The sequence below is a fragment of the Corylus avellana genome, chromosome ca8 (genome assembly GCF_901000735.1).
Source record: "Corylus avellana chromosome ca8, CavTom2PMs-1.0".
NCBI lineage: Eukaryota > Viridiplantae > Streptophyta > Magnoliopsida > Fagales > Betulaceae > Corylus > Corylus avellana.
This window is the reverse complement of record NC_081548.1, coordinates 11,461,189-11,533,277: the sequence shown is the minus strand read 5'-3', so window position 1 is coordinate 11,533,277 and position 72,089 is coordinate 11,461,189. Positions and strand designations below refer to the sequence as shown.

The window sequence follows — 72,089 nt, the reverse complement described above, 5'->3', positions numbered from 1 at the left end:
ATTCTAGTATTACATGTGTTGGCTAAGTCCATTGCCGCTTCTCTCATGCATTCCATGCACTTGCACGCACCTTTGTGAGTCTTACTTACTTGTCGGAACCTCCTTTAGCGCGTTAGATGCACTCGCGTGTGGTTTGACACTCTTGGGAATATAAGTGCAAAAACATGATTGCAGAATAAAAAAAAAATTTTAAAAATAAAATAAAATAAAATAAATTCAATTCTGGATTGAACTTTAATAAGACCATGTGAAAAACTATGTTATTTTAATGAATAGAGATTTACAGCTGCCATGAGGCGGCCAAGCGTCAGATATTTTATCCTTTAAAAAAAAAAAAATTTGAAGAAGATAGATATTAAAGGGGAATCCAAATTTGAGGTATTAGCATCAAATTTAAGGTATTAGCACTAAATTTGAGGCATTAGCACCAAATTTAGGATAATCGAATTCCTTTTGAGTGATAACATCCCTAAAGGGTTAACCTTTTACCCCTAAGTTTTAGTTTTGAATCTAAAAATAAGTTTTGAGACATTATAAACTAAATATTAACTCATAAAAATTTAACTAAAATTTTTTATTATTATTATTATTATTATTTTAATATATGTCCTACGCTAAGCTGCCAAAATTTGGCTATCGCATAGCAAGACTCTATTTTAATTAACTGCAAAATGTATTAACCACGTACTTGGTTGTACGACCACTCATTGGCTATTGGGCAAAGTTTTCTTCTTGTTTCTACAAAAAAAATCACGAGCTGCCTTTTAGGATTATATAACCTTTGAGTCTTCTCACCAATAACTAAGAATAACTAAGAGTGTGAGCTTTTATCTTGTTTTACAAAACTTTTAACTTATTATTGAGAATACTCAGGAATATTCCATTTTCAATAAATACTAAAAAAATTGGAGTTGTAAAATGTTTTTAGAGAGCTGCATGCTTCTCTATTTATAGGCTTAACATACTAGTAAAGGTGGAAAATAGTCCATGTGGGACTACCAGTGGTGGACGGTTAGAGTTAGAAAAAACCCCAGCCTCCACTACTCTTGCAACCACATGGCCTAGGCTGGGTCGTTAGATGCAGTCTAGGCGCCTACTTGGTCTGGTATGGGCTTGGGTTCCCAAGCCCGATGTCCTATACATGCGTCTCGTGTACTGTTTTTCTCTAGCATATATTTTAATAAATTAAAACAAGCAGCTTAATAAATAAAAAGCTTGACCTAGTTAATTTACATTAGCTTGGTGAGGGAACCAAATGAAAAAAAAAATAAAAACTAGTTCCAAATAGGCTTGACTATCACAAGTCCCTATTTAATTACAATTGATTCCACTAAACAATTGTAATTGCACTCTAGTTTATATTTTTTGTTAAATGAATTACTCACTTAGACTTTCTTAATATTGATTTTTGGTTCCTCCACAAATCTTCTGAAACTAAATTAATGTTAATGATACTATAACTTTAATTCTCTACATCTTTATCCTTGAGTAACTAAGTTTATTTATTATTCTCGTGCTTGTGAAAACCTTTTCACCATGTACATTAATAATTTGGTATTCCTTACCAACATGCGCAGGCCAAGGACTGAGAATAGTTCAATCCATAAAATCGCTTCGGTAGTTACAATCATTCTTATTAATAATATTTTTAAGGAAAAATAATCATCGTTGCCAGTTCAGTGCATTACACCTACGCATCAACCCAAAATTTCTAACTTTGCTTGATCAAGATAAATCGGATTTGGAAATTTATGCCCACAAATTTTGACCTAATTGGATTTTGGAATTTTATTCCCAAATCCAAAATTTTCCTAAATCTTTGAAGTTTGTAATGTTTGATATACAACTTGTAGTTGGTATTGAATTTTGATTAAAACCTACTGATTTGACAACCTAATCCATACCTTCAACCATTCGGCTTTGGGAATTTTTGCCCAATTCAAAAAATGACTAAAATACCCTTAGACCCCCAAATTTCTCATTTTGTTGAGCCGACACCCACTTTGGGCATACCTCCTTGAAGTCAAGAACCTCTTTAATAGTAGCCACCTAGTCAAGGAACTCTTCGGGTTGCAAACAACCTTGGAATTCCGGAATGTCAAGCTTGAATCCTAGTTCCCATTGAATAGCAAGAGCTTGTGTCATAGGATACCTCATTTACGCTCCGTGCCCTGGAAAATGATTGATAGGTTCACTCTCAACAATAAACTCACCTTTTGCCTCTGTGTACCATGGCCTTGGCTGACGATGACGATCGTTTAGACCACCCATGTCAGCAAAGTGATCAATAGGGACCCCGTACTGGGTGCGCACCCACTCTCTTCTTTGCACATCCATACTAGCAAATCGCTCCTCCGTGTGCCACAAGTGGACCGCCAATTGATCCTTACGTGCTGCTTCTGTGTGTATGTACACTTCGTTCATGTCTACAAACCGATTGCCCATTCCCCGTTCATGGAAAGTAACTTAGGCTCTGATACCAACTGCGTTGAGCGTTCGGACGGGACATTTCCACGATCGAACGGGAATAAAACAAAACTAAAGAAAACGTGACTTTTATTCTTCATTTGCAGGCCCGTTCTGATGGATTAGCTAATGGACGCCTCTGGAATGTCTTATTTGCTAGCACGTTCAAATGACCTAGCAAACAAATGCTATTGTGACTCCCCTAGAATGATTAGTTTGTAATTTCGTTCAGACAGGCTAGGGAACGAAGGCTTCTGTGATTGTAACGACCCTGATGGGCAAGTCAATTAGCTAGTAATTGCTCCCATGGTTCGTCTCCCAACCCTATCCCTCACGGGACAAAACTCAGGGATTTCAACTTCTCATACACGAGAAACCACAGCTGAAGGCTTTCTAAACTATAGGAATAAAGAGCATTACATACACAACCATATATTTATACACCAGAGTAAACACAATACATCATAATATAAAGATAATCATCAAATGTACTGGTCATCAAACCATCATCAAATAAAGTGACAACCCATAATATAATTGTCTTAACAAAAGATCAACAGATCAAATCCTAAGTTTAAGCAAAGCTAAGGAGATAACAATCTCAATCATGTATGCTCGGGTGGTTCCTCCATCAGTCCACATAGACTGTAACCAGACTAAGTCCAAATCCTCAAAAATTACTCGGATCAAATCCCGCACGATCACCCACGTCTCCTCCAAACGCATCTTCCTCTAAGCTAGCTAAACCGCGCTGATGTAGGAAGATATTTACCTTTATTTTCGGTCAAAACGAAAATAAAGAAAATATCAAAAATAATATCGGAGCAATGCCGCTTGATCATAATTTTATCCATTCTCAGACAATGAAAGTACAAAAGGAAATATTGTCACGATTCCCGCTGATTGTCAATTTTATATTAGGATTTTATTTTATTTTATTAGGACTTTATTTTCTTTCCTTATAGGGTTAGGTTTACTATTGTTACTAGGATTAGATTTACTTTTTCTACTAGGATTAGATTTACTTTCTCTACTAGAAGTATGTTTACTTTCTTTACAAGTATTTCTCTTCTATAAATAGGCTAGCTTATTATGTAAAACTCAACTGATTGAATTATTATCAAATCAGAGAATTCTCTCTCAAATACTATACCAAGTTTTATCCTTCTTTAAGCCTGCGGGCTTGTTTTTATCTTTTTGGGTAGAAGACGAGCACGCTTCTCCTTGCAGAATCAAAGATGCTGCTCTTTGATTAGTTACCTTAGTCTTCCGCTACGTCAGTTGATATTAGAGCAGGCTTTATCCTGATCATAGCCAATTAGCGCAACGGTGACAAACTTCTCCAACAACGCAGCTTATAGGGGAGGGACTCTTTCAAGAGCCAAATTCATGGGGTATCCGAGCCGGCATTATCCGGATTTGATGGCCACCTTATACTACAACAACAACTTCTATAACGACGCCATTCATAAGAGAGATGTTGTTTCGAGATCCGACTACCAGCGATACATCAAGCGATCAGAGGCTCCTTGGAGAACCAAATTCCAAGAGTTCAAGCAAACTATGCAAGCAATGCAACAGGAGATGTGCCAGATGCGGGAAACGTTGGAACGCATGCATATGGGTTCCCATTGGAATCACAGGGACAATGATGCTAAAGATGACTATGGGACCTGAGTCAAACCCGTTCACTATCCTTATGTTGACAGATTCCTTGACGATCACGTAAGCCATAGTCGACATGTCCGTAACCGTATTCATAAATCTACAAATAGGCACTCCGTCTATGAAGAGAATATTAATTATGGTGAAAAGGATGTTGAGGCTATTGATTTGGAGCTACCATTAGAGAGACAATTTGTGCAGCCACAACTATTTGTTCCAACGACTACATCAATGGAAGAACAACCATCACCTCCTTCGTTACAGGTGCAACTCATCATGATCACCCCGAAAATTGTTGATTCCTTTGAAGAAAACGGTGAAGTTGAAGATGACATCCATGAAGAAATAGTTGGAGGAATTTTTCCGGAAGTAGACGAAAAGCAAAAATTGTATCTTGATGCTATCTATGTAGATTTCTACAAAAACCTTTCTTTAGAGGAGCTGCGCGTGCCATGTCCTAAAGAAAACTCGAGGACGAGTTTTTTTCAAGTGGGGGTGTCTGATGTAGGACAATATTTACCTTTATTTTTGGTAAAAACGAAAATAAAGAAAATATCAAAAATAATATTTGAGCAACACCGCTTGATTAGAATTTTATTGATTCTCAGACAATGAAAGTACAAAAAGAAAGATTGTCACGATTCTCGCTGATTGTCAATTTTATATTAAGATTTTAGAGCTTTATTTCCTTTCCTTATAGGGTTAGGTTTACTATTATTACTAGGATTAGATTTACTTTCTCTACTAGGATTAGATTTACTTTCTCTACTAGGATTAGATTTACTTTCTCTACTAGAAGTATGTTTACTTTCTTTACAAGTATTTCTCTTCTATAAATAGGTTAGCTTATTATGTAAAACTCAACTGATTGAATTATTATCAAATCAGAGAATTCTCTCTCAAATACTCTGCGGAGTTTTATCCTTCTTTAAGCCTGCGGGCTTGTTTTTATCTTTTTGGGTAGAAGACGAGGACGCTTCTCCTTGCATAATCAAAGACGCTGCTCTTTGATTAGTTACCTTAGTCTTCCGCTACGTCAGTTGGTATCAGATCAGGCTTTATCCTGATCATGGCCAATTAGCGCAACAGTGACAAACTTCTCCAACAACGCCGCTTGTAGGGGAGGGACTCTTTCAAGAGCCAAATTCATGGGGTATCCGAGCCGGCATTATCCAGATTCGATGGCCAACTTATACTACAACAACAACTTCTATAATGACGTCGTTCGTAAGAGAGATGTTGTTTCGAGATCCGACTACCAGCGATACATCAAGCGATCAGAGGCTCCTTGGAGAACCGAATTCCAAGAGTTCAAGTAGACTATGCAAGCTATGCAACAGGAGATGCACCAGATGCGGGAAATGTTGGAACGCATGCATATGGGTTCCCATTGGAATCACAGGGACAATGATGCTAAAGATGACTATGGGACCTGAGTCAAACTCATTCACTATCCTTATGTTGATAGATTCCTTGACGATCACGTAAGCCATAGTCGACATGTTCGTAACCGTATTCATAAACCTACAAATAGGCACTCTGTCTATGAAAAGAATATTAATTATGGTGAAAAGGATGTTGAGGCTATTAATTTGGAGCTACCATTGAGAAACAATTTGTGCAGCCACAACTATTTGTTCCAACGACTACATCAGTGGAAGAACAACCATCACCTCCTTCGTTATAGGTGCAACTCATCATGATCACCCCGAAAATTGTTGATTCTTTTGAAGAAAACGGTGAAGTTGAAGATGACATCCAAGAAGAAATAGTTGGAGGAATTTTTCCGGAAGTAGACGAAAAGCAAAAATCGTATCTTGATGCTATCTATGTAGATTTCTTCAAAAACCTTTCTTTAGAGGAGCTGCGCGTGTCATGTCCCAAAGAAAACTCGAGGACGAGTTTTTTTTCAAGTGAGGGTGTCTGATGTAGGACGATATTTACCTTTATTTTTTGTAAAAACAAAAATAAAGAAAATATCAAAAATAATATCGGAGCAACGCCGCTTGATCAGAATTTTATTCATTCTCAGACAATGAAAATACAAAATGAAAGATTGTCACGATTCCCGTTGATTGTCAATTTTATATTAGGATTTTATTTTATTTTATTAGGACTTTATTTCATTTCCTTATAGTGTTAGGTTTACTATTGTTACTAGGATTATATTTATTTTCTCTACTAGGATTAGATTTACTTTCTCTACTAGAAGTATGTTTACTTTCTTTACAAGTATTTCTCTTCTATAAATAGGCTAGCTTATTATGTAAAACTCAATTGATTGAATTATTATCAAATCAGAGAATTCTCTCTCAAATACTCTGCGGAGTTTTATCCTTCTTTAAGCCTGCGGGCTTGTTTTTATCTTTTTGTGTAGAAGACGATGACGCTTCTCCTTGCATAATCAAAGACCCTGATCTTTGATTAGTTACCTTAGTCTTCCGCTACGTCACACGCGATTACCGTAATGGAGGGGAAAAACATAAAATAACGGGGTATGTCTGAAGTCTTAGTGAATGTAAACGCAGATAATGCCCATGCCAATTTTTGTAATGAACTCTGGTTTTTATAAAGTATTCAACAGTTCCATCAGGACAATTTATCATAAATGTGATATGGATATATGATATATGCATATGATATAAAGTAACGGTCATAGTTCAACAGTATGGTCTACCTGAGATATTACCTCTTCTCAGCAAGGTTGGCGTTGTTCCAAGGGACCTGTAATACAATGTCAGTACCACATCCATTGTACGCTATCGTACATAACACTAGCGGCACGACTGAGTCCAACTTCAAGTGACCCACAACGTTAATGATATCTGTCCTGTACTAACTGCCCATTAAGGCTGCGTCAATCACGAAACAACCATTGAATCTAAGGCCCATATAACACACCCATTTGACCATAAAGTTAACATGTATAGTAAGCCCATGACCATTATACCACACGTACCGATGTACCATGTCATACGATCCAATTTATCTTGTCTGTATTTTACATGCATGCTTTTTACAAGACTCACTTTGTTAACATATTCAGCACAACATTTTTCTAAAAAATACTAGAGTTTATGTGCAACAAGTGTAAATCGTGAGAGTTACAAATATGCATGTTTTGGTACACAAAATAGACGTACAGTTATGAAAAAATAATAACGAGCATTATGTGAGTTAAAACTCACCTAGGTTGATTAAATCCCCGAGTATTCTTTCAACAAGTTCGGGTCCTCCAAATCTGTGGAAAACCTTCTATTAGTCTTAAGTTTGACTAAAACAACCTTAGAGTACTAACAGCAGCTTTTCAATCATTTCTTCTATAGTTAGGAAATAAAATTACTTTTTTATTTCCTATAAAAAAAAACACTTTACATTAGATTTCTTATATCTTCCGAAAATAGCCGGGTAATCGGGTTTGACACGATTATGACACGAAAATAGCCGGGTAACCCGACACGACCCGTTTTACCCGTTTAAAATAACCGGGTCTAATTGGGTAGACACGACCCGACACGACCCGCTTACTTTAAACTATAAATTTTTTTAAAAAAAATAAAAAATAAAAAAATTCAAAATTGTAATAATAATACTAATACAATAATACATCAATATAGTCAATACAAAAAATTGAGTTCCAAGAGATTAAAGGCTTTAATAAAGGATAAGAAAAAAATATATATATCGGAAAGTGACTGTAATTGATAAATTGTATTCCAAAAGAAATTACTAAACTCATAATTTCACCTAAACTTAAAAGTTAAAAGTTAAAACAAGTAAGTTCATTTATTAAAATAGTCTACTTATTATTTAGTCTCACATGTAACAAAAGTGTTAAAAAATTAATTTAAACAATGAAAATCTAAGTTTTCTTGTTGGCTTTCTCTTTTGTTGGTAATTATGTATTAACTTATTTCTTGAAGCAGGCTTCCTTGTTCCCAAAGGCTAAAAATGGTAAAATAAGTCTTAATTTCTTAAAGTCTGTACTTAAAAAAAAAAAACTAAAAACTAAAAAAATAAAAAAGTCTTAAAGTTACACATGAGGATTGAGGAGTCCGCAAGGCAGAAAAAAAAAAAAAAGAAAAAAAAAAGTCTTAAAGTCTGTGTAAACGTGAGGAGTCCGCAGGGCAGAAAAAAAAAAAAAAAAGAAAAAAAAAATAAAAAAAAATCCGGTTCTGGCACTCTGGCGGCAAGGCAGAAAAAAAAAATAAAAAAAATAAAAAAGAGAAAAAAAATAAAAATAAAACATCCGGGTTTGGCGGGTCGACCCGCCAGACCCGTACAGTAACGTGTCTAACGGGTCGACCCGTCAGACCCGGCGGGTCGACCCGTCAGACCCGGCGGGTCGACCCGCCAGACACGAAATTTTCGGGTCTTAATCGGGTAGACCTGATTACGACCCGAACCCGATTAGCCCAAACCCAATACCTGTTTTTTCGTGTCGTGTTCGTGTCGGGTTCGCGGGTCGTGTCAAAATTGCCGGCCCTAGGTAGAGTCTGTAGAGAGGGGGCGGTTTTTACTAAGTGGGGAGGGAGAGAGAGAGAGAGCGACGGAGAAGGGAGAGATGGGAGTGGGAAACGTGAGAGGAGAGAGAAGAGATTGTGTTATTTTAGGATTAAAATAATGCATTTGGTTGCTACAGTGCCGTAGTAATCCAATGGGACAGGTTAAATATAGAATTTTTGGTGTGGTTTTTTTTTTTTTTTTTAAACAGAGGGAAGCGAATGGGCTATAAAGAGTCTGTTGCTAGTGCTCTTAGAGCATGAAAACAGGAGCTATTGGATAGCCGACCATAATAGTGTTCCTTGTAACGCTTCTAATCGTACGTCTGGGCCCCATGCCGTACGTTTGCCCAGAACGTTTCAAGTAGAACTTTATTTTGTCCATTCATCCTCCTATCCTCCCAAATCAATTTTTAAGGCTACCAAAAGGCTTTTTAAGACTACCTATTCCAAAACTATGTCTCCATGTAATAGAAAACATAATGGATTGCTAAACCCAACTCTAAACAACATCAAAGGTATAATATGTCCAACGTTTAAGCTACTCTAGAAAGCATTAAAAGAGCATAACGACTTAGAAAGAAAAGATTAGATGCAAAGGGTTACCTTCAAAAAGCAACCTTCAACAAAACACCTTTCATTCTCCACAAAACACACAATCTCACAAGAACACACTCACAAAAGGGTTTTTCGGAGCCTGCGGCAAGTTTGAAAGAGAAAAGGGCGAGGGTAGGGTTAGTATTTATAGAGGAAAAAAACTAGAGATGTTCACCAACTCTTCTGAAAAGTAGCGAACGTCCGGTACTACTAGAGTGTAAGTCCGATATGTCTATACAGCAGTCCAAAGGCTGTAGCGTACGTCCAGGTATTATCAAGAGGTTTTTCAAAAAGTAGCGTACGTTCGGTGGTCCCCTATCGTATGTCCTTGTACATTGGCAAAGTACGGCATACTTTTGACAATGTACGTACGGTGGTTCCTATGCGTACGTCCTCTTCTAAAAACAGGAGCGTACGTCTGACAACCCTGGCGTACGTCTGGTCAGAAAGTCTAAAATACCCAAAGTGCCCTTCCAGTTGTTCATAGTGATCCAATACCCAAATTAACCCTCCAACTAAGCCACCAAAGCTCAGTTAATTATTTGAGTCACTACAGTAATCCTTTCTTAACAACTTGTTTGATGTGGTAAACATTTGAATTAGAAATCACTCGTGAAACATGACTTTGTATATCCATGAATTATCTTTCTAATGCCATCAAGCTTGCTCAAATCTGATGTCTGAAACTCAAGATACAACCTCTTTAGTAAAGATGGTCAAGTGTGAATTCCAGCCTACATCAAGTGTCGAATGGGTGTCTCCAATTTTGGTTCGCGAGTTCTATGTCAGCATAAGCGGCTATCGGAGTGGTACCTTCACCATATTACTCCAAGGGCACACTATCAGAGTTACCCCCGATCTCATCCGAGAGCTTACATATACATCTAAGAGTAGTGACTCCCTGTACTCGTGGATTGTAGAGCATGCTCCTACTCATCACCAGCTGATGGAGCATTTAGGGCTAAGACAGTAGTGACCCAAATAACTATTAGGCTAAGACAACACTTGTTAGAGAATTAATTGTACCTTTGGGTCATTAGCGTTAGTTGGAGGGGTATTCTGGAATTTTTGGCGTTCTAACATATTGCGAGGGACTGTAGGACTCCTGCCAACAACCAAGCCAATCAGAACCGCCTAGAGGGATAGAGAACCACGGCACCTGCTTGGGTGTATGCTTTGACACCAAGTGATGCAGCGGCGTCAAACGACATAGTAATAGGTACTCTTCCTATTTCATCCGGTAGAGCTTCTATTCTTTTTGATTCAGGGGCAACACACTCGTTTGTGTCGTATTCCTTTGCTAAAGCCTACTGTCTGGAGTATGAAACCTTAAATGTAAATTTAGCAGTTGCTACACCGGTAGGGAGTACAATTTTATGCACCTCCGTAATTAAGGGTTGTCCTATTCTAGTTGAAGGCCATGTCATGTGTTGTGCAAATTTTAATATATTCGCAAGTGCACGAATCGTTTGCAATATAATGAATTACAAGTGTGCGGTCGAACCCACAGAGAATTGTATTTTTGAAATAGCAATTTAAATATAAACTAATTAAATCCTAACCTAGTTCCAAAAAGGTTTTGAATTTTGGTTTTAAAAATTAAAAGACAAACATAAACTAATTAAAATAAACTAAGGGATAAAATACTAAGGTTTAGGAATTCACACTCACCGAACCATAATAACATACTTCCATGTTTATCAATATTAATCTGAAGTTTTCACAATTAAAATCTTAGATATGTTTTACCATGCTTTGAACAATTAATCAAAATCATCCCATGTATCTATTCATTGCACAAATCACAAGAGGAATCCAATATCAATTAAATCATCAAATGTAACTGTAAATCACAAAAGATATCCAATCTTAATTGAAACACCAAATGTATCCGAAGAATAAATCACAAGAGATATCTAGTTATTTAGGCAAATAAAATCAAGCAATCAATTATGTGAAATTATCTTAAATCATCAAGTGTATCCTCGAATCATAACAAGATATCCAAGAATCATGCCACATATTGAAAAGAAGTAAAATAATTGAAATATTAAACCTAATAAAATCAGATAAATAAAGACTTACATGAAAGTATACATGTTCTTTATCGGTGACGCTTCATCCCCAACCTTAGTTGGGAATTTAGCTCAACATAAAAATAAAACCTAAATCTAAAGAAAACCTAAACTAAAAAGAGAAAAACTTAATTTTATATCTTTTTTTGAATGTAAAAAAAGTCTATTTATAGGTTTAGGGAAGTCTTAGAAGCCCTATTAAACCTAGATAATTCGGAGGTCTGTCTCCCAGTCAAAATAGAAGTCTGAAATCGGAATAGGATTCGTCCAGATTTGTGTCCTTTAATTGAGAGGTGATTTTGGCATAGTAACCTTCCGAATTAGGAAAATTATATTTCATAATGAATTGTATTATTTTGAGTTAGCTTTCCAATGCAACTTGAATCACTTCAATTTGATATTTGAACGGAAAGTTATGGTCAAAATACAGAGACATGTGCAGAATCTGAATTTGAATCCAATCCGAAATCTTATCAAATCTGAAATTTAATCCAATTTGATCTTTAATCCTATTTAACCTTTTTCTTGGACCTGGTTAAACTTAACCACATCATCTAGGTCTTCTCAAAGTACGTTTTATTCCAAACTTTGCATTTTTTCCTTTAAAGTTGTAGTTTTTCTTCAATGACCTACAAAATACTAAAAACGCTAAACTAACACAAAACATTAAATAACAACACAACTAAATGATTAAATAATGTAAACAAAGGGGTCTAAATATAGAATATTTGGCACTTATCATCATGCCAGTGAATCTTGTTATCTTTGAGGTGAGCGGGTTTGATATTATTTTAGGCATGGATTGGCTATCCATGTATCATGCTTGCGTGGACTGTTTCCACAAGAAGATCGTGTTTAGACCACCGGGAGCAGCAGAGTTCAAGATTCGGGGGAATCAAAATACCGGCACATTCAAATTGATATCTGCACTACATGCGACCAAATTACTGAGAAGTGGGTGTTCATGATACTTGGCTTGCGTGACAGAAGAAAAATCGGGATGCAAGATTGAGGAAATACCTATAGTACGAGAATTTGTGGACGTTTTTCTAGAAGAGCTACCAAGGATACCGCCGGATAGGGAGACCGAATTTACCATTGACTTATTACCAGACACCGCACCCATATCCAAGGCTTCGTACCGAAAGGCGTCGCTGGAACTCAAGGAACTCAAGGATTAGTTACAAGAACTTCTGGACAAGGGTTTTATCCGCCCTAGTGTTTCTCCCTGGGGAGCACCGGCCCTATTCATGAAGAAAAAGGATGAGTCGATAAGACTATGTATCGACTATCGGGAACTGAATAAGGTGACAATCAAGAATAAATATCCACTGCCGAGGATTGATGACCTCTTTGACCAGCTCCAAGGGTCACAGGTATTCTCTAAGATTGACCTTCGTTCCGACTATCACCAACTCAAGATTCAAGAGAAGGATGTACAGAAGACGGCGTTCCGAACAAGGTATCGGCGTTATGAATTTTTAGTAATGCCTTTTGGGTTAACTAATGCTCCAGTAGCTTTCATGGATATGATGAACCGGATTTTTCGAGAGCTTGTTGATCGGTGTGTGGTGGTATTTATCAACGACATCTTAATCTACTCAAAGAGTCGGGAAGAGCATGAGCAGTTGATCGTACAGTCGTAGTCCTTTAAGAGTTCTAGCCAACGTCGTTGGTGCATATTGAGCCCTTTTCTGGGTGAAGAAGTATTTCTGGCTTTTATGATCTGCGTAGATTTCACAACGCTCCCTGTATAAGTAGTGTCACCATATCTTAAGAGCAAAGACTACCGCAGCAAGCTCAAGGTTGTGAGTCGGATAATTGCGCTCATAAGTCTTCAACTATCTCGAGGCATAGGCAATTACTTTCCCTTGTTGCATTAGTACGCAACCCAACCCTTTGTGTGAGGCGTCACTATAAATTACAAATCCATCCGATCCTGATGGGAGAGTGAGGACCGGTGCGGTGACTAAACGTTGCTTCAATTCTTGAAAACTTTGTTCACACTCCTCCGACCACTGGAATTTCTCCTTCTTCCTTGTAAGTCTAGTCAATGGTGCCGCCAACCGAGAAAATCCTTCAACGAACCTCCTATAATAGCCGGCAAGACCTAGAAAACTTCACACCTCATGGGCATTCGACGGCCTCACCCAATTGACTACCGCTTCCACTATGCAAAAGGAACTACTCCTTGACCTGGAGAGAGGCGGAGTAGAGATGGTGGGGAAAATCCAGTCTTACATGAGTAGCCTAACCTTGGAGCCGACCTTAATGGAGCAAATTAGAATCGCCCAGCTATCGGATAATGAATTTATTAGAAGCCGCGAAGAAGTGGAAAAGGGGTACAATCGGATTTTCATATAGCTGGAGATGGGATATTAAAGTTTCGCAACCGAGTGTGCATTCCCAAGAACGCAGAATTGAAGTGGGTCATCTTGTCAGAAGCCCATCAGTCCCTATATACAGTCCATCCAGGTAACACCAAGATGTATCGGGATTTACGTATAAATTATTGGTGGAAAGGAATGAAGAAGGATATCGCATGGTATGTAGAACAATGCCTCACTTGTCAGCAAGTCAAGGTGGAGCATCAGAGACTTGCAGGACCTTTGCAACCCCTACCTATTCCTGAGTGGAAATTGGAACGTATTTCGATGGATTTCGTGTCAGGCTTTCCTCGAGTTCCTAGTGGCCAAGATGCAGTATGGGTCATTGTTGATCAGTTGACCAAGACTGCGCACTTCCAACCCATCAAGATGACCTACAGTATGGACCGACTTGTCGAGCTTTACATCAAGGAGATCGTACAATTACATGGGATTCCTGTGTTGATTGTGTTGGATCGTGATCCAAGATTTACCTCTAGATTTTGGCCGAGTTTACATGAAGCATTGGGAACAAAGCTAACCTTCAGCACATCGTTTCACCCTCAAACAGACATACAGACTGAACGGACGATTCAAACCTTGGAAGACATGTTGTGACAATGTGTTTTAGATTTCAAAGGAAGCTGGATTTAGTACATTCCGTTGATAGAGTTCGCTTACAACAACAGCTATCATGCTAGCATTGAGATGGCACCCTATAAAGCCTTGTACGTGAGGCGGTGTAGGTCGCCATTATACTGGGACGAAGTAGGAGAGAGAAAATTACTTGGACTAGAGATCATTCAAGACACCTGTGAGAAGATAACAGTGATTAAGCAGAGATTAGCAGTAGCTCAGAGTCAACAGAAGAGCTACGCCGACGTCAGACGACGAGAACTGGAGTTCGAAGTCGGCACAAAGGTCTCTTTTAAGGTTACCCCTATGAAAGGAGTAATGAGGTTCGGAAGAAGAGGGAAGCTGAGCCCTAGATTTGTGGGTCCCTTTGAGATCCTTGAGAAGATTGGCATAGTGGCGTATCGGTTGGCATTACCACCAAAATTAACAGGAATGATTACCGAATAAGAAAAACTCTTGCCGCACACATAAAACAAAATTTCTGCCTCTCCACCTTATCTCGTCACGTTGCTTTCCTTGCATTGCATTCATTCAATTCTCAGTGTGCGTCAGGTATGGTTTCTTTTGCCTCACAGTTTGCTTTTTCTTCTCCTTATGTATATATGCTTATTTCAAGCACAAGTGGGTCAAAATTTCAGTATTTTTGCCTTGGTTGCCGTGTTATCTTGTAGTGGGAAAGAGAGATTTGTTTTCTTTTTACTCCTCATGTGCAGCCATATATATCTCACACCTACTTTGTCTTTTGTGGGAATAAACTATTATCAAGTGTCATGCATACATATTGCACCCAGGCCTTCTCTGTTAGCACTTAAGCAGGGTTCTCCTAATGTATTTCTTTTACTCTAGCCATAGATCTACAAACGCTCACTGCCATCATATATATATATATAGGTGGTATCTCGGAGTGTATATATGTGTACAGTAGGGTTAAAGTATACTTATCTATCTAGATAGATGATATAGAATAAATAAGAGTAATTTTTATAAAACAAAATAATTTAAAGTACATTAAGTTATATTATATAAGTATATGTATATGAATCCCAAGTAACAAGATAAGTTCTGGAATTTATTGGGAAGCATACCTAAATACCTCAATAAGTTCATTCTCAATTGATTAGCAAGCCAACTCATAGTAGTAATAGAATGCTTTACTGTGACATATATGAGGGTAATAATGTGTCTGTATTTCCTTCAGGAGACTAGTTAGTAGTTAGAGAAAATTTTTTACTACAGTCAAGAGGTAAGTGAATTTACTATCCTTTCCAAAAAAATGATCATATCATGCTATTTATGCAATTTTGTTTCAAACTGCAAATGATTATTTTGTTTATATTATGGAATTATGCTGCATGCATGACAAGTTTGAGAAAAAGAAACATTGTGAAAATGTTGATGTTTATAAAGAGAATTTTGAGAAAATGATAATAAACCCTCCTACATGTTGCCCTAAGATGTACCTAGAGAAGTACAAGAAATAAGAAAAGAGTGTTATAAAATGAGGGCCCCAAGAGAGAAGCTCGGTACCAATACTAAGGATGGAGGTGCAACCGCTGAAAAAGGCTCTGCCAGAAAGTGGTTCCATCATTTTTTTTTTTTTTTGCCATGCTGAGTGCACCCAGAGTTAATCCGCTGGGCAGGGGATAGGGCTGCGGCCACAGTATCTCATCCCAGGTCGCAAGGACCGTGCAACCCAAGCATACAGGGGTAACAGTATACATGGGCCATAGTATGAGATAAAGACTATAAACAATTTTATTGATGATAACATATTTTATGTGCTTTCGATTTTTCTTAAAAATATACTGGGAACATATGTAGTTATGAGTTCCAATTTTCAAAATGGGACAAGGAGTAAAACTGATTATGGTTGTGGATTTCACTTACTAGGGCCCCCTTTAGGCTCATCGGTTTTATTTCTTGTTTCAGGTAGTGATCAGGTTGCATTAGGAGACCGGAATAGGGGCGGGCGTACTTAGGAATTTCATGTGATTTTATATTAGTCAAGTTAATAAGTGCATTGGTACAGTTTTCTTTGAGAGATTGATGAATTTATTTTAATAAGGAACATTATTATCATTTGTGAGACATATTTTTGTTAAGCATAAATATTTCAGTTTATTTTAAGGACATGATATTCTAGAGTTTCATGTATTCATTTTATACTAGTTTTTTAACATTGACAAACCTTATGGATCTTTGCGAGTAAGAAAAAGGATTAACAAACCTAACCCTAATGGGTTGGGGATGTTACAAATTAATCTTTGGGGAAACTTCACTTTGGCTCCCTGAATTTTCACTTGATTTTACAAACCCCATGAATTTCCAAATCTCTCATTTTGGACCCCTGAACTTTCAATTACTCTCAATTAGAACCCTTTCGTTAATTTTAGCCGTTAAAAATACCAAAAAAAAAAAAAAAAACCAAAATGTCCTTAATTTTCATTTTTTTTAAAAATAAAAAAACGTTTTGAAAGTTCGAATTTTATACAAAAGTCAGGGTTATAAACGTCATGTAACATTTAAAATCTGACGAATGGGTCCACATTGAGAGTAATTAAAAGTTTAGGGGTCCAAAATGAGAGATTTGGAAGTTTAGGGAGGATTTGTAAAATCGAGTGGATGTTCAGGGGACTAAAGTGAAGTTTCCTCTTAATCTTTTGGGGAGACTTCACTAAGCCCCCCTAAACTTCCGGCCGATTTTGCAGACCCCCCCCCTGAACTTCTAAATCTCTCATTTTGGACCCCTAAACTTTCATTTTCTCTCATTTTGGACCCCTCTGTTAGTTTTCAACGTTAAAGTCAAACAGTCTAACTTTTTATGCCCATTATACTCCTACCCAGCCCACTTGAAATTCCGAAAATGCCCAAAGCTGCAGCACCCACCCCAGCCCAAAACGACACCGTTTTGGGCATTAAAATTATATATATTTTTTTTTCTTAAAAAAAAATATTGAAAATGAAAAATATTAAAAAACTTTTTTTTAAAAAAAAACACCCCAGCCCAAAATGGTGTCGTTTTGGGCATTACAATTGTTTTTTTTTTTTAAAAAGGTGGAGATCGGTGGTGGAGCCACCCCTCCATCCCGGTATGGTGGTTGACACCATGGTCAAGGGGTGGTCCGCCACCCCCAAAAGGCCAAAGAAAAAAGGGGAGGGTGCATTTGGGGTGGTCCTCCTTTTTTTTTTTTTTTTTCGCCAAGGGGTGTTCCACCACTACCTTACGGAATCACCCCCGATCGCCGGGTGGTGCACACCCATCTTCCTTTTGTTTTAATATTTTGCTTTTATTATTATTTTTTTTTAAAAAAAAAAACTAATGCCCAAAACGACGTTGTTTTGGGCTGGGTGAGTGTTATAGTTTTGAAGTCCAAAACGGTGTAGTTTTAACGTGAGGGTATAATGGGTATAAAAAAGTCAAACCGTTTAATCTAACATTGAAAACTGACGGAGGGGTCTAAAGTGAGAGCAAATGGAAGTTCAGGGGTTCAAAATGAGAGATTTAGAAGTTCATGGGGGGTCTGAAAATCGGCCGGAAGTTCAGGGGGACTTAGTGAAGTTTTCCCTAATCTTTTGATGTTTGTTCCTATGAGAAAATATTGCTGTTAGTTTTTTATAGGTGTTTTGGTGTTTAAGTTTGGGGGACGCCCTCGGCTTTTGCACACTCAGTTATTTCCTTACTTCTAGTAATGTATTTCTCTATTACACATTAAGGACAATGTGTAATTCAAGTTTGGGGGTATGAAAAGACACTTTGTCTCTTTTTGTTTATATGTTTGTCTTTTTGTTATTAAAAAAAAAAAAAAAATTGCTATGTTGTTGTTAAACATGATTTAGTTGTAGCTGTGGTTTGATTTTCATTGGCTTGTTTAACATTGTGAACACATCATCATGTCATTAGGAATCTATCTGAGTCGTTTTACTCATTTTTTGGGCTAGAGAGAGACTTCACATGTTTTGAGTTGATCACCACGAGCACATTAGCATAGAGTCTGTGAGGTATGAAATTTGAACTGAATCATGTGTATCTTGAGATTTGTTGATGAATAACCTTGGCTTAAAAATAAAAAATAAAAACAAATCATTTTGAGTCCTCACTGAGTAACCGAACCTCTTGCCTCACTAAGTATTGAGTGTTCCCATAAAAAAGTGTGAAACTCAAGATTGGTTGATTGTATGGCTAGTTTGGCTTCTTAGCCTTTTTGACTTGAGTCATTAAGCCCTTAGGGATTTTTCACATCTAGTGTCTTAAAACCGTTTGGTTTGGGAGTCATTGGCGTAACACTCGTTACAAGAGCCAATTAGAAAGCTTAAGGGAGCTAAGCATTGCACAACCTACACAAAATAAAATAAAATAAAATAAATAAGAATTAGCAAAAATGCATATCTTGCCTTTGTTGTTTCATTTGAGAGGGATTCCAACGAATTTTGAGGTATTTATCTCAAGAGTAAATTGAAGCCTTATGACTGTATACTAATTTCATTTTGTACTTATCAGAACATTTGATGTCTCAATTGTTCACTTATGAGTCCTTTGATTTTGGATTCCCTAATGATTGTGATGAGAGTGTTTGTCTTGTTAAACTTGCTTATGAATGAGAACCATGGGTTGTGTGAAGCTTTATTCTTTTCAATAACATATCATTGACAATGTTTGTGGGTATCATTCCTGTTAAGGGATGCCTAGGGGTTCAAAAGGCTTATTGCATATGTTAAATGCAATCGTCTCTCCAACGAAAGAGGATTTATGTTTCTTGCTTTCATTTTGTTTTGTTAAGGGATTAGCAAAATGTAAGTTTGTGGGTATTTGATGTGTGCCAAATATTGCACATTAGGACCCCTTAATTTACATAGTTAATCCTTTAGTTGTGTCGTAATCTAATGCTTTGTGTTAGTTTTATGTTTTTAGTGTTTTTAAGTTGTTGAAGGAAAACTGCGCATTTAACGTGAAAAATACAAAGCTTGAAAGAGAGCTGAAAAAAGTGCCATCAAAGTAGGATCGAGCGCATCATCCCGCGATCAATCCCAGATGGGTCGTGCTCGAGTGCACCCTCGTCCACCAGCAAAGCTGCAAGAGCCCAAGTGCCGTGCCACAAGGGAAGAGCTACATGCCCGAGTGCGCTCGAGCGCACTCATCTGCCAGATATGACCTAGTGCCCTTTTTAGGGTTTTAAACCCTAGAAGCCCCTATAAATACATTGTTAAGCTTTAAGAAAAGGGGGCTGGTGACAAAGACCGATTTTCTACAGTTTTTATCTCTTTAATTTAGTTTTCCTTAGGTTTAGATTTATTTTTCAATAATCACGTTAATTTAAATTCTCAACTAAGGTTGAGGATGAAGCCCCACCGATGAAGAACGACAACACTTTTGTAAGTCAATATTATTCTTATTTTATGGGTTTTTGAAGTTTCAATTATTTTGCTTTAATTCAATTATTGAAATTACTTTTGGATATCTATCGTGATTCCCTGATACCTGTGATGTTTTAGGAGAATTTCATATAATTATTTGCTTGGATCTTTATTAAAATAAAATTGGGTATCTATTTGTTTTTTGTCTGACGGATACAATTGATGATTTGGTTAAATCCGGATATCTTTTGTGATGTTGTACAATGGATGAATACTTTAGATCTTTTGATTGATTTGTGAAGCATAGCAAGACATACATATGTTTGTATTTGTGAGAACTTAAGATTTTATTTATGAATATGAATGTGTTGTTCCGACTTGGTGGGTGTGGATTACACAACTTTAGTATTTTTATCTTGTGATTATTTTTATTTAATTTAGTTTATGTTTGTTTATTTTCAAAATTAAAAACCTTTTGGAACTAGGTTATGATAAAATTAGTTTAAATTAAAATTGTTTTCAAAAACACAATTCGATCGATCTTGCATTTGCAAAACCCTTTATTGCAAACGATTCGTGCACTTATGAGTAATTATAATTTGCACAACATCTCTCTATAAATAAAAACCTATGTAATATTGTTTTATAACAACTGAATACTTCAATATACAAGATGCACATGTCTCTCTCCACCTCCTCTCTCTTTTCTCTCTATTCTTATTCCCATCATATATTTCTACACACACATATATATATATATATTGGCTTATATTATGTCGTATAACAGATGTCTTTAGAGATGTATCATGAAAAAGAATAAAAAAAAGTCTAATATGGCCTCTACTTGAATATCTATTCCTCAGATCTTTTATGTTTTATATATATTACATTTTTTACACATCAATTAGAAGCACGATACTATTTCTTGTACTAACAAAATTGCTCCAATTTTCTTTTCCTTTTCTTTTCACCATCCACAACATCATTTTATATTATTAGTATTTACATTGTTACTTTTATCACTCACAACCTAACATCCTTTGATATTATAAATTATTCGTAATAAAAATAAATCCCTCTAAACTAAATTTCACCAATCTCAATTCATTTACACAATATCTACGTCTCCTTAAATTTCAAAATTATTACTCTCTGCATTATAATCTAGCCTAAATTGCATTGCTACACTTCATATATATATATATATATTGTTGTAAAATTAAGTACAAATTCAATTATAAATGATTTTCGAATTCTAAAAGAAGGTGGGATTTGATTTTGATAGTTGTATTGTTCAAAGTCACAAGGCTTTGCTCCCTTAGAGCTTCCTCGCACCTTCCCTGTCATCCTTGCGGCGCTTCCTTCGACCTTCGTTTCTTAGTAATTTTGCATTTAGACAAAACTCTTTTCAGTTGTACAGGTGGCAGTGGGGACAGAAGCTTAAAGGGAATTTGCCGATTCAAGGTTTGAGTTGGCGTATTTGTAAAATCTAGGTGTCATATTCAACATTTCGAATCATTTCGTTTTAAATAAGAAATAAAAATGAAGAAGGAACAGAGCTCCGACCTATAAACTTATAATGTTCCAGATCCTCAATGTTCCCCACCTTCCACATCCAACTCTCTCAGCCTCTCTGACCCACCTCTCGCACGTACGACCTGCACTTTCCCAAACGTGTCTTCGCCACGGGCCACGCTTGCCACCCAACCGGCCAAATTCCCTCTATAAATACCGGCCCCAGACCATAACGGCGATTGGATCGACCAAAATGGAACAAATTGTCGACGCCGAGAACCTCCGCTTGCATTTCCTCCAAGTTCTGCGTAGCAGACGATCCACCGAAGGTGAAAACCAAAACCCGTGGATGACTTTTTTAATTTTTATTTTTTGGGATATTAATTGATTGTGTTTTTTTGGTTTTTATTAATTTTTTATTTTTTATCAGTTCCGTTATCAGTGGAGCTTGCGAAGCCTGTGGCTAAGCCTTTGTATCAGGACGCTACTCAACCAAAATCCAGTGAGGTTGACATCTCTTTCATTTTATATATATATATTGGTTTTTGATTTTCTGTTTGGCAATTTCTGACTATGTTGTTGGATGTTGTGGTAGAAAAACATTGATGGGTTCAAGGAGGAAAACCTCTACTTGATCACCGAGGTAATTTGAGCTTAAAATGGTTGTTCAGATTTTGAAACATATTTCTTTAGTTTACAAATTTTAGTTGTCGAATTTGTGGTGCTTGTAATGGCCCAGGCCCGCGAGAGCCCATTTTGTTAACTTAAAAGCCTTAGAGGCCCAATGGTTACCTATTTGGGACCCAAAGCACTTATAGCCTCTATAAAGCATGCCAAGAGAAAAACAATATTTTGGTGTGTTTCTTAAAACTGCGTTTAACATTTAAAAAGTTCGTTTAAAGAAAAAAGTACATGTTTAGTAAAAAAAATTTAAAGCGTTTTTTCATGGTTCAAAAAGCTAAAAAATAGCTAAAATACACTTTTGACAAAAGCTTAAAAATGAAGTTTTTGCCAAAAAACGCTTTTTAACTTAAAAGCTTTATTTCTCAAATGCAAACCCAAACAAGTGCATAAGAACATAGCTTAATAAGTCGAGTGATGTTTTGTGTGTGTCTGACGCACTTAATGACAACTTAAACAATGATGCAGCAAAAAGAAAACAAGTGAATGCCATGACTTCCACCCCAAAACCTAAAAAGAGGAAGGAAGTAAGGGGTGAGCGAAAAGCTCAATAAGTAATACTCCTAATTGAGTTAAAACGGTTGGTTTTGGGGAAAGACATTTAACAGTATGAACAAGATCAATCTACATAAAACGTGTAATCATGGAATTAAAACTTAAATCTTCTATTGAGATTAGGACCAATTGAAATAAAGTGACATTAAGCTACAAGCGGAGACTTGAGCATATAACATAAAGAAAATTACTTGAATTAAACTCCATTTTCTATGCTCAAGACATTTCTCCTTGTCTTATTTAATAAAACATATGTTCAGAAATATTTTATAAATCGATCTCTTTCATCAAACTCAACATGAAGATGTGATTTTTGAACGAGTAAAAGCTTATCTTTTCCCTTGTTATTTGTGGCCTTGCATACTATTATGTATCCATGGGGTTGTGCGATTCAACCTTTGAGGATCTAGCAACACTCGTGGCCGCGGAGCCACTATGGCACTGCTAAAACCTGAACAATAGGTTCAGCTACATTAACCGTATGCTAGGCACATAAATCCTAATTAGAAGTCGGCCCTTTACTTGACCCTTCTGACCTTTCCCCCTATTATTAGAGAAGTTTTATCCTTAGGAATAAGTTAAGGGCTTAACGTCTCTTTTCTTCTTCTTCTTTCTTTTTTATTTTTTATTTTTTTTTATTTTATTTTTTAATATATATATAAAATTTAATAATATTATTTAATATTATTTATTTACTTTTGACCTTAGTCCTAATTTCATTCTTTGAAAAAAAATATTTTATTTTAGTCTTACTTATCTTATTAATATTTTCATATCATTTTAATAAAGAGATCAAGGTAGGCTTAATCTTAGAATTTCCCTTTAAAAAATGGTTTACTTTTTCTTCCAAAAATCTCAAAATTGTTTTTATGGGGGCTTGGGTCAGAAATGGCCCACTTGAACCCAAACATTCCATGGACATAAATTTTCCAGATTTAACTCAAAGCCTTTCTTGATGCCATATATGAGAAATAACTTGTTTCTTTAGAATAGTCTTAACATCACTTTAAGGGTTAATGTTTAGAAATATTTTACCACTCAAAAGAACCATATTATAAGATGTTTTTAGGTATAAAATTTTATGACTTAACCTAAAATCCAAGCTCATGGCACATTTTCAAAATGCACTTTTCACATCAATAATCACTATGGGCTTTAGGGATGAAATACTAGGTTCTTTCCCTTTCTTTTTGAAAGTACATTATTAAAAGGGTCATTATGAGGTTCTCATTTTTAAAGGACAAATATTTTCTACAAGAAGAGAAACATGAAACATATTTTGTAAACATGAACTTGACTAACTTTTAGGTTATAATGCTACCATCTTACAAAATCATGCATTTTGGCCGCTAAATGACTTTACAAGTTTTCATTAAAGCATGGTATGTTCGTATATTCATACACTTGGTTATTTACAAAACCCATGGTTATCTGAGATAAAGTAGAAGTGGTTTAAGAAAATGATGCATATGTTACATGGGTTTAGCTATGACACATGTTTTTATGAAATTTCTTGACATGTGTTTATATGGGTATAAAAATATTTAAACACCATATGGACTAAGTTATCTAGTAAAGCAATGTAGTGACATTTTCATGGATTAAATAAATTTTTACTACCTAAGCAAAATTCACCAATAGGTTTTCGCATAACATAACATGTTTTTAAACATTTAAAGAATATATAACATATCAAATAATAACTTTGAGAGAGGAATGGATGGATTACTTACAAAGTCAACGAGGTAAGGTACACTAGAACTCAAAAGATCTTCTCCAAGTGAATGAGGAGTAGAATCTGGTATTTTGGGCTCTTGAAAGTGAATGAGAGTGAGAAAAATGAAGAGAAGATGAGAGAAATGGGATGAGTCAAAAAAATGTGGTGTTGGTCGTGTGAAATGGGGGAGGTTGAAGTGCAAGAGACACCATGCCTCTCCCAACAAGAAATGGTCTCCCTTCCCTTATTAACTAGTCCAACACATGTAAAGTTTTCTTTTCTCTTTACCAAGGTGGTCATTTGCATGAAGGGGTTTGTGTTACGAAGGCAATTTAATTAACAAAGGCTATCCTTAATTAAGCATGATTGAATGTAGGTAATGCAATTAATTAATAAAAGGTCATGTTACATTAAAATCATAAGGTTTTATTGCCTATTGTTCTATATGTCATATGTTATGAATTAAACATTAATTTATGAAATCAATTATTTCCCATGATCTCCTTTAGGGGGCTTGATCCAATCTTTACGAAGCTCACTAGGTCTAATGACATTGGTTTCCAAATCTAAGCTCAAGACCTTGGTCTAAAATTCTTATACCAAATACTAAGCTCACTAGGTCTAATGAAATTGGTTTCCATATCTAAGCTCAAGACTTTGGTCGAAAATTCTTGTACCAAATATGAGGGTGTTACAGTGCTAGTCTTTTGTTAGAAGGATGAAGGTATTTGAACTTTATCTGATCGTAACAAACTGAATGAACATGCCATAAGGTGTAATGACCCACTTTATTTTGAAGTAAAACAATTTTCCTAAACTTGGTTTCATGCATCACAAAGATGTTTGAAGTTGGGTTAATTTTCACCTGAAGAAATTCAAAAGCTCTTGCTCCATCTGAAATTTTGTCTCCTTTTTTTTTTTTTAATTTTTTTTTTTATCCTTCCCATTGTTAACAGCATTAGGAAGGTGGCCAAGGTGGCATTGATTTTTGGAGCCTAACTGAAGCAAGTTAATGTAGGGCAATGGTGTAAATCTTTATATGTTTTTGACTTGTAGCATACATATTGATTAATCCTTGATGTAAGTCTATCTGATTAGAAGTAAAACTTCTTTTCGAAGTGTTTTTTGTTGGTAATAGTTCATAATACATGTTGATGCAATTTTTATTTGTTGGTCTTTTCTTTTTTGTGACCAACTACATATCTTCTTACAGATTCTGTCTTTTGCGGTTTTTTGGGTCAACAAACTCTGTGTAGCGTTTTTAATTCAGTCCTTATGCTGAAAATACAACCATGATAACTACAACCCTGATATTAGAAAGGCTAAACAGACATAAGCTAGTGTAATTCTGAGTTATACTTTCTAGCTTGCAGGTCTTTGAGATTTACTTTAGTTCTTGATGGCAGCACATTTGCTAATTTTTGAGCATGTAAAGGAACTTATTGTGGATGATAATTTCTAGGCAGGAGACCAGGGACGCTTGCCTGTGTTGATTTTAAGCATGAAGGAAAACAATCATCAAAGAAAGCCCGCTGTTGTTTTTCTTCATAGTACACATAAATGCAAAGAGTGGTTGCGACCATTGCTAGAGGTTGTTGCTCTAATGATTTTTTCCTGGCCTTAAATCTCCATTTCTTTTGTGTTATTGGGATGGGGCAGCGATGAATTTGCTTTGCTTGTCTCAGGCATATGCTTCTCGGGGATATATAGCCATCGCCATAGATTCTCGCTACCATGGTGAACGTGCCAGCAGTAAAACCACCTATCAAGATGTATGCATTTCGTACATTTACTTTGTTTTTCTTTTACTGGTTCAATTATTTCTGTTGTATTTACAGAATATTCATAAAATTGAATTTTCTTTTATATGGTCTATGGGCTTTTGAAGGCCAGCTCATGACTATATCACAAGCCAATGTGCAAGCAAATATTGATCAGGATAGTGATTCTGTCACGAGTCAGCCAATTGGTCCAAAGCTTCACATACTTTTTTTAATGAAAAGTGAACCAAGCTGAGGCTGAACATTCCTAGTGCCCCTTTAGCAGTAAAACACTTATTCCTGTATAAAGTTCATCCCTAATCAGGTTATTTTATTCAAATGCAGGCTCTTATTTCATCATGGAAAAAAGGTGATAAAATGCCTTTCATATTTGATACGGTATGTCCTCCATTTATACTGTTGTTGGATGCAAATAGTTAATGCTCAACTCTTACCTGCTAATAGGACAATTAATAAGTTGATGAAGTTAGCAAACCCTTTGTCGTTTAGTTGTCTGATTATTTTGGTTCATAACATGGCACAGAGTTTTGATTCTTGCAGGTCTGGGACTTGATAAAACTGGCAGACTATCTGACAAATAGGGAAGATATAGACCCTGCCAGGATAGGAATCACCGGTGAATCACTTGGAGGTTGGTTTACTGAATTTTAAAGCATGGCACATTTGAAGTGATGGTTTGACATGCAAACTCATGTTGGAATTTTGAAAAAGTGCAGGTATGCATGCATGGTTTGGTGCTGCTGCTGACACCCGCTATGCAGTGGTTGTTCCTATAATTGGTGTCCAGGTGCTTTCTCCAACTAAAAGTTTAAAAGTATACCTAGTGTGGCTGATTTTTTTCGCACTTAGCTGAATTTTGTGCAATATCGATTATAGGGGTTTCGATGGGCCATAGAGAATGATAAGTGGCAGGCTCGCGTTGACAGTATAAAGCCTGTTTTTGAGGGTAAGAGAAACTGAAAAATAATAAAAATTAGAATGAAGTATTTGATTGCAACATGATTAGCTTTGTTACTTGCTCTGACCACATGTTGTTCATCTTTATTGTACCCATATTGTCTGTGTTCATGCTACGGTTGAGGCATGTATTTCATTATAGGGCTCAATTGATTTTAAACTACTTTTCCTTTTTCCTAAATGGAGTGCTTGAATTATTAAATATTAAAATTCTATTTGATTTTGACTAGTTTAGTAGATCTGTGTTTGATAAATGCATATCATGTCGAATAGTGTGCTTCTTGAAGCATACATCCACCAGATGCATTTCTTTGCAGCTGTTGTGTTATTTTTTTCTCTGGTTTCATTTCTTCTTTGATGCAGAAGCACGGATTGATCTAGGGAAGAGTGTCATTGACAAGGAAGTGGTGGAGAAGGTTGGTTACATTAATGTCTATATATTTACTTTAATACTTAAGAGTATGATCATTTCTAGGCTTGAACGGGACTTTAGTCTTTTACCTTTGATTTAATTTTTCCACTGTGCATCAATGTTCATTAACTAGTGCTTCTATTTTATGATGTGAATAATTGCGGTTGTGGTGTTTAGAATCCATACATATCCTGTATCATTTGACATTTTCCATCCTTCAGAGACCAACTTCCTTGTTGGGGCTTATCTTTCTCAATGTGCATCTTAAATAAAATTACTTCTCACGGTTTTACTTTACTGACCAGGTGTGGGATAAGATTGCTCCTGGTCTAGCTTCCGACTTTGATGCACCTTACACAATTCCAGCTATTGCACCACGTCCTCTACTGATTCTCAATGGTAAAATTCTATCTCCCTTAAAAAATACAAAGACATGGTGTCCTGGGTGTCTGTACGCAATCAACTGTGATATGATTATGATTTTATACTCCACAATCTATGAAAAAATATGGAATATTCAAACAGTCTGCTGTATATAAAATAACGTGCCTGTTCCCAGATTCTAACACATGAGGTAATCTTTCCTTGCATTGACATGTCTGTAGATTTGCAACTTATTCTCAATTTTCCTACAAAATTTTTCTGGGTTACAAGGCTAGTGGTGATCTAGTCTCTTTTTTTTTTTTTTTTCATCAACTAAGTTATCTTCCAGGTTAACTTTTGTGGGTTATATCTTCACTTTGTGTTGAAGCATTTTTATTGGATTTTGAAAATTTAGGTGCGGACGATCCTCGTTGTCCACTTGCTGGTCTGAAAATTCCGGAAGAAAGAGGAAGCAAGGTTTATGGAGAGGCCCATATTTCTGATAAGTTTAAGGTTAGACTCAAAGTAGCTGATAAAAGATTATAAAATTGAAATCTTAACAATCTTCAGATTAGCTATCACTTCATGGAAATCCTTTGTTGAATATCCTTTGCAAAATCACAATCAAGTGGTCTCTTTCCCTCTCACTCATTTGCCTAGACAAACATAAATGTGAGGAGGTTTTGCCATCTAGCAATGTTTTTTGTCTTGGAGATTCACTGACATGGTTATTTCAGTAAAAAAAAAAAAAAAAAATTTCGGTTTTTCTTTCATATGCTGCCCTTTTATAATTCAGCTTGTTGCACTTCCTTGACATGCAGTTGATTGCACAACCTGGAATTGGGCACCAAATGACACCTTTGATGGTTCAAGAAGCTAGCAATTGGTTTGACAAGTTCCTCAAGCAATAAACTGTATGGTTATTGCACTGCTCGGTGTATCTCAATGTATCTCCTTTGACCTGTCTGTGGACATGTATTTGGAGACCATCAAGCTTTGGCATTGAATTTGTAATGAATCTTTATTGAATTTTAATTCAATGTTGGCTTTTAAAACCACCATTGGATTTGTGATGGATCTTTATTGGATGTTAATTCAATGATGGTTTTAAAAGGCACCTATAAGTGAAAAAATTAGTGTAAGAAAGTGAGAGTTGTGTATAGCATTACTCTTTAGGATATGTACAGGTCAACATTTGAATCCAACTTAAGCTCAACCCAAATAAATTCGGATTAAGATTTACCAATTGATGAGTAATGCCGAACAGCATCCCATCATCCCCATTTCTTAAAGTCTGTGTGGCGTGGTCGACCTTATAGCATTTGATGCATGAGATTAATTTTCTAATTGGAGGAACCACACCACATAAACTTTAAAGAATGGAAAATAATGAATAAAATTACTTGGTTCAGGCTGATGTAACCGTGAGAAGCCTCATGTTCTAGTCTTGTGCGACATATATAAGAGAATGTAATAATTTTAGTAATAAATAAAGTGGCATTTGTAGGAAGAAATAGATATTGCTATTTATAGTTGAGCTTGAATACTAAAGGTAGGTTTAGTACGCCGAATAACTATTCTATTAGAAAAAATGAATAGCTTTTATTACGAAAGAAAGAGGTTGAATGGAATAGTTATATGAAAAGACTAATACTTGGAATAGCTATTCCCAACAATTCGCATTCCTCATGAAGGAATGACTTCCTTAAATTGAGGAATAAATATTCTTCTCAATTTATATTTCTCAATTTAAGGAACAATTATTCCCTCATGAGCAATGAGAATGGCTATTCTAAGGTTATTTCATTTTACATTCTTCAATTTTTAATCAAATCTATTCATTTTCCTAATAGTATAACCATTTCGCATACCAAACATAATAGAAGTCTACTTCGGTGATGCTCATCTATGTTATTGTTACACATAAACCCATCACTTGAACCCATGGGTCAAAGGCCCAACGTCCCAAGAAAGCCCGATACATTCGAATGGACTTTATGAATATGACCCAGCATAAAACAATGGATATGGCGTCGTTTCTTACACCCTTGGACAACCGAAGACCGACTGCTCTATTGATAAGTGCCAAATGTTACATATTTGGACCCCTTTATTTACATTAGTTAATCTTTTAGCTGTATCATTATTTAATATTTTGTGTTAGTTTTGTGTTTTTAGTGTTTTGTAGATCATTAAAAAAAAACTACAGCTTTAAAGAGAAAAATGCAAAGTTTGAAAGAAATCATACTTTGAAAAGACCTAGATGATGTGATTAAGTTTAACAAAATTTAAGAAAAAGGTTAAATTAGATTAAATTGGATAAAAGATCAGATTGGATAAGATTTCAGATCGGATTCAAATTCAGATTCTATATATGTCTTAGTATTTTGACCATAACTTTCCGTTCAAATATTGGATTGAAGTGATTCAAACGGCATTGGAAAGCTAACTCAAAATAACACAATTGGTTGTGAAATAGGATTTTCCTAATTTAGACGGTTACTATACCAAAATCGCCCTGTAATTAAGGGACACAAATCTGGACTAATCCTATTCCGATTTCAGACTTCTATTTTGACTAGGAGACAGACCTCCGAATTATCTAGGTTTAGTAGGGTTTTTAGAACTTTCCTAAGCCTATAAGTAGACTTCTTTGCATTCAAGAAAAGATATACAAGTCCAGAGAGCAAAATTCTACAGCTTTTCTCTTTAATTTAGTTTTTCTATAAGTTTAGGTTTATGTTTAGATTTTATTTTTATGTGGAGCTAAATTTCCAACCAAGGTTAGGATGAAGCCCCACCGATGAAGAACGACATCACTTTTATGTAAGTCTTTATTTGTCCGATTTTATTGAGTCTTACAATTCAATTGTTTTACTTCTAATCAATGTGTGGAGTGATTCTTAGCTATCTCTTGTGATTCAAGGATACATGTGATGATTTGAGATAATTTCATATGATGAATTGCTTGGTTTTTAACTCATAAAAATTGGATATCTCTTGTGATTTGTTCTACGGATACATCTGGTGTTTCAATTGAATTTGGATTCCTTTTGCTGATTTAGTCAATGAATGGATACATGGAATGATTTTGATTAATTCTTTGAAACATAGTAAAACATACAAAAGATTTAAATTGTGAGAACTTCGGATAAATATTGATGAACATGGAGTATGTTGTTATGATTCGGTGAGTGTGGATTCCAAAACCTTAGTTTTTACCTTTTGTTTTATTTTATTTAGTTTATGTTTATCCTTTAATTTTCAAAAATCAAAATTCAAAACCTTTTTGGAACTAGGTTAGGATAAAATTCTTTTAGATTTAAATTGCTCTTTCAAAAATACAATTCTCTATGGGATTGACCTCATACTTGCAAACCCTGTTTCTACAAACGATTCGTGCACTTGCGAGTTAATATAATTTGCACAACAAGTTTTTGGCGCCGTTGCGGGAGAATTGTTCAATTTTTGAAACCAATTTATTTCTAAATTAGTTTTATTCTTCTACTAGTTATAATTAGGATTTTATTTTTCTGCAATTAGTTTTGTTTTATTCGTGTTACTAATATAAAAAAAAAATAAAAAATAAAAAAATAAAAAGATTTTTCTTCTTGTTTTTTTTTTTTTTTTGGTTTTTGTTTTGTTGGGCTTGTTTTACAGTTCTGCCGCAGCACCTTCCGCACACCCCTGCTACGATCGAGCGCACTTGGGACCAAGATAGCAAGCTCAAACGCACCTGTGCTCGTTAATTGCCGCATCTTCACTCAAGAGCGATCGAGCGCACATCAGCGCGATCGAGCGCACTCACAGCAAAGGCAGCAGTTCCGTAGATCTTTGCCAAAAATTTATTTTTGGTCATTTTTGTGAGTTTTTAAATTTTAGTTTAATTTTTTTTTATTTGTGTTATTTATTTATTTTTTTAGCTTATTTTATTAAAAAAAAATGGTTAATGTTTTATGTGGGATATTTGCATGCTAAAAAGTGAGGGGGAAGCATGAATTTTCATTTTAATGATTTTAATGCCTCTCCTAGTTGTAGGACACCAGCTCCTACCAACTACCCTCAAAATTTTTACCCAGATAAACTATGTTCATATTGTTTCAATCCCTATCATGAGGAAAACAATTGTCCAGATCTACTAGCTGAGCTCAACGACTTATGGGACAAATTAGACCAAATTAGAGTAGCTAGATTTAACTTTTTATATGAACAAATGAACATCAGTTTCTCCAACCCGGATTCAAATTTCAATTGTTATAACTCGAACTGGAGCAACCAATCTGATTTCTCAGGATTAGCTTAGGCTACAGGAACTTATGCTCACCAATTTGATGAATCGCACCATTCGAATATCCGTAGTTCGATCATCAAGCTCAACGTTCTGTTTATCAGTCTACCACTCAAGTGCCACAGCCTGCAGCATAGTCATCACTGGAAGACATGATGAAAGCATTCATGCAATCAATGGATAAGAACATACAAGATATGAAGAATACTACCATGAGAAATTCCCAAGATATACAAGAGCTAAAAGGTTTCACCAATCAAGCCGTACAGGAGATGAGGAATTCCAACATGGCTAACAACAGAGACATACAAGAACTTAAGCAGGCCATGATCAAGATAGAAGGACAGATCGGTCATCTAGTTCCTGACTTAAACAAAATAGAGGAAGAAGAGCTTCAAAGTCAGCTGATAGCTGAAGGCACTACATGATTGATGAGGATGATTATGAAAATTCTTTTCATGAGCATGCCCAAGTCACCATCACACTTGAGAGTGAGGAAATTGTGGATAACAAAGAGGAGGAAGAGAAAGATGAGCAAGTTGAGCACCATGAGAATAGTGAGCCCCCAACGGATCCTAATCTGCTAGTGACATGGAAGTGAGTACTGAAGCTCCTGCCTGCATCATTGCCCCTCTTGAGACACATCAAGAGCCCAAAGCTTCATTGCTTGAATGTCTCAAAGAGCCATCTTATGTCAAGATACTCAAGGACTTGTGCACAGAAGCACACAAATCTAGGAACCACTTTCCTAAGAAGATCCTTCGCAGCAAGCAATTCTACATAAGATGGCAAAATATCCTTCCAGAGGGGTATGAAGTTTTGAAAAAGAAGGGGTGGAAGGGATTGGTTAGACATCCGCATGATAGGGGGAAGCCCTGTAAAGTTTTCTCCTCCAGTTTATTTTCTGCACTTCACTCCACAAATTTTTTATTTCCTTTTTCATTACATGTTATTTTTATTTGTTTTTGTTTCTAACAGCAATTAATCTTTTGATGTTTGTTTCTACGAAAATATATATATATATATTGTTGTTAGTTTTTGTTGACAAGTGTTTTGATGTTTAAGTTTGGGGGACGCCCTAGCCTTGTTCACACTCAGATTTCTTTACTTCCGGTAATGTATTTCTATACTACACATTGAGGGCAATGTGTAATTCAAGTTTGGGGGTATGAAAAAACACTTTGTCTGTTTATTTTTGTTCTTATTTGTTTATTTTTATTTGTCTTTTTGTGTTAAAAAATTTGAAAAAATAATAAAAAAAGAATTTATGCTATGTATTTGTCAAGTTTGAGTTAAACTGTAACTGTGATTTACATTTCATTAGCTTGCTTAAAGCGTTGAACACATCATTATGTCATTTGAAGTCTAAGTCCTTTGACTTATTTTTGGGTAAAAGAGATTTTACTTGTTTTGAGATAAATTTTTATGAGCACATTAGCATGTTTTTTGTGAGGTATGATGTTTGAGCTTAAGCTTGTTCTCTTTGAGATTTGTTGGATGACCTATTGATGAACAACCATTGGCTTGCAAGATATATATATATATATATATATATATATATAAAGAAGAAAAAAAAAATAAATAAAAGAAGGAAAAAGAAAAGAAAGACCATGTTGAGTTTTCCGCTAAGTAACTGAACATCTTGCTACATTAAGCATTGAGTGTTTTCGTCAAAAGGTGTGAAGTTCAGTGTTGATTTATGATATGGCTAGTCTGGCTTCGTAGCCTTTTTGACTTAAGTTAAGAAGCCCTCAGGGATGTTTTACATCTAGTACCCTAAAGCCACCTGGCTTGGGAGTCATTGGCCTAACACTTGTTACATGGGTCAATTAGAAAGTTTAAGGGAGTTAGACATTGCAGAGCCTATGAAAAATAAATGCATATCTTGCCTTGATTATTTCGCCGGCTATTACGCCCAAATCCCGGATCATCCGCCCGGTCATCATAGCCACCTTCGCATGATCAACTATAAAAGACCTCACGCCAGAGGTACACCATGTACAACTCTAAGCTATATATTGAGTTTACACAAACACTGACTTAAGCATTGGAGGAGGAACCGCCGGCCACCATCCGACGTATCCTCTTAACGTGTGCTCTGGTTTTATAGGTTTGACAAGAAGTGTGAAGAAGAAAGGAGTGGCTTGGAGGCTTGGATCCCCTTGAGTCCACTGTACCGGAAACTGTACCAACAGTTATAAAGGGTAGGAAGGTGCAAGTTGGTTTGTGTTATTTGTGATTGAATGTGATGTAATTGTTTTATATATAAAATTGCTGGCTTTAGAGATAGAAGACTCAACTTTTAACCATTAGAAAATTAGGTCTGGAATGATGACTAACGCTAAAAGTCACTCTTGTGTCACTTCATAAATGTGGTGACTTTTATAATTATAATTGGGCTTGCGGTTACTTACTATTGAATTTTGATTAAATAGTGATTTTAAAAACTGCCTCATTTTCGGAGTAACACAATAGAGATAAAAGAGGGATTTCTAACATTACTCATGGAAGGATATTGCACATGCTGTTACAACATAACAATTGTATCTTGTTAAAGATAGCTACATGGCAATGGGCGCTATAGTGACTGTCTCCACGGGGTATAGAGTGAACCATCGATTCCTAAATCTTCTTTAAAAACTTGTACCTTTGTATACCCATTTACTAACCCCTAGGCATGTGGACTAATTTGTCTGCCCAACCAGGCCTAAGAGAAACCCAACAACTCGATAGATCAAAAGTCAGTCTAGGTAGGGATGCCACAGAGGTTTACACCACGCAATGTCACCTCAATCACTCCCTATATCCTTGGGAGAATACCACATCTCACTACACCTAACCACACGTGCAAGGCTTACTTCCTTGAAATAGTAGGAAGTGACGTTAAATGAGTACCCATCACCTTGGCAGTATTACACCCATTTGAAAGAGGGTAGAGTTTTCCTCTAAACTGGGTTGAAAGAAATTCTTCTAATCTATTCTATAAAAATGACATGTGTCACTTTTTATGTGAGAAACACATTTTTTAAATAACATGTGAGAATTACATTCTTTTTGAATAAAATTTCTTCCAACTTTGTCCTTGTAATTTTTTTTTTTAAAAAAATCATGTATTTCTCACATGTAGACGACACATGGCATTTTTATAAACTAGGTTGGGGAAAATTCCTCAAAACTTTTTTGGAGGAAAACTTTGTCCTTTGAAAGAGGATATAAGGCATGAGGCATGCCCGACTATGGGTCAGAAACCAAACAACACCTTTAGTTAGGGTACTATCCTAAGAAGATGTCTGGCGGACCCATGCAAAAAAAAAAAAAAAAAAAAAAAAACAAAAGCCTATGAATGTAGAAGGAACAAGCTATCAGAGGTATGCATATAATTTAATATGGAAATCGAGTTTACATATACATCTATCTTTCTTAAATGATTTTAAGTATCGAGCTATGCCTCACCGCACATCCAGCAAGTCAATGTTGATTTGATCCTTGATCGTAGGTGCTTGTGAGCTTGAGCTTAGGGTGATCATCAGCATCAACAGTTGGCACCGTCTGTGGGAACAAAAATAAGTTAAATAAAAATTCTTTTAAAGCTACTCATTTATAGACATAGAATGCAATGATCAAACACATATCAATTAGATGTGGGGGGGGGGGGGGGGGGGAGGATCTTTCTCACTCTTGAACTGAATGGAAGAGAGAATGAGAATTTTATTAAAATGCTTCCAAAGACAAGATGGAATATGGCCCACTTAGCTAAATCATATGCATGAAAGTTAGCATCTAAAAACTTTCAAAGCATTCTAACTTTGGAAAGATGATAAGTTTAAGCTAATATCAAATAAAATATTAGTAAAGTTCCAACAAGAAAAAAGTGGAGGATTGATAATAGCTAAAATAACTAAAAGTGCATCTCCTTCATGAGAGAAACAATTGGAGTCACAAGAAACCATCAGCCAAGTAACATCTCCTCTTTCCCTCATCAATTAGAAAAAAAAAAAAAAAAAATAGCACATATCGATTACATTCTTTAGTTATCCACTTTCACAAATAGTGAGAGTTCAACCTTTGGGGTTAAACACAATATTTCTACAATAAGTTGTTTCTACAATTAGAGTTATTAATGCCTAAATTAAGACATTCATAAATTGCGATATTTCTAGATGTACAATGCAATGACAATCATTAAAGTCTAAAGCTACTATAGTTATGATTGGTGATAGAGTAATTCTTAATGTCATTTTCATGTCCTCATCAATTTTGAAAGGACACAAGGAGGAAATGAGGTTGACATATAGTAGTACTCTTGGTGATGATGTGGTGTACATGGTAGGGTTTCATAACTGTAACAACCCCGATGGGCAAGTCAATTAACTAGTAATTTATCCCATGGTTCGTCTCCCAGCCCTATCCCTCGCGAGACAAGACTTAGGGATTTCAACCTCTCATGGACGAGAGACCTCAGCGGAAGACTTTCTAAACTATAGGAATAAAGAGCATTACATACATAACCACACATTCATACACCAGAGTAAACAAAATACCTCATAATATAAAGATAATCATCAAATGTACTAGTCTTCAGACCATCATCAAATAAGGTTACAACCCATAATATAATTGTCTTAAAAAAAGATCAACATATCAGATCCTAAGATTAAGCAAAGCTAAAGAGATAACGATCTCGATCATGTCTGCTCGGGTGGTTCCTCCATCGGTCCACATAGAATGTAACCAAATTGGAGCCATGTCCTAAAAAACTTACTCGAATCAAATCCTGCACAATCACCCATGTCTGTTCTGAAGGCATCTTCGTCTAAACTAGCTAAACCATGCAAATATTCGTAATGGAGAGGGAAAAATTAAAATAAAGGGGTAAGTCTAAAGACTTAGTGAATGTTAATGCATATAATGCTCATGCCAGTTTTTGTAATGAACTCTGATTTTTATAAAGTATGCAACAGTTCCAACATGATAGATTTTCATAGGTGTGATATAGATATATGACATATGCATATGATATTAAGTAATAGTCATAATTCAACAGTATAGTCGACTTAAGAGATTACCCATTCTCAGCAGAGTTGGCACTGTCCCGAGAGACCTGTAATACAATGCCGGTGCCTTGACCATTGTACGCTATTGTAGATAACACTTGTTGTGACAAATACTACCTAAATTAATATATAATATTTGCTACATTTTAACTCGCAAGTGCACAAGATCAAAACAATAGAATAGGGTGCAAGTACGAGATCATTCCCACGAGGATTGTTGATTTTGTTTAGAATTGTTTTTCTAACTTAAAATACCAAAATTGTCACAAAATTGATATTATGAAAAGAAATAAAGATAAATGAAAAGGTAGGGCTTTGATATCCACCACTAATCATTCTCAATTAATATAACAATATGCCAATGTTTCAATCATATCAAGATTACATAATGTTTGCTAACCTAAGGGTATGGGTGTCTACTCCTTAAGCTATTGATCTCCCTAAGCAACGAATTAGGTATGTGTGTCTACTCTAATTCTTTTCTTTCTCAAAGGATTTAGCATGGGTGTCTACTAAGTTGTTCTTTGAAAAAGCATAAATTCATGGAAATCGACAAACACATGAGGCCAAGGGCATGGGTGCCTACTCCCGGTTCCCCATGTTGATTAATCCAAGAACCCGCAAAGATTTCTTTTGTTACTCTATTAAGCCCAGGACTCGATCATCCAAATTGAGTTAAATAACTAATTCATACCACATGCATATGTTGACCAAGCACGTTCATATGAAGAATTCAATAAAGTAGGAAGTAATCAAGTTAAGCATCACAATATGATTGTAGCAAAGGTGCCAATATTGAAATATTAAAGAGACATAATTAGGGCTTCAATCTAGCCCTACTAAAGTATTTAGTTAGAAATAATTAAAATAAAGATTAAAAATAAAAGGGAAAGAAGAAACCGAAAACTTCAGGAAGTAGACTCCAAATTCTCCTCTTGAAGTTTTTTGTGTCTGAATTTGTGAGGCCTAGAGGTCTATTTATAGGCCTAGGAAAACCTTAGAAGCCCTAAAATCCTAGAAAAATAGTATGTTTAAGTCCTAGTTCTACTAGGATTTGGAAAACCTAGTTTGGGAAGGAAAATGAATCTTGGCCGCATTTGACTATTGTCTAGCACCCGAGTGCACTTGATTCTAGCCCATATGTGCTCGAGCATGTGGATACGCTCGATCGTAGTAGTTCTTCTGTGCTCGATTGCAGTTGCGATCGATGCTTCTTCTTGTGTGCACGAGAGCACGCCTGGGCTCACTCCTTGGCTGGGGGCGCTCGAGCCTAGGTGTAGTGCGCTTGAGCGCACTGCACCTGGATACTTCCTCTTTATCCAAGACTTCTAGCTTTTTCCCAATTTTGACCTTTATGCTCGATTTTCCAGAATTGCTTCCTTTTCTTTCATGACCTACAAAAACATAGAAAACACAAAAAGGAAATAAAATAGCATAAAATAATAAAACTAAGAAATTTACAAGTGTAAATTAAGGGACTAAAATATGAATATTTTAGCCCTTATCACACCCCCAAACTTACATATTGCTAGTCTCATAGTAATATGAAACTAAAAACAAAATGAAAAACAGAAAACAAAAAAAGATAAATCTATCTTTCGTGAGATGTACGATTGCATTTAGCATATGCAACAAGCTTTTTAAACCCCTAGGCATTTCGTAGAGGATGAGTGAAGTCTCGTGAGGGTTTTCCAGGAATGTTACCCACAAACATTATGCAAAAATTCATGTTATCCAAAAATTGAAGTGCTACTCAAAAGTACGATTTTCATTCATTAGCAAGCTTAAAATGATAAACTCTATCTTCTTAATGAATTGGAATTTTTTTTTAAAGTCTAATTACTTACAAAAGACAGGCTAAGACACCACAAGTTTGAAACAGTGTAAAGTGAACTAGCACATAAATATGAGGCTTCCACTTATTTCCAATGTGCAATGTCTCAATATCTCAAAGTTCACTGAAATCCCCATCAGAATGAATAACTATGGCATAACTTTTTTTTTTCTTCTTCTTTTTGGTCAAGTTGTGCAATGTTCGGTTCCCTTAAGCTTTCTAGTTGACCCACGTAACAAGTGTTAAGCCAATGACTTCCAAACCAAATGGTTTTAGGGCTTTAGGTGTAAAGAGACCCCTAAGGACTTACTAACTTGAGTCAAAAAGGCTACGAACCGAACTAGGCATGATTTTAATCAAATCAAAATTCTTCACCTTTTGACGTGAACACTCATTACTTAATAAGGCAAGAAGTCCAGTTACTTAGTGAAAAGCTTATCAATGATTATTTTATTTTATTTTATTATTATTTTATTTTAAGATTATGCCAAAGTTTCAAACCAACAACTCATCTAGTTTCATCAAAGACATAGATACATATACATTAGACTTTCATGTTATACTCCACAAACTATGTGTTAATGTGCTTGTGTCGGATCAGGTCAAATAGGTGAATTCTCAGATGCCTAAAGCAAGTAACCACACTTAAAAATGCTATCATCAGATAATGTGTTCAAAATTTTAAGCTTGCCAATGAAATGTTTATTCTTCCCCATGGTCACACCCAACTGCTTAGGTACCACATGAATGGGACTAATCCATTTACTATCAGAAATCAAATATATAATACTTGCCTCCAAAAGTTTGATCACTTCAGCTCTGACAAACTCTTGCATGTCCGGGTTCAGTTGCCTTTGGGATCATCAATGGTCCAACCGAGGGCTTCTTTGTGCTCTCTTAAAACATCTAGTAATTTTCCTTCCTGAGCATCAACCAAGTCGGAAGCTATGATCACAGCCAAAAAATCAGTAGGGCCTAGAAAATCATACTTCAGGATGTCAGGTAAAGGCTTTACATCCAACTTGCGAGGCTTAGCTGCTGATGAAGATGGGCTGGGGAATGACATCTTAGTGGTTTCCCTGTTTTCTGGTTGCATCTCCAGAATGGAATCCAATACGGCGTTAACTTGCTCAATTACTTTGTCAAAGTCCATATCACATCCAAAATGAGCAAAGTACTCCATCATAGGGTCCTCAATACTGGCCTCACTAACAGTCTCAGCTAGCTCAAGTAACCTGCCAAGGTCCAGATCACCTCCAGATTGAGCAAACAATTCTACCACAAGATCCTCAATACATGGCTCACTAAAAATACCAAGCTGCTCAAGTAACCTGTCAAGGTCCAGATCATCTCTAGATTGAGCAAAACACTCTACCTCAGGGTCCTCAATACTTCGCTCATACAAAGTACCAACTTGCTCAAGTAGCCTGTCAAGATCCAAATTATCTCCAAATTGAGTAAAGCACTCTTCCACAGGGTCCCCAATGCTTAACTCACTGACAGTCTCATCAGTTATTTCTTCAATTAGACACACATTTCTGACCTCATCATCTTCAAGTGGCTACTTGCTGATGTCAAAGATGTTCAGCTCCACTATCATGTTCCCAAAAGAAATCTTCATTACCCCAGCCCTACAATTGATTAGGGAGTTAGCCATAGCTAAGAAGGGTCACCTTAAAATCACCAGTACTTGAATCCCAACATTGTGCATCGGTTTCGTGTCTAGGACTATAAAATCGACAGGGAAGTAGAATTTGTCGACCTTGATCAACACTTCTTCAACAATCCCTCTTGGGATTTTTACTGATCGGTCTGCCAACTGCAGTTTCACTGATGTGGGTTTCAATTCTCCTAAACCCAACTGCAAATATACCGAATAAGGTAGGAGATTTACACTAGCTCCCAAATCCAAAAGGGCTTTCTCCAAGCAATTGTCCCCAATCATGCAAGAAATGGTAGGACATCCAAGATCCTTATACTTAATATGAGCTCTACATTGCAGAATGGAGCTTACCTGCCTTGTCAAAAATGCCTTCTTCTGGACTTTTGTCCTTCTCATGATAGTAATCAAGTCCTTCAAGAACTTGGCATATGATGGACCTTGTTGGATGGCATCCAAAAATAGGATGTTAATTTGGAACTGCTTGAATACCTCCAAAATGTCCTCAAATTTCCCCCATTTCTAAGGAGCTTGCAGTCTTTTAGGGTAAGGTGTTAAGTGCTAAAATATTCATATTTTCAACCCTTAACTTGCATGTTTTAATCCTTTGGTTTTAGTTAATTAGGTCATTTTAATTCCTTTTTGTGTTTTCCATACTTTCGTAGGCTTTTGGAAGAAAATAAAGTAAATCTGGAAGATTTGGGCTCAAAGAGAGAAGATGGGAAAATGGGAGCCCTTGACACTACAATCGATCACAGGTTCCTTGCGATTAAGCGTTGTACTAGAGAAGACATAGCGCGAAGCAGGCCTTGAGCAATTGAGCGCATAACAAAAGAGGATCGATCGTAGACCTACGATCGAGCGCACACAGGCTGCTATCAATCGCACTTGTGCGCATGAGACATATCAAGTGGCGGCTAGAGTGTCTTTCTTTCCATATTAGGGTTTTCCAACTCCCAATTGTAATAGGTTTTGAAACCCTACGAAATCCCTAGGTTTACTAGTTTGTCAAGGACTTTTAAAGCCTATAAATAGACACTTAAGTCTTTTGAATAGGAGGCTTTGTAAGGAGAAGAATTGGAGCTCTTCAAGTCAAGTCTCGGGTTTATTCTTTTCTTTTCTTTTCCTTATTTTATGAAGATGTTTAACATTAATTCTATGTGTAGCTAATTTATTTAGTAGGGCTAGATTGAATCCCTAGTTATATTTTGTTAATATTCAATATTGGTGCCTTTGTGATGATCTTGTTATGATATCTAACTTGGTTAATACCTAGTTTCATGAATTCCTCATATGCGTGTGCCTGATCAACATGTGCATGTGGTATGGACTAGTTAGTTAAATCAATTTGGATGATCGAGTCTTAGGTTTAACATAAATAACAAAAGAATTCACACCGCGATTCTTGGGTTAATCAACATGGGGAACTAGGAGTAGACACCCTAGCCCTAGGCCTCATGTGTTTGTCGATTTCCACAGTTTTATGCTTTCTTAGAGAACAACTTAGTAGACACCCATGCTAAATCTTTTAAGAAAGAAAAGAATTAGATTAGGCATCCATGCCTAATTCGTTGCTTAGGGAAATCAATAGCTTAAGGAGTAGACACCAATGCCCTTAGGTTGACAAACATTAGATATTTATAACATGATAAAAACATTGGCATATTGATATATTAGCTAAATATAATTAGTGGTGGATATCAAAGCCCTACCTTTTTATCATTATCAATTTAAATCCAATCTTTTGTTTTATTTTACTCTGGGAATTTAGTTTAGACAAAATTCAGTAGGCCTAGTGAGAAGGACCCCGTATTTGCACACTATGCTACTATGTTGACCTCATGCACTTGCGGGTAAAACGTACAATTATTTACCTATTAATTTAGGTAGATATTTGGAATAACAAGTTTTTGGCACCATTGCCGGGGACTGCGGCGAATTTTGTTTAAATTTATTTTCCTTTAGTTGTGTTATTTTAATTTTCAATTTTAAATTTAGTTGTTATCAAAAATCAAAAATATTTTTTGTTTTCCCTAACTTTTCTGTTTTTTGTTTTAGGTTGCGGATTAGCATTCTGTGATTGCGATCAATCGTCAACCAAGTGCGATCAAGCGCCTTACAATCGAACGCACCAACCTGCAATCGAGCGCAGTTCTAGGGAGCATCCGGACCAGCAGTACTGAAGCTGCCCGACTGAAGAAGCAATTCAATTGATGCAAGTTCGTCAATGTCAAGCCTCAACCGTTATTCCACTCGATACTGAAATTGAGCGGACAATTCGACAACGACCTAGAGACAAAGAAGAAGAGGAAGAAATTGAGATGGAAGATTTGCAAGAGAATCCAATTGGACCAAGACCATTAGAGGCAAATCCACCACGGGTGAGAAGACCAATGAAGCAGGCATTCGCTCTAGCAAACCTCCATCAACCTTCATGTATAGCATACCAACCGGAGGTGGAAGGCAGCTATTATGTTTCTCCTCAAATCCTTAATGCATTGACTCACTACAGAGGCACAGCTATTGAGGATCCCAACTTGCATCTTAAAGAATTCTTTGATTTATGCAAGTTGCAGCATGTTCAAGGCCTAACTCCAGAGAGACTCAGGTTAGTCCTCTTCCCTTTCTCTTTGAAAGATAATGCTAAACTGTGGTACAATTCCTTGCCTGTAGATTCTATCCATACTTGGAAAAAATTAGCCACCAAGTTTCTGAAGAAGTTTTTCCCAGCTCAAAGGACAGAGCAACTTAGAAGGGAGTTGCAATTGTTCCAACAAAGAGACGGAGATCTATTCTTTGAAGCATGGGATCACTTCAATGCGATGCTCCTTAAGTGTCCAAATCACAACATATCTCAAGATGACCAAGTACAAATCTTTTATGAAGGGTTAGATGATTTTAACAAGGGCGTTGTTGATACAGCTTGTGGAGGTGTGCTGATGGAAAAGAGTAGTGAGGAAGCGATAAAGCTTTTTGAGATGTTGAGTGAACACACCCAACAATTCCCATCCAGAAGGAGAGGAATCAAAAGCAAGGGCATGTATGAAGTAAACCTCAGTGGGGGATCACCCAATTAGGTGGCTGCCATAGAAAAGAAGTTGGATATGATTTTCAAGGCCATGACTACTCAGAAAATCTCACCTCTGCAACAGGACACACAAATCCAGGTATGTGATATTTGTTCCCATCTAGATCACACCACTGAGACATCTCCTTTATCTCCATGTGAAGAAGAAGAAGAGGTGAATTATGTGAGACAACACACTTATCCTCCCAAGAACAATCCTTATTCCAACACCTACAATTCAGGGTGGCACAACCACCCCAATTCCTCATGGAGCAACAGTAGGAACATTAGGAACCCTCAAGGACATCAACGCAATTTCCAACAAATAGTTCAACCAGCCCAAGACCCAGAAGAGGAGGACCTGAAGAGTCTTTTGCGACAATTTGTGACTTCACAACAGCAATTCTCGGCTGATCAAAAACAATTCAGTATAAAGATTGATCAAGCCATTCAAAGACTGGAAGTGCAAGGGTCAGATGGCAAAGGAGCTGAGTGAGAGGAAGCAGGGAGAATTTCCAGCCCAGACAATACCCAATCCAGGGGGTCAACAGTAGTTGGAAGCAATCACAGTTCTCAGGAATGGCAAAGTCATTGGAACTGAAGTGCCACCTCAAGCAACTCCAGAAGGACCATCAACCTCTAAGGTAAACAAAATGGAGAAGGTAAATGCACCCCCCTTTCCTCAAAGGTTAGTCAAACCAAAGAAAGAAAAGCAACTCATGCAATTAAGGAAAGTAGAAATCAACATTCCCTTATTAGATGCAATTAAACAGATTCCTTTATATGCTAAATTTTTAAAGGATTGTTGCACTAACAAAAGAAGTTTCAGGAGTATGAGACAGTGGCCTTAACAGAAGAAGTAAGTGCAATCTTGTTAAGAAAATTACCACCAAAGCTAACAGATCCAGGTAGTTTTACCATTCCTTGTAGGATAGGAGACCACTCTTTTGAAAAGGCACTACTAGATCTAGGAGCAGGGTTGAATTTGATGCTTTACACTGTATATGAAAAGCTGTGATTGGGGGAGCTTCAACCAACCTTTATCACCTTGCAATTGGTAGACAGAAGCATCAAAAGACCAAGAGCTATACTTGAGGATGTTTTGGTAAAGGTAGGTACATTTATTCTACTTGCTGATTTCATTGTATTGGATGTGGACAAATCTCCTATGCCATCACCTTTACCTATTATCTTAGGAAGACCCTTTATGAGAACTGTTGATACTACAATAGGTGTGAAAAGGGTATTGTGAGCATGAAGGTAAATGGTAAGACAACAGAGTTCAAAATATTCAATGCATTGAAATTACCTCAAGGAGATTTAGAATATTTTGATGTTTGTATGATCCAAGGTGTTAGTGAGCCAGTTTTGCAGGACCAACATAAAGATCCATTGGAGGCCACCCTCACCCGTAGTTTCACAAGGCAGGACATTGAGCCAAAACCTAAAGATGTTACCAATGACATCATTGAGACAGTGCATCACCTTGAGGCCTCTCCAAAATACTCAAGTAAGTATTCTCCTCCCTTCGAGATTCTTGAGCCTACTAATACCTCTCTTGTTCCTTCTATTGTCCAAGCACCCAAGCTGAAATTGAAGCAATTGCCAAGCCACCTGACATATGCCTACTTAGGAGAAAACAAGACACTATTAGTCATAATTGCAGCAAATCTGAGTTGTGACGAAGAAGAAAAGCTGTTGAGAGTGCTTAGAGAGCATAAAATTGCTTTGGGGTGGACCATTGCTGACATCAAGGGAATAAGTCTAGCCAAATGCATGCATCAAATCTTTCTTGAGGACGAAGCCAAGCCAACTAGGGATGCACAAAGAAGACTCAACCCATACATGAAGGAGGTAGTCAAGGCAGAGGTATTAAAACTATTGGATGTGGGCATCATCTATCCCATCTCATACAGTAAATGGGTCAGTCCAGTCCAAGTAGTGCCAAAGAAGAGTGGGATCACAGTGGTGAAGAATGAAGATGATGAGCTGATACCCACAAGAGTAACCACTTGGTGGAAGGTATGCATTGATTACAAAAGACTGATCATGGTAACCAAAAAAGACCATTTTTCATTACCCTTCATTGACCAAATGCTAGAGAGGTTAGCTGGCCATAGCCACTATTGTTTCTTGGATGGGTACAGTGGCTATAATCAGATTGCAATAGCACTGGAAGATTAGGAGAAGACCACCTTCACATGTCCTTTTGGCACATTGACCTACAGAAGGATGCCATTTGGCTTATGCAATGCCCCAGCCACATTCCAGAGATGCATGACGAGCATTTTTTCAGACATGGTGGAGAAAACCATTGAGGTATTTATGGATGACTTTAGTGTTTTTGAATCTAGTTTTGATGAATGTCTCCACCATTTGAAAAATGTTCTCAAGAGGTGTGACGAATGCAACCTAGTGCGCAATTGGGAAAAATGCCATTTTATGGTTCAACAAGGCATTATATTGGGTCATGCTATTTCAAGCAAGGGCATTGAGGTGGATAAGGCCAAGATAGATATCATCTTCAAACTTCCTCTACCTCTGATAGAGGAAGTTTGAAGATCATACCTAATTGGCTCTAAGGTCATTGTTTTCACTGATCATGTTGCTTTGAGATATTTGTTTGCTAAGAATGATGCAAAGCCAAGATTGATCAGATGGGTATTTTGACTGCAAGAGTTTGATCTTGAGATTAGAGACAAGAAGGGCAGTGAGAATGTGCTGGCGAACCACTTATCTAGATTACTTTACAAGGAGGAAGGAGATGAGCTCCCATTGAATGAAAATTTTCTAGATGAGCAGTTGTTTGCAGTTGATATGCAACTCCCATGGTATGTAGATATAGTGAATTATATCACTGTCAAGGTGTTTCTTCCAGGTATGTCTAGCCAAGAAAGGAAAAGGTTAATATCCATATCTAGACAATACCATTGGAATGACCCCTATTTGTTCAAATTTTGCCCTGAACAAATCATTAGAAGGTGTATCCCATAGGATGAGCACTTGAGTATTTTGCAGCACTATCATCAGTTTGCTTGTGGTGGACATTTTGGGGCCAAGAGAACGACACTTAAGGTATTACAATCTGGGTTTTATTGGCCTAATGTGTTTAAAGATGCTTTCTTGTTTTGCAGCTCTTGTGACAGATGCCAAAGGACAGGTAACATCTCATCCAGAAACCAAATGCCACTGCAAAATATTCAAGTTGTAGAGCTCTTTGATGTCTGGGGTATTGACTTCATGGGACCATTTTCTAACTCATTCGATTATCTATATATTCTTGTGGGTGTGGATTATGTGTCTAAATGGGTCGAGGATGTCCCCTAAAGGATTGATGATCATAAAGTGGTTGTGAATTTTTTGCAGGAAAACATCTTTGCTAGATTTGGGACACCTAGGGCAATCATTAGTGATGGAGGGAGCCACTTCAACAACTATGCCTTTGCCTCTGTGATAAAGAAGTATGGCATCACTCACAAGGTTGGCACTCCATACCATCCTCAAACCAGTGGCCAAGTTGAGATCAGCAACGGAGAGATCAAAGGTATCCTTGGAAAGACAGTGAACCCCAATAGGAAAGATTGGTCACTACGCTTGAATGATGCACTATGGGCTTATAGAACTGCTTACAAGACACCTATTGGTATGTCTCCATATCATTTGGTTTTTGGGAAAGCAAGTCATCTACCAGTGGAATTGGAACACAAAGCGTATTGGGCCATCAAGAAGTTTAACTTTGATATGAAGCAAGCTGGGGACAAGAGGAAGCTCCAACTAAATGAACTGGAGGTACTGAGGCATGATACAGATGAGAATGCCAAGCTTTACAAAGACAGAACCAAAGCATACCATAACAAGCAATTGGTCAGGAAGGAGTTTCAAGTAGGACAAAAGGTTTTGATCTATAACTCAAGATTGAAACTCTTCCCTGGAAAGCTTAAGTCCAGATGGTCTGGGCCCTGCATTGTTACACAAGTATTCCCTCATGGAGCTTTGGAGGTTCACAACCCCCAGACCGACTAGTTATTCAAAATCAATGGACACAGAGTCAAGCCATACTTTTGAAACAAACTTTACACAAAGAGATCAAGATTTGGCATCACAAGATTTGGCACTTCAGTCTGTTCAATATTTGCCACCACCATCTAGAGGATCTACTTCTGGACAGCACTGAGATGGGACCACTGTCTAGCTGAAAACGTAAAACTTAGCGCTCATGGGAGGCACCCTATAGTTTATCCTTTTATTTTGTTTTGCTCAAGTGTGTTTTAAGTTAATCTTTTATTTATCTTTAATTTTGTTCCTTGTTACTTGTTTGTGTGTTTTCTTATTTTACAGGGACAAGTGTGTTTTACTTCAAGTTTGGGGGTGTGCTATGAGCCATGCTTTCCAAGATCATATCGACCATCTCCTAGGTACATTCTTTCCTTGACTTAGATACATTGGGGACAATGTGTCATTTAAGTTTGGGGGTATGGGCACACGTGTTGTTTACACACACTTTGTCCCAATTTCATATTATTTGTTTGTTTTGTGTGTTTGTATGTTTTGTTAAAAAAAAAAAAAGTTTATGCATGTTCATGTTTGCTCGAAAATTTTAAGTTGATCTAAGAGAATGGTGGCTTGAATTCATCTGTGAGCTTAGCATTTTGAACACATGATCTGATGAGTGAATCTGTTAGTTTGGTTACTTGTTTAGGACAGTTGAAAAATCACATGTTTGATCTGAGCACTCAAGCACATTAGCACATAATTTGTGAGGTATGACATCAGGTCTGATATGTGTGTTTCTGCATCTTGGATGAAATTGGATGACTTATTAGATGACACTATGGCATACCTAGTGATGAAAAAAAAAAGAGAGAATGTGAAATAAATGATCATTGATGGCTTTTCACTGAGTAACTGAACCTTTTGCCTCAAGGTGTTCACGTCAAAATGTGGAAAATTTGGATTTGATCAATGTCAAGGTTAGTTTGATTTTGTAGCCTTTTTGACTCGAATTAGTAGGTCCTTAGGGGTGTCTCTACACCTAATGCCCTAAAACCATCTAGTTTGGGAGCCATTGACTTAACACTCGCTACAAGGGTCAATTAGAAAGCTTAAAGGAACCAAGCATTGCACAACCTGACCAAAAAAAAAAAAAGAAGAGAAAAAGAAATATGCCATTGTGTCATTCTAATGGGAATTTCGGTGAATTTTGGGATATGGAGACATCACACATTGGAAAGATTTGGAAACCTCATAATTTTGTGCTAATTCACTTTACACTGTTTTCAAACTTGTGATGTTTTAACATGTCCTTTGTAAGTAATTGCACTTTGAGATTCCAATTCATTGTGAAGATGGAGTTCATCTTTTTAAGCTTGATAATGAATGAAAATCATGATCTTGAAGTGATACTTTAATTTTTGGGATAACATGAACTGTGCATGATGTTTGTGGGTAACATTTCTGAAAAACCCTCACGAGACTTCACTCGTCCTCTAAGGAATTCCTAGAGGTTTAAAAGGCCTATTGCATATGCTAAATGCAATCGTACATCCCACAAAAGATGGATTTATCTTTTTGTTTTCTGTTTTTCCATTTTTGTTTTTAGTTTTGTATTGCTAAGGGACTAGCAATATGTAAGTTTGGGGGTGTGTTAAGTGCTAAAATATTCATATTTTCAGCCCTTAACTTGGATGTTTTAATCCTTTGGTTTTAGTTAATTAGGTCATTTTAATTCCTTTTTGTGTTTTTCATACTTTTGTAGGCTTTTGGAAGAAAATAAAGTAAATCTGGAAGATTTGGGCTTAAAGAGAGAAGATGGAAAAAATGGGAGCCTATAACATTGCGATCGATCACAGGTTCCTTGCGATCGAGCGCAGTACCAGAGAAGACACAGCGCAAAGCAGGCCTTGAGCGATCGAGCGCATAACAAAAGAGGATTGATCGCAGACCTGCGATCGAGCGCACGCGGGCTGCGATCGATCGCACCTGTGCGCAAGAGACATATCAAGTGGCGGCTAGAGTGTCTTTCTTTCCATATTAGGGTTTTCCAACTCCCAATTGTAATAGGTTTTGAAACCCTACGAAATCCCTAGGTTTACTAGTTTCTCAAGAACTTCTAAAGCCTATAAATAGACCCTTAAGTCTCTAGAATAGGAGGCTTTGTAAGGAGAAGAATTGGAGCTCTTCAAATTCAAGTCTTGGGTTTATTCTTTTCTTTTATTTTCCTTATTTTATGAAGATGTTTAACATTAATTCTATGTGTGGCTAATTTATTTAGTAGGGCTAGATTGAATCCCTAGTTATGTTTTGTTAATATTCAATATTGGCACCTTTGTGATGATCTTGTTATGATATCTAACTTGGTTAATACCTAGTTTCATGAATTCCTCATATGTGTGTGCCTGATCAACAAGTGCATGTGGTATGAACTAGGTAGTTAAATCAATTTGGATGACCGAGTCTTGGGTTTAACATAAGTAACAAAAGAATCCACACCGCAATTCTTGGGTTAATCAACATGGGGAACCGGGAGTAGACACCCATGCCCTAGGCCTCATGTGTTTGTCGATTTCCACAGTTTTATGCTTTCTTAGAGAACAACTTAGTAAACACCCATGCTAAATCCTTTAAGAAAGAAAAGAATTAGAGTAGACACCCATGCCTAATTCGTTGCTTAGGGAAATCAATAGCTTAAGGAGTAGACACCAATGCCCTTAGGTTGACAAACATTAGATATTCATAACATGATCAAAACATTGGCATAGTGATATATTAGCTAAATATAATTAGTGGTGGATATCAAAGCCCTACCTTTTTATCATTATCAATTTAAATCCAATCTTTTGTTTTATTTTACTTTCACAATTTAATTTAGACAAAATTCAGCAATCCTCGTGGGAATGACCTCGTATTTGCACACTATGCTACTATGTTGACCTCGTGCACTTGTGGGTAAAACGTACAATTATTTACCTATTAATTTAGGTAGATATTTGAAACAACATAAGGCGCTTTGGGAACAATCGTCCTTGGGGCTTAGCATCTCTCCCCTCATTGTTGCTACTATCTTCCCTTGTGGCATAGTAGGGTTCTCTTCTTGTTGAACGACTTTATTTTTCACTTGTCTCCCTGACTTAAGTGTGACAAATGATTGCACTTGTTCCTGCCCATGTGCAAGATTTGAAGAGTTTCCAACCATAAATTGTCCTTTAGGGTTGGGCATAGGCTGACTTGGGAACTTTCCCATCTCTCTTTCACCCAAGTGGTTTGCTATCTGTCCAATCTGACTCTCCAGCTTAACAATTGCTTGGGTGTTTACCATGGTTGCATTCCTCACTTCACTTATGGATTGACCTATGAGCTGCATGAATTCCTTGAGAGTCTGTGTGGTATGAGATTGGAATTCCTTGAGAGTGTCTTCCAACGACGACTGTGAAGACGATGCTAGCACTTGATTTGGGGCTTGGAATGCAGGAGGTGGCGTTGGATGAGCCGAGCGACCTTGATCCTGAACCGGTGGAAGAAATTCGGGAGGGTATTGATTCTGAGCATGATGGGGTGCTCCTCCTTGATTCATTGGTTGATTCTGCTTCCTCGAGAAATTGGGATGGTTCCGCCACCTGTTGTGCCAAATACCTACCTAAATTAATAGGCAAATACTTAGTACGTTTTACTCGCAAATGCATGAGATCAAAACGATAGTATAGTGTACAAGTGCGAGATCATTCCCATGAGGATTGTTGATTTTATTTAGAATTGATTTTCCAAATTAAAAGACCAGAATTGTCATGGTTTTGAAAAGATTTAAAATAAATAATTAACGAAAGAGTTAGGGTTTTGACATCTATCACAAATCAGACTAATTAAGAAAATACTAAGCCAATGTTCTAATCATATGATATATTTAATGCTTATCAATCTAAGGGCATGGTATCTACACCTTAAACTATTGATCTCCCTAAGCAATAGGTTAGGCATGGTATCTACTCTAATTCTTTTCTACCCTAAAGGATTTAGCAAGGTATCTACTAAGTTGTTCTATAGGAAAACATAATTCTATGGAGATCGACAAGCACATGAGTCTTGGGGCATGGTATCTACTCCCAGTTCCCCATGTTGATTAAGCTAAGAACCCATGATGAGGTTCTTTTGTCACTTTATTAAGCCCAAGATTCGGTCATCTAAGTCATAACAAATCCATACCATATACATATGAGGAATTCACTCACATAGACATAGTCAATTAAAATAAATGACAATATGATTGAAACAAAAGCACTAGTATTTAATCTTAACAAGACATTATTAGGCCTTCAATCTAGCCCTAACAAAGAGTTTAGTTTCACATAATGAAACTCAAACTAAAAAGAAAAGGGAAAGAAGAAACCGAAAAACGACTCCTACAAGTAGTGTTGTGACAAATACTACCTAAATTAATAGATAATATCTGCTACGTTTTAACTTGCAATTGCACAAGATCAAACAATAGTACAGTGCGGCAAATACGAGATCATTCCCACGAGGATTGTTGATTTTGCTTAGAATTGATTTTCGAAATTAAATATCAGGATTGTCATGAAATTGATATAATGGAAAAGAAATAAAGATAAATGAAAGGGTAGGACTTTGATATCCACCACTAATCATACTCAATTAATATAACAATATGCCAATGTTTCAATCATAATTATCATATCATGATCACTTAATGTTTGCCAACCTAAGGGCATGAGTGTCTACTCCTTAAGCTATTGATTTCCCTAAACAATGAATTAGGCATGAGTGTATACTCTAATTCTTTTCTTTCTTAAATGATTTAGCGTGTGTGTCTACTAAGTTGTTCTTTAAGAAAGCATAAATTTGTGAAAATCGGCAAACACATGGAACCTAGGGCATGGGTGTCTATTCCCGGTTTTCCATGTTGATTATCCCAAGAACCTATAAAGATTTCTTTTGTTACTCTATTAAGCCCATGACTCGATCACCCAAATTGACTGAAATAACTAATCCATACCACATGCATTTGCTAACCAAACACATTTATATGAGGAATTCAATAAAGTAGGAAATAATCAAGTTAAGCATCACAATATGATTATCACAAAGGCGCCAATATTGAAATATTAAAGAGACATAATTAGGGCTCCAATCTAGCCCTACTAAAGTATTCAGTTACACATAAGTTTGATGCTAATCATCTTCATAATAAAATAAAAAGGAAAAGAATAAACCCCAAAATGCTTCCTTGAAAAGCCGTCAATTCTTCCCCCAAAGCAAGTTTGGAATTGTGTCTTTGAAATGGTGTGGCTTAGAGGTCCATTTATAGGCTTAGAAAAACCCTAGAAGCCCTAGGAATCCCAGAAAAATCGTACTCCGATCTCTTAGTCAAATTGGGAAGCAATCAAAGTACAAATCGAAATAGAATTCGTCCAGATTTGGGTCCTTATATTGCGGGACGATTTTGGCATATCAACCTTCCGAATTAGGAAACTCCTATTTCACAATGATTTGTAATATTTTGAGTTAACTTTCCAATGCCTCTTCAATTACCTTAATCCGATACTTGAGCAGACAGTTATGATCAACATACTGAGACATATGCAAAATCCAAATTTGAATCCAATCTGATTTTGACTCCAATTAGAGAAATTTCGATTTAATCATTTCCTTGATTTGATTAAACTTAACCATATCTTCGAGATCTTCTCAAAGTGTGCTTTACGCCCAAAACTTTCCAGAAACGCTTCCTTTTCTTCCATGACCTACAAAAACACAGGAAAACACAAAAAAATAAAATAAAATAGCACAAAATAACAAAACTAAGAAATTAACAAATGTAAATTAAGGGGCTAAAATATTCACACCCCCAAACTTACATATTGCTAGTCCCTTAGCAATACGAAACTAAAAACAAAATGAAAAGCAGAAGACAAAAAGATAAATCCAACTTTCGTGGGGTGTACGATTGCATTTAGCATATGCAATAAGCCTTTTAAACTCCTAGGCATTCCCTAGAGGACTAGTGAAGTCTCGTGAGGGTTTTCTAGGAATATTACGCACAAACATTATGCAAAGTTCATGTTATCCAAAAATTTGAAGTGTTATTCAAAATCAAGATTTTCATTCATTCGCAAGCTTAAAAAGATAAACTCCATCTTCTCAATGATTTGGAATTTTAAAGTCTAATTACTTATAAAAGACAGGGTAAGGCATCACAAATTCGAAATAGTGTACAGTGAACTAGCACATAAATATGAAGCTTCCAATTATTTCCAATGTGCAATGTCTCAATATCTCAATGTTCAATGAAATCTCCATAAGAATGAATAACTATGGCGTAACTTTATTTTTTCTTCTTTTTGGTCAGGCTATGCAATGTTTGGTTCCCTCAAGCTTTCTAATTGATCCATGTAACGAGTGTAAAGCTAATGACTCCCAAATCAGAAGTTTTTAGGGCATTAGGTGTGAAGATACTCCTAAGGACTTACTAACTCGAGTAAAAAATGCTATGAAACCAAACTAACCATGACATTAACCAAATCAAAATTCTGACATTTTGACGTGAACACTCATTGCTTAATGAGGCAAGAGGTCCAGTTACTTAGTGAAAAGCTTATCAATGATCATTTTTTTTTCTTTTTTTTTTAATTTTTAATTTTTAATTTTATTTTTATTTTATAAATATGCCAAAGTATCCATCCAATAAGTCTCCCGGTTCACCCAAGACATTGAAATATACATAATCAAATTCACATGTCATACCCCACATACTATATGCTAATGTCCATGTGTCAGATCAGATCAAACAGGTGAATTGTCAAATGCCTAAATTAAGTAACCAAACTTAAAAACTCTATCATCAGATCATGTATTCAAAATTTTAAGCTCACCAATAAAAATCAAATCACAATTTTTTTTTTTCAACCAAAATTTTATGACAAACATGAACATGCATTTTTTCAAAAATGCGACAAAGTGTGTGTAAATGTCTCCCATACCCCCAAACTCAAATTACACATTGTCCCCAATGTGTGTATAACATGGAAAGATCTTAGCCGGGAGATGGGAAAACTGGCTAGAACAGGTATGGCTCATAGCACACCTCCAAACTTGAACATAAGCATACTTGTCCTTGAAACAAATAAATGATACTCCAACCAAATACCAGTCAAGTGCAACACATTGTTATAGAAATATAATCAGAGAATGAACATGGAACAACAATGGAAAGGATAAACCTGGATGGAGATCATGGACCCAAGCTTGATGGAGGTCTCGCGTGCATAGGTCCTGCGCTCAAACCTCTGAAGCTCACTCATTTAGTCAAAATATATGGGATCTGCCAAGCCAACGGAATCCTCATCCTTGAAGTGCTCAGTGCTTTCTGACCCTTGAGTTTAAACTTGAAGCACCAGTCTTTTCTTTTCTTTGACCAAAGAGAATGAATTTTACCTATAGAAAGGTAATTCTAATTGTCTGTAGATCGAGGTGGACCACTCTGTGTCCTCAATTTGCTTATTTGATAGCTTAACAAATTACTCTCCTGGCCTTTTTGTAATGGCCTAGGAAAAAGCGGTAGCCACACCTGCGCTATCACCCCAAAAGGACTAGTCAATTTGGAGCTTCCCTATAATTCATTATAAAGCCCAGTTTCACCTAGTAACTAGGCAATGTGGGACTTAGCACCCATGACTATCTTTATAAACTACCCACTCTATGTGGGCTTCTTCTCATCTTCCCAATATAGGACCGGGGTATTACACTTTTGGTATTTCGGGAATAGGTGCTAATGTTGAAGAAGTTTCAGTGCTCTCTTCTTTTTTCCGATGTGGTTCTTATGGAACCTTAATTTGCTCCTCCTTCTTCTCTTCCACTTGACTTTTGACCACTTCTTCACTCCTCATTATGGTGATAGCTTGCTCATAATAGTAAGTGCACTCATCCTCCGTGTAGTGTCCATTTGGATTGACCACATACCGATTTTTACAATTTTCTTCTTCTTCTTTGAGGATATCGTCCATCTTGGAGATGGATTGTAGCAGTTGATTAGTGCCCTTACTATAGCTAAGAAAAGCTAACGTTGCTTCTTCTAAGGCAGCATGCGTTTCTTCTAAGGCAGAACTCGCTTCTTCTAAGGCAAAACTCTTCGAAGGAGGTATCTCTTCTTGGTATTGTTGAGGCTAATCAATGGGAGATGGCTCCTCTTCATGATAGCAAATACTCCCTTCCTCCATGTAGTGTCCATTAGGATTGGTCACCAACTGACTTTGGCATTCTTCTTCTTCTCCTTTGAGGATATCGGCTATTTTTTTGAGGTGGGCTTCCATCCTTTCAAATGAATGCAAGTGAAAGTTCTCCATCTCCTGTAAAGATTTTACCGTATGATTAGTCTCGTTTATACAATTCAACGTCTTACCTTTAAGATCAAAGACTGCTTCTTCTAATTTAGAACTCCTTGGAAGAAATGGTTCTTCTTGGTATTGTTGAGACCAATAGATGGGAGATAGCTTCTCTTCATGATCTTCTATGAATTGCAGTAGTTGCCTCTGGTTTTATTGTCACTCAGAAAGGAATATGATTGACCATAGAATTGCGGATATGATTGCTGGTGTAGTTCATGAAATTGTGGAGCATGATTTTCAGGAGCTTGAGCTTGCCACGATAGATTAGACTGTTGGCTCCATGACGGGTTATAGGAATCAAAATAGCTATCGTTTCCCGGTCTAGAGAATGATGTGTTCATATGCCCATAAGAATAGTTAGAAAATTGTCTTGTTGAAGGACAATCTCTAACATGGTGATAAAGATTATGGCAATATGAACATGGTCCATGGGGTGTTAGAATGTTTCCCCACATGTGTGAAAAATAAAATTACAAACAAAAGTTAAAATTAAAAGGAAAATAAAAACAAAATTAACAAAAAAGACTTATGAAGATGCAGACTTGAATGACAAGAAAAAATCAGATCCGTAATTAAATAGTTCCAGTGCTGCTATTCGAATGTGCGATCAATCACACTGACAGGTGAACAGACGCTCAAGCGCACCTCTGTAGACAGCACAGGAACTGTGGAAAATCAGAAAATAGCAAAAATTAAAAATTAAAACAAAATAAAATAAAATAAACTAGGAAAAAAAATTCTAAACAAAATTATGCAATCCCCGGCCACGGCGCCAAAAACTTGTATTTGCTACGTTTTAACTCACAAATACACAAGATCAAACGATAGTGCAGCAAATACGAGATCATTCCCACGAGGATTGTTGATTTTGCTTAGAATTGATTTTCTAAATTTAATATCAAGATTGTCACAGAAATGATATAATGGAAAAGAAAGAAAGATAAATGAAAGGGTAAGGCTTTGATATCCACCACTAATCATAATCAATTAATATAACAATATGCCAATGTTCCAATCATATTATGATTACTTAATGTTTGCCAACCTAAGGGCATGGGTGTCTACTCCTTAAGCTATTGATTTCCCTAAGCAAAGAATTAGGCATGGGTGTCTACTCTAATTCTTTTCTTTCTTAAAGGATTTAGCATGGGTGTCTACTAAGTTGTTCTTTAAGAAGCATACATTTGTGTAAATCGACAAACACATTGAACCTAGGGCATGAGTGTCTACTCCCAGTTTTTCATGTTGATTATCCCAAGAACCCACAAAGATTTTTTTTGTTTTTTTTGTTTTTCTGTTAAGCCCAGGACTCGATCATCCAAATTGACTTAAATAACTAATCTATACCACATGCATATGCTGGCCAAACACATTCATATGAGGAATTTAATAAAGTACGAAATAATCAAGTTAAGCATCACAATATGATTATCACAAAGGCGCCAATATTGAAATATTAAAGGGATATGATTAGGGATTCAATCTAGCTCTACTAAAGTATTTATTTACACATAAGTTTGATGCTAATCATCTTCAAAATAAAATAAAAAGAAAAAGAATAAACCCAAAAAAAGGCTTTCTTGAAGAGCCGTCAATTCTTCTCCTAAAGCAAGTTTGGAATTGTGTCTCTGAAATTGTGTGGCTTAGAGGACTATTTATAGGGTTAGGAAAATCCTAGAAGCCCTAGGAATCCCAAAGAAATCGGACTTCAATCTCCTTGTCAAATTAGGAAGCAATCTAAGTATAAATCGGAATAGGATTCGTCTAGATTTCGTTCTTATATTGCGGGACGATTTTGGCATAGCAAACGTCCGAATTAGGAAAATCCTATCTCACAATGATTTGTAGTATTTTGAGTTAGCTTTCCAATGCTGCATCGAATACTTGAGCAAAACGTTATGGTCAAAATAATGAGACAAATGCAGAATCCAAATTTGAATCCAATCCGATTTTGACTCCAATTACAGAAATTCTGATTTAATCCTTTCCTTGATTTGATCAAACTTAACCATATCTTCTAGGTCTTCTCAAAGTGTACTTTAAGCCCGAAACTTTCCAGAATTGCTTTCCTTTCTTCAATGACCTATAAAAACACAGAAAACACAAAAAATAAAATAAAATAGCACAAAAAAACAAAACTAAGAAATTGACAAGTGTAAATTAGGGGGCTAAAATATTCATATTTTAGCCCTTATCAAGTGGCCTCCAATTCTCCTCTCTGGAATTGTAAACATTTCCTAGAGGCTTAGAGCTCTATTTATAGGTTTAGAAAAACCCTAAAAGCCCTAGAAACCCTAGTAGACTAGGATGTTTAAGTCCTAGTCCAACTAGGATTTGGAAAACCTAATCAAAAGAAGTCTGGCGGCATCTGAGCCACGAGAGTGAGCTTGATCCTAGGGTGTTGCGCTCGAGCGCAAGCCTGCGCTCGATCCCTCTGCATGTGCGCTCGAGCCTGCTTCATGTGCACGCGGATGCATGCCTGCGCTCGCTCCTGGCTTTTTTTCTCGAGCGCTGATGCTTCAAGCCTAGGTGTAATGCGCTCGATAGCATTGCGCCTGGATGCTTGTGCTTGATACAAAACTTCCAGCTTTTTCCTAATTTTTTCTTTTATGCCCGAAACTTCCAAAATCACTTCCTTTTCTACAAACACCTCAAAATTGACAAAAATATGAAAAGGAAATAAACAACGCAAAATAGCACAACTAAGAGATTAACATACATAAATTGAGGGGTTAAAATATGTATATTTTAGCACTCATCACTCCCCACACTTACGTATTGCTAGTCCCTTAGCATCAATAAACAGAAAAATAAAAAGAAAAACTGAAAAACACAAAAAAAAAATAAACAAAAAAAAAAAAAATAAACAAAACAAAATAAAAAAAAAAGATAAATTCTTCTTTTGTGGGATGCACGATTGCATTTAGCGTATGCAACAAGCTTTTTAAATCCCTAGGAATCCCTAGTAGGACGAGTGAAGTCTCGTGAGGGTTTAACAGAAATATTACCCACTGACATTATGCAAAGTTCATGTCATTCATAAAATTAAAGCATCACTCAAAACCATGATTTTCATTCATTAACAAGCTTAAAAAGATAAACTCCATCTTCACAATGAATTGGAATTTTAAAGTCTAACCACTTACAAAAGGTAGGCAGAGGCATCACAAGTTCAAAGTAGTGTAAGGTGAACTAGCACATAAATATGAAGCTTCAAATTATTTCCAATGTGCAACGTCTCAATATCTTAAAGTTCTATGGGAACCCCATCAAAATGAATAACTATGGCATAACTTTATTTTTCTTCTTTTTGGTCAGGCTGTGCAATGTTTGGTTCCCTTAAGCTTTCTAATTGACCCAAGTAACGAGTGTTAAGCCAATAACTCCCAAACTAGATGGTTCTAGGGCATTAGGTGTAAAAACACCGCTAAGGACATACTAACTCGAATGAAAAAGGCTACAGAACTAAACTAGCCATGACATTAATCAAATTAAAATTTTCACCTTTTGAGGTAAGAGGTCAAATTACTTAGTGAAAGGCTAAAAAATGATCAACTTTATATATATATATATGCCAAAGGATCCATCCAATAAGTCATCCAGTTTCACCCAAGACAGTTTTGCAAATATCTACCTAAATTAATAAGCAAATAATTGTACGTTTTACCCGCAAGTGCATAAGGTCAACATAGTAGTATATGATGCAAATACAGGATCATTCCCACGATGATTGCTAAACTTTGCTTAAAATAAATTCCTTAAGTAAAACAAAACAAAGATTGATTTTGATTTGATAATAATAAAAGGTATGGCTTTGATATCCATCACTAATTATGCTTATATAATATAACAATATGCCAATGCTTTGATTATGTTATGTATATCTAATGTTTGTCAACCTAAGGGCATGGGTGTATACTCCTTAGGCTATAGATTTTCCTAAGCAACGGGTTAGGCATGGGTCTATACTCTAACTCTATTCTTTCTTAAAGGATTTAGCATGGCTGTATACTAAGTTGTTCTTTAAGAAAGCATGATTCTATGGAAATCAACAAACAAACGGAACCTAGGGCATGGGTGTATACTCCCGGTTTTCCATGTTGATTAACCCAAGAACCCGGTGTGGATTTCTTTTGTTACTTTTATTAAACCGAGGACTCAGTCATCCAAATTGATTTAACTAACTAGTCCATACCACATGCATATGTTGATCAGACAAACACATATGAGGAATTCATGAAAACAGGAATTAATCAAGTTAAATATCACAACATGATCATCACAAAGGCGCCAATATTGAATATTAAATAAACATAATTAGGGCTCCAATCTAGCCCTACTAAGTAAATTAGTTATACATGGGTTTGATGTTAAACATCTTCATAAAATAAAAAGAAAGGAAAAGAATAAACTCGAAACTTGAACTTGAAGAGCTCCAATGCTTCTCCTTGGAAATTGTCTATCTATTCTAGAGGTTTAAGGGTCTCTTTATAATCCTTAGGGATACTCTAGAAACCCTAAAAATCGTAGGGTTTGAGCCCTAGTTCGTACAAAGTTACAAAACTCTAAAAATCACACTTTCCATTTCAAGGCTGGCAGCTGGCTTTCTCCTCATGCATGGTTGCGCTCGATCGTAGCCCGTGTGCGATCGATCGCAGGTCCGCAATCGATCCATCGTACTGGCGCTCGATAGCAGGTGCGATCGAGGCTGCCTCTGGTGCGCACGAGCGCACACGTTGCGCTCGTTGTCTTTGCTTGTGATGCACTCGATCCAGATCCACTACCATCGATCGCACTACCAGAGCCTTCATTCTTTTCCAAAATAGCTCTTTAAGCCCGAAACTTCCGAGATTGCTTCTGTTTCTTCCAAAGGCCAGTAAAAACAAAGAAAACACATAAAAAAGCTAAAATGACATAAATTGATCAAAATTAAGGAATTAACAAATGTAAGTTAAGGGCTAAAATATGAATATTTTGGCACTTAACAAAGACATAGAAACATACACATCAGGCTCACATGTCATACCCCACAAATTATGTGCTAATGTGCTTGTGTCAAATCAGATCAAACGGATGAATTCTCGATTGCCTAAAGTAAGTAATCAGACTTATAAACTCCATGATCAAATCATGTGTTCAAAATTTTAAGCTCACCAATGAAAATCAAATCACAATTTTTTCATATTAAGAAAGATTTTAAAACAAACATGAACGTGCAAATTTTTTTCAAAAATTTAGGGACAAAGTGTGTGTAAGTGTCTCACATACCTCCAAATTAAATGACACATTGTCCTCAATGTGTAGACAACATGGAAAGATCTTACCCGGGAGATGGGAAAACTGGCTGGAATAGGTATGGCTCATAGAACACCCCCAAAATTGAAAGCAAGTACACTTGTCCAGAAAAAACAGAACACTAAAACAAAACAAAGGAAAACAAAAGGAAACTAAAGATAAACACAAAAATAAACTGAAAAACAAACAGAAGAATAAAAGGATATGCTATGAGGTGCCTCCCATGAGCGCTAAGTTTAACGTCTTCAGCCAGACTATGATGCTCCTTTTAAACTCGAAGCACCAATTTTTACTTCTCTTGCACTAAAGAGAATGAATTTTTCCTACTACAAGGTGATTCCAAATGTCTCCAGGTCGAGGCAGATCACTCTGAGTATTTTCCGACAGCTTCTCATCCGGAATGGAATCATGAACTGGAATAACATGAGAAGAATACTCAAGAGGTTTTTCTACCTCGATGATCTCTTTTTGCTCATCACATAACCCCAACAGACTTCTCTCCTAGCCTCTTGGTACTTCGGGAATAAGAGCTGATGTTGAAGAAGCCTCAGCACTCTCTTCTTTATCTCGATGTGGAACCTCAATTTGCTCATCCTTCCTCTTTTCCACTTGATTTTCAATCACTTCTTCACTCTTCAGTGTGATCATAGCATGCTCATGATACCAAATACTCTTATCCTCCATGTAGTGTCCACTGGAATCGACCACCAACTGATTTTGGAGCTCTTCTTCTTTGAGGGTATTTGATATTTGCTTGAGGTGAGCCTCTATCTCTGTAATTGATTCAGAGTGAAAGTTCTCCATCTCCTGTAAAGAGTTTACCATCTGATTAGACTCACTCATAAAATTCAACATCTTACCTTTAAGATTAGAAACTATCAAAAGAGATGGTTCTACTTGATACTGTTGTTGTGGCGCCAATAGATGGGATATAACTCCTCTTCTTGAGCTTCTATTTTGGCGTTGATGGATTGTAGCAGTTGATTGTTGGTCTTAAATTCACTGAGAAGAGATGAAAATTCATAACTCTTCGGAGGAGGTGGCTCCTCTTCGTATTGTTGAGGCCAATAGATGGGAGATGCCTTCTCTTGAGCTTCGATCTTGGCGTCGATGGATCGCAGCAGTTGATTATTGGCCTCCATTCGGCTGAGAATAGCTGACACATTTTCTTTAAGGTTAGAGCTCTTCAAAAGAGGTGGCTCAGCCTGATACTACTGTTGTGGAGCTTGAGCTTGCCATGTTAGATGAGACTGGTGGCTCCATGCAAAATAGAAATCATTCCCTAGTGTAGAGAACGGTGTGCTCATATGGGGTGCTAGAATGACTCCCCACATGAGTAAAATAAAAGAAAAGGAAAATTTTAAAAAAAAAATAAAAAACTTACGAAGATACAGACTTGAATGACCCTGCATGAAAAGAAAAAAATCAGATCTATAATTAAAACAATTTACGTGCCGCTGTCCAGATGTGCAATCAATTGCACTAGCTTGTACGCTCGATCGCACTGGGGCACTCGATCCCCATAGAATGGGCGCTCGAGCGCACCTCCGTAGATAGCACATAAGCTGCGAAAATTAGAAAACAAAAACTTAAATTATCAGTTAACAATTAAAATAAATTAAAAAAAAATTAATTCCAAACAAAATCAAACAATCTCCGGCAACGGCGCCAAAAACTTGTTGTACAAAATACCCACCTAAATTAATAGGCAAATACTTGGTACGTTTTACTCGCAAGCGGACGAGATCAAAATAATACTATAGGGTGCAAGTACGAGATCATTCCCATAAGGATTGTTGATTTTATTTAGGATTGATTTTTCAAATTAAAAGATCAGAATTGTCACGATTTTGAAAAGATTTAAAAGAAATAATTAACAAAAGAGTTAGGGTTTTGACATTCACCACAAATCAGACTAATTAAGAAAATACTAGGCCAATGTTCCAATCATATGGTATATTTAATGCTTGTCAACCTAAGGGCATGGTATCTACACCTTAAGCTATTGATCTCCCTAAGCAATGAATTAGACATTGTATCTACTCTAATTATTTTCTTCCCTAAAGGATTTAGCATGGTATCTACTAAGTTGTTCTATAGGGAAACATAATTCTATGGAGATCGACCAACACATGAGTCCTAGGGCATGATATCTACTCCCAATTCCCCATGTTGATTAAGCCAAGAACCCATGATGAGGTTCTTCTGTCACTTTATTAAGCCCAAGATTCGGTCATCTAAATTGACTCAAGTAACAAATCCATACCATATACATATAAGGAATTCAATCACATAGACCTAATCAATTAAAATAAACCACCATATGATTGCAACAAAAGCACTAGTATTTAATCTTAAAAAAACATGATTAGGGCTTCAATCTAGCCCTAACAAAGAGTTTAGCTACACATACTGAAACTAAAACTAACAAGAAAAGGGAAAGAAGAAACCAAAAAATGACTCCTGGAAGTAGCCTCCAATTCTCCTCTCTGTAATTGTATATATTTCCTAGGGGCTTAGAGATCTATTTATAGGTTTAGAAAAATCCAAAAAGCCCTAGAAACCCTAGTAAAGTTGGGGGTTTAAGTCCTAGTCCAACTAGGATTTGGAAAACCTAATTTAATGTGAAAAAAAAGTCTGCCCGCATCTTAGCCACGCGAGTGCGCTCGATCCCTGGGTGTTGCGCTCGAGCACAGGCCTGCGCTCGATCCCTCTGCATGTGCACTCGAGCCTGCTTCTTGTGTGCACAGAAGCACGCCTGCGCTAGCACCTGGCTCTGGCGCTTAAGCACTGATGTGCTCGAGCCTAGGTGTAGTGCACTCGGTAGCACTGCGCTTGGATGCTTGTGCTTGATCCAAAATTTCCAGCTTTTTTCCAATTTTGTCTTTTATGCCCGAAACTTCCAAAAGTGCTTCCTTTCTACAAACACCTAAAAATTGACAAAAACACAAAAAGGAAATAGAACAATGCAAAATAGCACAACTAAGAGATTAACATACATAAATTAAGGCGCTAAAATATGTATATTTTAGCACTGATCACCACCCTGGATTGTAGGTCTCTGAGTAAGGTCCACTTGCTTACTCCCTATAGTCGTTGAAAGCATTCACTTGTTCCATCGGGCACTCGGTAAAAGCCAGTAAAGATGGACAATTTTGTACTAAGTGCAAAGGACTAGCACAGATGGAATAGCTATCAACATTGAATGCATTGGCTGCATTGATGGACTGGCCCACAGCAAGAGTGTCAACTTTTCAGGTGAGGGCATCTATCTTCAACCTCAAATCAGTGTCTGCCTTCACCTCATAGATGCCTCCTTTCTTGGGAATACGGGCAGATTTGTCTCGACAACTTGAAAAATCCTACTGCTGCGAATTGTCGGACAACTTATCCAAAGATTTGTAGGCTTCATCTCCCGTCAAACTAAAAAATGCTCCTCCATTCATAGACTCAATCATACTACGGTTGGATTGAGTCAATCCTTGGTAGAAGAACTAAACGAGCCTCCATCTCTCATATCCATGTCGAGGGCATTTTATCAGTAGCTCCTTGAACCGCTCTCAACTCTCGAAAAATTTCTCATCCTCCTCTTGAGTGAAAGAACTAATTTCTTTTCGGCACTCATTGACTCCGGACATCGGGAAAAACTTGTTGTAGAACTTGCTCAATAGTATTTCCCACGATGTGATGGATCCAGTCATGTTAGCATCCAACCATTCCTTGGCTCTATCGTGAAGAGAGAAAGGGAAAAGTCTCCAACAAACAGACTCCTCATAAAAGTTCTGAAACTTGAATGTGGCACATATGTCACAGAATTTTTTCACATGACTATATGGATTTTCAAGCTCTAAACCGTGGAATGACAGTAAGACTTGGATAACAAGAGGTTTAAGATCAAAGTGCGTAGCATTGGTTGGAGGCAACACTATACATAGAGAGAACTTGTCGCAATAGGTGCGAATAAATCCCTAAGAGATCTAGTATGGTCCACATTTTTGGGTATATTACCAGGTTGGTCTGCCATCTCAACAGTCTCTAACTCAGCAGGGGTTCTAAGATTTCTCCCAGCAGTTTTTTCTATTTCAAGATCTAAAGGTATCAATTCTAAGTTCAAAGATCTCCAACCAAGCAGCACCACACAAGAAGTACTAAAATAAACTAACTAACAAACACAAAGTAATTACAAAAATAAGAAAAACAAAATAGAAAATAAATGTAAAAACAGAAGACAAAACACTCACAAAATGGACCAACAAAAAAGTTAGCAAAATTTTTTTTACTCAACTGTTGCCAGTCTACAGATGCTGTTTGCGGAGATGCGCTGGAGCGCAGGTAAGGAAGGATCGAGCGCAAGCGAGCGATGGTCCTCAGATGTGCTGCTGTAGCGCTGGTGCGCTCAATAGAAGTGGCTTGCGCTCGAGCGTAAATGTGATGTGCGCTGGAGCGCAAGTGCGGAAGGGTCGAGCGTAGATGCGGCGCTTGTGCTCGAGTGTGCTCGAGCGTACTACGCCTGGTGCGTTTGTCCAAGACTGCAACAGAAACTAAAAAACTACATTTTCTCTCTTTTTTTTTTTAATTAGATAATAAAACAGAAACAAATAAACTAAAAATAAAATTACAAAAAGAAAACAAAACAAAAATCTAACTAAACTAGTAGAAAAATAAAATCAATTGAGACAAAAATTAATTTTCACAAACAAAAAAACAATTCCCCAGTAACGGCGCCAAAAACTTGTTGTGAGTTTTAAAGTTGCTTGCATGTGCACGAGTTGTTTGCAATATAGCTTTTGCAAGTGCGAGGTTGAATCCACAAGGAATTGTGTCGTGAAAATAAATTTCTACCTAAACTAATCCTATTTTAACCTAGTTCCAAATTTTGTGTGATTTTTCCTGTAAAAAGATAAACTAAATGAAAGTGATTTAAATCAAATGATACAAGACTAAGGTTTCAAAATTCACACTCACCAAATCAAAGCTTACATTCTCATGTTTGTTCATTCATCTAACAAACAACTAAACCTCTAACAAACAACTAAACCCTATGAATGTTCTATTTTTCATAAAAATAATCAATTTAAACATTCAATGAATCCATCCATTGTACAAATCACATCAAATATCTAATTCAAATCTCATCCAATATATCCGTTTGATTTACAATTCACAATGGATATCCAGTTTGAATTAAATCATTAAATTTATTCGTCAAATGAAAAACACTAAGGCTCCGTTTGTTCGCCGTAAAATATTTTTCGCCGTAAAATATTTTCAGGGAAGTCATTTTGGAGGAAAATGTTTTACAATGAAAACATTTTCCGGCGTTTGGCGCCGGCACGAAAAATCACAAAAAAAAAAAAATTATATTTCATTTATTCATATTAACCTATAAAATGTAATTTTTAATCACAACATAAAAATACTAATATGCAATAATTTAAAAAGTCAAACTAAAATTTATGTTTAGTTAAAATATACAAATTAACTAACAATAATAATATAATAAAGCACAAGACAGACATGTTAGGCGACAATATAGCATCTTCTCAAGGCCCCAAGTACTACAGAACCCAACATCTTTTCAGTGCCAAAAAAAAATAAAATAAAAAGGTGCTTCAAGTACAAATACTTATGAAGTCACTTGAATTCAAAAAAAGGCAGAAATTATTCCTAACATGGCAACTAGTCTTGAATTGAAAAATAGTTATGAAGTCACTCGGCATGGGAGCCCATCTCAAAATTTGTAACTTGCAATTGCACGAAAGCCTCTATTTGGGAAAGGACATAATAAAAAAAAGTCCCAATCTCAAGATTTTGGCATGGGGATGGAAGAATTACCAAATCCGAAAAAGAACAAGAGAACCCCCATCCCCAAAATTTTCCCTTGGAATATCAGGTATGGGATATGTAAAGGACAAACATTTGGACTTAGACATGCAACTGAATGAGGGGTGATAAGTGTTTAAATATTCATATTTTCAGCCTTAACTTGCATGTTTTAATCCTTTGGTTTTGGTGAATTAGGCCATTTTACTTCCTTTTTCTATTTTCTTTGTTTTTTAGGCTTTTGGAAGAAAAGAAAGCGTTTCTGAAAGAATTACAAGCTTAAAGGGCAAATTGGGAAGACCTAGAAGATATGGTTGAGCTTAGCCAATCATGGTTAAGTTTAATCAAATAGAGGAAAAGATCAATTCGGAATTTTTCCCATTGAAGTCAAATCGGATTGGATGAAAAATTGGATTCTGAACATGTCTCGGTATTTTGATCATAACTTTCAGCTCCGATATCCGATTGAAGTGATTCAAGCGTTATTGGAAAGCTCACTCAAAGGGATACAAATAATTGTGAAATATAGTTTTCCCAATTCGGAGTGTTACAAGGCAAAAATTGTTCCGCAAGACAGGACCGCAATTCTAAGCGAATCCTATTCCGATTTGGACTTAGGTTTTCTTTATCCTAATGGGACTTGGACTTAAAAACTCCGAATTTTCTAGGTTTACTTGTGTAACAAGGACTTCTAAAGCCTATAAATAAACCTCTTAGGTTCTAGGAATAGGTGTGGAGAAAAGAGGCACAATCTGTGGAAATGAACTGAAGGCTACATCAAGAGGAGTTTAGGTTTTTCTTCTCTTCCACCATTTTATTTTTGTTATGTAGTTTATATTTTTATTAGGGCTAGATTGAAGCCCTAATCATGTATTTTTATGATTGCAATATTAGCGCATTTGCTACAATTATATTTTGGTATTTTTAACTTGATTAATACTTGTTATCTTGTATTCATCATATGTGTCTGTCTGGCCAACATATGCATGTGGTATGGACTAGTTAGTTAAATCAATTTGGATGATCGAGTCCTGGGTTTAATAAGAGTAACAAAAGATATCCACACCGGATTCTTGGGCTAATCAACATGAGGAACCGGGAGTAGACACTCATGCCCTAGGCTCCGTGTGTTTGTCGATTTTCACAGATTTATGCTTTCTTAAAGAACAACTTAGTAGACACCCATGCTAAATCTTTTAAGAAAGAAAAGAATTAGAGTAGACACCCATGCCTAATTTGTTGCTTAGGGAAATTAATAGCTTAAAGAGTAGACACCCATGCCCTTAGGTTGGCAAACATTAATTATACCGATATAATTGGCGCATTGGCATATTGTTATCTTAATTAGTCTGATTAGTGGTGGATATCAAAACCCTAATCCTTTTTAGTTTTGTTTATCTTTTATTTTATTTCTTTATTTTAACTCAATCGTGACAATTGAGTTTATCTCTTAATTAAATAGGAAATTACTTCTAAACATAATTTACCAATCCTCGTGGGAATGATCTCGTATTTCCCTACTATACTATTGTTTTGAGCTTGTGCACTTGCGAGTTAAAACGTACTAAATATTATCTATTAAATTAGGTAGTATTTAGGCACAACAAGTTTTTGGCGCCGTTGCCGGGGATTGTGTTAAATTTTGTTTAGAATTATTTTCCTTTCGTTATGTTATTTTAATTTTCAAGTTTTAATTTTGTTTATATCAAAAAAAAAATCAAATAAATCAAAAAAATATTTTCCTGTTTCTTTTTACTTCCTTGTTTCTGTCTTGTTTTAGCTTTTGGAACCCGCATTCTGTGACTGCAATCGAACATAGGCCGGGTGCGATTGAGCGCAGTGCGATCGAGCGCACAAACCTGCGATCGAGCGCAGTTCCAGGGAGCAATTTTGCCTCTATTTTATTTTATTTTATTTTTATATTTCTATTTTTTCTTTTTGTTTCATGTCTATTATTTTAATTTTAATTTCTGTTTTATCCAAATATATATATATATATAGTTTTCCATTTACTTATCTGTGTCTATTCTATTTTCAGTTTTGTTTTAATTTTGCTTATTTTATTTTCTTTGTTTTTGTTTGTTTATAATTCTTTTATTTTATTTATTATTATTATTATTATTTTATTATTATTATTATTATTTTAATTTTCTTTCTTTGCTTTGTTTTGTTCATATTTTTTTTTATTATTTATTTATTATTTTGTTTGTTTTATATTTCTGTCTATTTTGTCTTTTGTTTCTGTTATGTCCGCAAATCTCATCTAATTTGCGGCAGTGCGATCGAGCGCACAGCTGCCTGTGAGCCTTATATGTTTACGTTTTGCGACAGTGAGCTCGAGCGCCCATTCTAGGGAGATTGAGCACAGCTAGGGCTGACAATTTTGACACGACTCGCGAACCCGACACGAACATGACACGAAGTTAACAGGTATTGGATTTTGGCTTATCAGGTTCGGGTCTTAATCGGGTCTACCCGATTAAGACACGATTAAATTCGTGTCTGGAGGGTCGACCCGCCAGACACGTTTAATAGATGGGTCTGGCGGGTCAGTCGGGTCTAGGGGGTCAACCGGGTCTGGCGGGTCAATCGGGTCAGGCGAGTCTTGGGTGACTCGCCAAACCCATTTAATTTTTTTAAAAAAAAAAAAAAAAAACCTATGTCTAAGTTCTAACTAAGTTAACCCTAACACTTACATACTAACTCACGGCTTCATTTCACTCTTCACTTCACGACTTCACAGTCTTCACTTCACTGGCCTATTCCTTGTTTTTCCGTTACTTTTTCTATGTGGGTCTATATATTAAAACATTATCTTTTAAATCAATATTTATATATTTAAACATTCTCTTTTAAAACTTTTTATTCTTCTTGGATGGTTAGGATAAATTTGACTAGTCCTTTGGCCTAAGAGATCCCTTTATTAGATTATTTTTTCCAATTTTGATTAAGGTTTTTTTTAAACATGTCGGGTCGAGTCGGGTTACCTGTTTAGCGCACTAGTCGGATCGGGTCGTGTCTACCCAATATGACCCGGTTATTGCTAAACGGGTTAAGCGGGTCATGTCGGGTTACCCGTATATTTTTCGTGTTATAATCGTGTCATACCCGCTAACCCGTTTAGCTAAATGGGTCATGTTCATGTTTCAGGTAATCGGGTCGCGGGTCTTAATGGGTCATAATCGGGTCTACCCGATTACCCGTTTTGCCAGCCCTAAGCGCAGCTGTGCAATCGAGCGCATAGCCAGACAGTAGTACTGAAGCTGCTGATTTCAATCTTGTATTTCTATTATTTTATTTGTTTTTTTTTTTTTTATGTTTCTGTTTTTAAAGTCTATTAGTTTTTATTATTTTTATTATTTTTGTGGTTTTACTTTTTCTCTATTTTCTGTTCACAACTTTGAGCTACCATGCGGTAGTGCAATTGAGCACACCTCTAGCCAGCAGTAATGAAGCTGTTGTACAGTCTGCCTGAAGACGGTTAAACTTAGCGCTCATGGGAGGCACCTCATAGTTATCTTGTTATTTTATTTTTGTCTGTGTATTTTCATTTCATCTTTTTATCTTTAGTTTTGTTTCTTTTTACTTGTTTGTGTGCTTTCTTATTTTGCAGGGACAAGTGTGCTTCACTTCAAGTTTGGGGGTGTGCTATTAGCCATGCTTTCCAAGACAATGACGTCCATCTCCTGGGTACACTCTTTCCTTTATTTAGACACATTGGGGACAATGTGTCATTTAAGTTTGGGGGTATGGGCACACATTTTGTTCAAACACACTTTGTCCCAGTGTTATTTTATTTTTATTTGTGAAAAATCAAAAAGAAAAAAAAAATATATGCATGTTCATGTTTGTCTTAAAATTTTAGTTGCTCTCCAAAATTGTGGCTTGAATTCATCAGTGAGCTTAAAAATTTTGAACACATGATCTAATAATTGAGTCTTTCAGTTTGGTTACTTGCTTAAGACAGTTGAGAATTCACATGTTTGATCTGATCTTACACAAGCACATTAGTACATAATTTGTGAGGTATGACATGAAGTCTGATGTGTGTGTTTCTATGTTTTAAGTGAAACTGAATGATTTATTAGATAGATACCTTGGCATATATATATGCGAAAAAATAAAAAATAAAATAAAATAAGATCATTGATAAGCTTTTCACTGAGTAAATGGACTTATTGCCTCAAAGCATTGAGTGTTCACGTCAAAAGGTGAAAAATTTTGATTTGGTTAATGTCATGGTTAGTTTGGTTTCGTAGCCTTTTTGACTCGAGTTAGTAAGTCCTAGGGGTATCTCTACACCTAATGCCCTAAAACCATCTGGTTCAGGAGTTATTGACTTAACACTCGTTACATGGGTCAATTAGAAAGCTTAAGTGAATCAAGCAACCTGACCAAAAAAAAAAAGAAAAGAGAAAAATATGCCATTGTTGTTCATTCTAATAGGGATTTCAGTAAACTTTGAGATATTGAGACATTGCACATTAGAAACAATTGGAAACTTCATATTTATGTGCTAGTTCACTTTACCCTATTTTCAAACTTGTAATGTCTTAGCATGTCTTTTGTAAGTAGTTAAATTTAAAATTTCAATTCATTGTGAAGATGGAGTTTATCTTTTTAAGCTTGCCTATGAATGAAAACCATGATCTTGAAATGATACTTTAATTTTTTGGATAACATGAACTGTGCATGATGTTTGTGGGTAACATTTCTGGAAAACCCTCACGAGAGTTCACTCGTCCACTAGGGAATTCCTAGGGATTTAAAAGGCTTGTTGCATATGCTAAATGCAATCGTACATCCCACAAAAGATGGATTTATCTTTTGTTTTCTGTTTTTTTTCATTATTGTTTTTAGTTCTGTATTGCTAAGGGACTAGCAATATATAAGTTTGGGGGTGTGATAAGTGATAAAATATTCATATTTTCAGCCCTTAACTTGCATGTTTTAATTCTTTGGTTTTGGTTAATTAGGCCATTTTACTTCTTTTTTGTATTTTCTTTGTTTTTTAAGCTTTTGGAAGAAAAGAA

General features: G+C 36.4%; 1 protein-coding gene across 1 annotated transcript; it reads left to right on the top strand.

Annotated features, from left to right (window-relative positions):
* Positions 1–21,201: 21,201 nt before the first annotated feature.
* On the top strand, positions 21,202–28,886 carry LOC132189493 (uncharacterized). Its single transcript, XM_059604237.1, has 13 exons — positions 21,202–21,503; positions 21,605–21,681; positions 21,770–21,817; positions 25,590–25,718; positions 25,813–25,899; positions 26,233–26,286; positions 26,449–26,539; positions 26,625–26,695; positions 26,785–26,854; positions 27,229–27,281; positions 27,583–27,676; positions 28,056–28,153; positions 28,462–28,886. The coding sequence occupies exons 1-13, from the start codon at positions 21,239–21,241 to the stop codon at positions 28,549–28,551; spliced, it is 1,227 nt and encodes a 408-aa protein (XP_059460220.1). The 5' UTR covers positions 21,202–21,238; the 3' UTR covers positions 28,552–28,886.
* The last annotated feature ends 43,203 nt before the right edge of the window (positions 28,887–72,089 follow it).

Bases quoted from the DNA above. Each gene is read 5' to 3' on its own strand.
- LOC132189493 (XM_059604237.1), top strand. From the start codon at position 21,239: ATGTTCCAGATCCTCAATGTTCCCCACCTTCCACATCCAACTCTCTCA. The intron at 25,900-26,232 runs GTATGCATTTCG...ATTCAAATGCAG, and splicing joins GTAAAACCACCTATCAAGAT to GCTCTTATTTCATCATGGAA. The intron at 26,287-26,448 runs GTATGTCCTCCA...TGATTCTTGCAG, and splicing joins TGCCTTTCATATTTGATACG to GTCTGGGACTTGATAAAACT.